General features: G+C 51.9%; 5 protein-coding genes across 5 annotated transcripts; 3 read left to right on the top strand and 2 right to left on the bottom strand.

Annotated features, from left to right (window-relative positions):
- Positions 1-6,246: 6,246 nt before the first annotated feature.
- On the top strand, positions 6,247-11,553 carry PLIN1 (perilipin 1). Its single transcript, XM_075714487.1, has 8 exons — positions 6,247-6,291; positions 7,653-7,851; positions 7,998-8,080; positions 8,441-8,693; positions 8,873-9,072; positions 9,618-9,764; positions 10,432-10,665; positions 11,182-11,553. Exons 1-8 carry the CDS (start codon positions 6,247-6,249, stop codon positions 11,551-11,553), a joined length of 1,533 nt encoding a protein of 510 aa, XP_075570602.1.
- A 1,942-nt stretch (positions 11,554-13,495) lies between these two features.
- Positions 13,496-15,634, bottom strand: LOC104038388 (ras-related and estrogen-regulated growth inhibitor-like protein). Its single transcript, XM_009492734.2, has 4 exons — positions 15,481-15,634; positions 14,992-15,045; positions 14,493-14,569; positions 13,496-13,921 (listed from the first exon to the last, which is right to left on the bottom strand). Exons 1-4 carry the CDS (start codon positions 15,632-15,634, stop codon positions 13,496-13,498), a joined length of 711 nt encoding a protein of 236 aa, XP_009491009.2.
- Positions 15,635-17,495: 1,861 nt separating this feature from the next.
- On the top strand, positions 17,496-28,782 carry KIF7 (kinesin family member 7). Its single transcript, XM_075714174.1, has 18 exons — positions 17,496-17,799; positions 19,185-19,385; positions 19,633-20,047; positions 20,801-21,332; positions 21,645-21,782; positions 21,928-22,155; positions 22,578-22,777; positions 23,064-23,170; positions 23,485-23,640; positions 23,984-24,186; positions 24,303-24,500; positions 24,756-24,881; positions 25,380-25,556; positions 26,742-26,957; positions 27,179-27,385; positions 27,761-27,959; positions 28,052-28,201; positions 28,397-28,782. The coding sequence occupies exons 1-18, from the start codon at positions 17,496-17,498 to the stop codon at positions 28,780-28,782; spliced, it is 4,143 nt and encodes a 1,380-aa protein (XP_075570289.1).
- A 3,643-nt stretch (positions 28,783-32,425) lies between these two features.
- TICRR (TOPBP1 interacting checkpoint and replication regulator) lies at positions 32,426-49,957 on the bottom strand. Its single transcript, XM_075713994.1, has 22 exons — positions 49,301-49,957; positions 48,476-48,761; positions 47,625-47,866; positions 47,129-47,372; positions 46,461-46,593; positions 45,567-45,709; positions 44,633-44,842; positions 43,892-44,040; positions 43,026-43,120; positions 42,632-42,725; positions 42,383-42,462; positions 41,814-42,056; positions 41,125-41,221; positions 40,805-40,874; positions 39,954-40,094; positions 39,365-39,455; positions 38,783-38,844; positions 37,804-37,959; positions 36,906-37,063; positions 34,407-36,705; positions 32,965-33,078; positions 32,426-32,611 (listed from the first exon to the last, which is right to left on the bottom strand). The coding sequence occupies exons 1-22, from the start codon at positions 49,955-49,957 to the stop codon at positions 32,493-32,495; spliced, it is 5,883 nt and encodes a 1,960-aa protein (XP_075570109.1). The 3' UTR covers positions 32,426-32,492.
- Positions 49,958-56,348: 6,391 nt separating this feature from the next.
- On the top strand, positions 56,349-65,994 carry RHCG (Rh family C glycoprotein). The gene is made up of 10 exons (XM_075714295.1): positions 56,349-56,559; positions 61,108-61,294; positions 61,769-61,919; positions 62,668-62,815; positions 63,204-63,370; positions 64,047-64,184; positions 64,511-64,647; positions 65,195-65,319; positions 65,705-65,778; positions 65,929-65,994. The coding sequence occupies exons 1-10, from the start codon at positions 56,349-56,351 to the stop codon at positions 65,992-65,994; spliced, it is 1,404 nt and encodes a 467-aa protein (XP_075570410.1).
- Positions 65,995-67,045: the final 1,051 nt, after the last annotated feature.

Genomic DNA, 67,045 nt, shown 5'->3' with positions numbered 1-67,045 from the left:
TTCAGCAAGCCATAGCTGAGGGTTTTGGTGAAGGACAGCATGTGGGAGAAGCTTGTCTGAGTGCTGATGATGCTGTGATTTGTAGGGAACTGAGTTTCCAAAGCTGTGAATCTGGAACCACTCACAAGCACTGAATTTCCCATTACACATGTATCTTGACTCCCAAACCCTTGTGATTCCAAGTGCAACAATTTTCCATTAATCATATTGTGATAAGGAGCTTGTTTTGCTGTTTTAATTTGATGTGAAAAGTTCTGGTATAATAAGGAGCTTTGGAACCTGCAATTAAGTAGAGAAGCCTGGCTCAGAGCTCGTTGAGTCAGAAAAACTGCAAGGGTGTGTTTCTAGTTGTGTAAGCTCCCAGAGGGAAGGGACTGGAGTTGGTTGTGATAATACCAGAATCCCCTGTGAGAAGAAAAGGTTATTACTGGATTTGGGCATTCATGGTTTAGATTTTCCTATCTGGTCCTCCCTATCCTTTCCTCTCATGACCACAAGATTTCTTGTGTGGTCCCTCGCTGGTTGAATGGGTTCTACCATTTGAAAATGCCTTACATATGCCCTGCAACCGCATTATTGCTCATCACTTACCTTGCTGGGAATGATTGCCTGGCAGTGTAATCTAGATTAAAGGAGAAATGCTGCATCCAACTGTCTAACAGTTACATGGCATGCAGTCTTTATTGCTCCTGACTTTGCAGAGTACCTGTTCTGACACCATCTGAGAAAAAACTGCACATTATGTAGCAGATAAAATTATAATTTTTCTTCATCAGAGTTAGGCCATATGTTCTGCTACTTTCTGGTACAAGGACTCCTTGTTTAATCTGTCAGGAGATGTGAACAGAGACTAGTCTAACCTGGACCAATGTACTCTTATTATTCAGATGCTGTCTGAAAACAGAAACTAAAAGGTGCTAATCTCCTTTATTAAAAGGAGAAGGCTGTGGAATTGAGTAGGCATGGTAAGGCAGTGCCCCAGTTTACCTTAAGTTATTGTGGTCAGGCTTGGAATTACTTCCAGTTTGAATCTGAAGTGTTAGCCTTCCAATGAAGTGTTTGAAAAAAGAGGTCGCTGGGCAGGGTAATTAAGTGTGCTTGAAAACCAAATGTGGCCTGCAGCATCTCTTCTTTTTAATATGGAAATGAATACCATTAAAAGTAGAGCGTACTGGCAGTTCAGACCATAATGGAGCATTACATATGGAATATGTTGTCTTCCAGGGCTTCCTCTCCTTTTTAGCAATGGAGTTTTTTCGCGTCTTTAGTCCATTTGCCTTTGAGCTCCTGGCAATGCGGGGCCCATCCCTCCCTTGGTCAGATTTGATCATTATCCCTGTGTGTAGCAATCCCTGTAAGGAGGGAGGAGGAGTCTTGATGATCTGGCAGCGGAGGTTTGGCCACCCTTTGTCTACAGAATTTCATCTTCTTGCAAAAAAATTCATTTTTTAATTCCTCTCAGGGGAGCTCTTGGATACAATATACTTCTTTCACTGGTTTGCAAACTGATTCTCTTTTTCCCTTGTGTTTTGTGAGTAAAGGGAAATGGATTAACATAGCGATGTGGCCCCTAGCCAGCTACACCTCCCTGGGCCCTGCTGAGGGAGAAGGGTGTTTTTTTCCTTTGTGCCAGACAAACACTGTGCAAAGCCATGAGCCAGGCTTTGATGTTTCTCCTGTAGGGAGTAGTGTGGATTAGCAAGTACAGACCTAACCTGGGAGTTGGGGCAGTGAATTTTCAGCCTGTCTCAGTCTTACCTGTCCCATTCTACGTGACGTGGGTTGGAGCATAACTCTGTTTACTGGATGTTAAGCACTAATACTTGCCTTCTGCTCCCCAGCTGGAGGCTAGCAATTTAATGTACCTTAATGTAATGTGACTGAAGCCATAGAGTCACGATCAAACAGCAAAAATCCTTTCAGTGCCTTTTTTTGTATCTAACACAGCAGTTGGGATAAGGACAGCTGTTTGAACACAAACAATAAACTGAGTGTGACACTGTGTCTGTGTTTAACTTAGAGGGTGGGGAAAAGAGATGCTGAAGGAGGAATCCTCCCTCCCATCTCTGAATTTTATGAAGGATGATACTGTTAAAGAGACATTGCCTATATTTGCTCTTGGGTTACAGAGCTGTCCTTTTGCAGTAGCAAGGTGGCAGCCAGATTCATCAGACTCATTGACAATCCCCATTTCAATTGCAAAAACATGAAGAAATGAATATGTGAGTACCTGGTAAAACTGCATATGACATGCCCTGAAGCAAAATGGCATTTTGAGAGCTGCCATCAGTTGGCCTTGAGTATCAGCAGAGAGACCTGGAGCCTTCTGCCTAGCATAGGCACAGCTATGGTGAAAGGAATGGGTGCACCTGCATTTTAGTATGTTATAAACTACCTTTCATTTGGGTGGGTCTTAGTGTCGTAGGGCAAATCGCTGCAGCGTTTAACAACAAATGCCTGTTCAGGGCAGGGAGTGAATAGTAACATCTCCAGCTGAGATGGGGAGGGACGGAGCTGGGATACTATTAAAACTGAGCTTACTGTTAGCTCCTATCCGCTGCAGGAAGAGCTTTGCAAACTTGGAAGCTCCTAAATGTCACTTACTGAACAATGTATAAAGCATCGCATTCAATGTTTTAGGAAGAGTTTCCTTCTGAATTACTGGTCTCGTACACATTTCATAATGGAAACAGTTAACAGGAGAGTGGTCTGTGTGAGATGTGGAAAGCAATCTTCTACTTTGCATACAGACAAGGCCTTCATAATGTTAATACCGTGCTTGGCATGACATTTCAAGAAGTGCATGAGCCATTTGGGATTCCTAGGTGAGTGGCAAGAACGATCAAAGGTCTGAAAACCAACATCTGCAGGGAGGGATCAAATGAACCAGTGCTGTAGAGGAAAGGTGACTGGGGGAGGGTGTGAGAAGTCTTCAAGTGTCTAAAAGGTTGACTGCCAAGAGGAAAGCAATAAATTGGTCTCTAAATCCATCCAGGAGGCAATACCTTTATATTGCAGCAAAGGAGAATTAAGTCACACGGGTGACTTTTTTTGAACTGTAAGTAAAATAAAAGACTAAATGGGTTGCCCAGGAAGGCAGTCCTTAAAAAGAAACCAGACAGACATCTGCCAGCAGTGGTTATGGGGGTGCTAATGCTGCCACAGGGCATGGAAATAAATTAGTTACCTCTCCAGCCCCCTCCCAAACGTAAAGATGCCTTGCAGGTCTTTGGGGATCTGGCTCACCCTCTCACCGTGGTGTATTAATGGCTCTGAAGCAGACTGCAGAGACAAGGGTGTAAAACTCTGCTTGCCTGCACCCAGCTCATCCAGTGAGCTCTAAAATGTTGCCTGCAGAAACACAGAAAGTATTTCTGGAGTGGGGTGGAGCAGCAGGGGGGTGGAGGCAGTGGTACCTTTGCACTGCAGAGCCCGGGGCTGGCCCAGGCTTTGCCCCAGAGGGAGGGGAGGGGAAGAGCGGAGGCGTTAGTAGGGCAAAGGCTGTGTTGTCTGTTGATCCCAGCTCCAGCCAAGGCAGAGAGAAGGTTGGCATGCCCGCTGCACTTTTAGCAAGGCCAGCGGGGTTGGAAAATGTCTCGGTGCCAAGAGAGCAAACTTTTGGGCAGGCTTCTGCCCTTTGTCCCGCTGTCTGGAGAGCAGTGAGTCAGCTGGCCGCCGAGCTGGAGGCAGCCCAGGACGTTCACGTGCCTCCATACCCAGCTAGCAAGGCAGGCCTGCGAGCTTTGCAGAGCCCCAGGCTGGAAGCAAACTCCAGACTCTTTGGGAGGAGAGGGGCTGTTTTCCTCCCATGTATGTCTTTCCCATGTCCCTGGGAAGTCTCCCACCCCTACAGACGATCAGCGCAGCTGGGAGCAGGGAGCCATGCAGGCACATTGGGCACGCACCTTCGTGTCCTGCACAGGGATGCTGGGCAGCCGCATGCCAAGGGTCTCCCTGCCCTGTCCCAGGTGGTCCAGGACATGCAGCAGCCTTAGGTCAGCAGGCTGCCTGGATCTCCCATCTGCACTGATCCCCTTGGGTTATTGCTTTGTCCTCTGGCATTTGTCCTCTTTCCACCATACTGTCCTCATCCTTTCAGTGTGGCTTGTCCTTGATCTCTGTAGTCAATAACCAAAACCCATCTCAGCTTCATACAGATGGTGTCTTTTTTCTTTTCAATCAATACCGCAGACAGATTTGTTAATTATGATGTGAGTTGGCAGGGTGCCGCCCACACAGCAAGGCAGGCTGGTTGCAAAAGAGCAGCAGTAGCGAAAGCATCACTGGTAGGTCAAGGGGAGTAGTTGTTCCTCTCCATGCAGTACTTTTGAGGCTACATTTGGGGAACCGTGTCGTGTTTTGGTCCCACCAGCACAGGAGAAATCTTGACGATCTGGAGAGAGTCTAGCAGAGGATCATTAGGAGGGTAAGACATTTAGGGGCATGGAGCACATGCTGTACCAGCGCAGACCATAGCATAAACTCTGCTCAGAAGTGCACAAAGCAAGGATAAGAGGTGGCATGCAGAAATTGCAACAGAGGAAATTACAGTTGGACATAAGGAAAAAATGGTTTATCATGAGTGTGGTTAGCACTGAAGCTGGGCCCCAGAGATATGGGGATCTTATCCTTGGACATTTTTGAGATATGACTGGATGAGACCTTGGGCAGCCTGATCTAGCTTTGAGGGTAGCCCTGCTATGAGCAAGAGTTGGATGAGGTGACTTCCAGAGATCACTTCCAACCTCATTTTTTCCTCCATTTCTGTCTACTCCAAATGCCTAGAGCTTTCTTAATGCAATGTCTGCCCTGACAGTCAGCTAAAAGCCTCCTCGCCAAAATCTTCGGTGGATTCTTTTAGAAATTGCAGACCTGGCCAAACTAGATTGTTTTGTGCAGGATGTGTCCCCCCATGTTCTGCTCCTTGTGCTTAGTTTCTCCCATTGGGGGGAAACTATGTTCTTGGTCTGTGTTGTGTTTCCCAACAGGATAGGATCCTGGTCCACCGTGGGGGATGACAGAGGCTACAGAAATACAATAGAATACAAGAAGGTTTTAATCTCTTCCACACTCATCATCCCCCCCATTTGTTGTAACAAACCCCACCTGACTCTTCACCTTCTCCCTTGCTGCTCATGATCTGTTGCTTTTGAGGTGGTGAGGCCCAAGGGTGACTTCTTTTCATCTTCTCTTGGTGGAGTGGCATTAAACCCCAGTGCATCCCAGCTGTGCTGCAGCTTCGGGGCTCTGCAGGGAAGATGACGAAGGGGATTTTCTGCCGTCATCTGTTCCAAATTACGGTGGCTTCAGGGAGCTCTTTGGCCAGTTTCCACCACAACCCGCCAGCTCCCAAGCCCGCGCAACTGGGAGGTGGGGCCTTGTGGTGGTAGTGGCTGGGGCACCGTGCATCGCTCTCAGAGGACCCGGGTGAAGGGACGGTGCAGCCACCACCCTCTGCTCCTGCTCTGCCGGGGCCGGGCTGCCCTGCGGTGAGTAGTCTGTCCCCACCGGGCGCTCCGGGGACAGCTTCAGCAGGGGCTGAGAGCAGGGATCACCTGCACTCCCTAAATCTCCTGAATTTCATCTGCTGCTGAGAAAAGGGGGATCTGTGTTGGGGGTGGGAGCTGGAGGTGTGCTTTTGGGTGTCACCCAGCCGGGAGCAGTGGAGATGGGTGTTTTGCAGTGCTTTTGCCCCCTGCATCAAGCTGGGGCTGCGCAGGGATGGGTGCTGGCATCATGAGCGGCAGAGCTGCGGGCAGATGTGTGGGAGGGCGATGCTGACCACGGCTGGGCAGCTCACCACATCCCTACCGGCTGCTCCTCTCTCTGCTCCTGTCCCGCCTTCTCAGCCTGCATCTCTCACCCTGGCCCCCATGCACATCTGTTAGTATCCTGGTTGCTCTGAGTTTGCTTTACAGCTCTGCCAATGCCCTTTATCCTGCCTTGTACTGTAGCTCCTCCAAACTAGATGCCTCTCAAGTAATTTTTTGCATCTTTGGGTGTTAAGACACACTAACAGGGGGAGGGCTGTGTGGAGTCATTGGTTTTACAACTTTACTGGTAAAAAGTCAAGCGTTAGGCAATGCCACATCCATTGCACCCATGGGAGGTGCATGTCTCAGCCCAGCTCCCGACCTCGCCGTGCTCAGGGGGCACAGGAGTGAGTGAGGGGAGCCCGAGCCCAGCCCTGTTTTCGCAGCAGGGGTCTGCGGCTCCCAACTTTGCTTTGCAGGTGGATGCGTCGCGATGACGGCAAAGAAGAATCAGACTCTGCAGAATGGAAGTGCCAAGGTGGGTGGGGGAAGAGTGAGAGAGGGGAGGGCAGAGGTGTGCCAAGGGCACTATGTAGCTCGTACCGGTTCTGCCGGATGAACACAAGTCACATCTGATGCTGTCCCACATGTCTCCCTGTCATCTTTACATGGATCTTTACCTGCAATAATACAGAGCATCATCAAAGGGAAAGGATAAAACCTTTTGCATGCTTGAAATTAAATAGTTCAGAATCAAGAAGGTTAACCCTGGGTGATGTGAGCCCTCAGTGATACCTGCTGGCAGTGCCTGTCCTTCGTCTGTGTCCCCAGTGTGGACCCCAAACCTCCAGCAGTCACGCTGCTAATGATGCAGCGCTGCTCTGAACAGCTAGAGCCCCCGGGATTGCTGAACTGCAGGATTTGTGAGAGGGCTGGCTCCACATCAAGCCAAAATTAACACAATACAGCACAAAACAACATAGTTTTTACCAAACATGCAGATTCACAGTCCAGTCATGGTCACAAGTGGGATGTGAAGCCAAACTCATCCTCTCACCCGCTGGTGATCAGGGGAAAGCTCAGCTTTTTCTTCTGCTCTGTCCCATGCAACCCAAAGAGCACTTGTCTCATGGCTGCTATGATGAGCCAATGCTTGCCCCGTTCCTGCCTTGGGGCTGCAGCGTCTTGCTCAGTTGTCTCACCTTGCCAGGTGGGCAGTGGGTGAGAGCAGGAGTGGAGGGTTGGCGCTGCAGGTTTATCCTGCTCACCCAGCTTTGAGGGACCTGTGTGTACTGGCAGCACACACAAGTGCCAGCTGTGCTGGTTTATACTGGCACCCCATGTTGCCCATACAAGCAGGGTGTGGGGATGCAGTGCCTTGCTGCTCTGGTGCCCTCTTCTTCAATGGCTCCTACCCTGTGTGCCATCAAGGACAGACCCGCTCCTCTCCCCTACTCCTTTTTGAGGTCCATATCCTTTACTTGTCACAGTGGTGACAGGACGGAGGTGCCACATAGGCCAAATGGACTTTGCTGGTCCAAGGACAGGAGCAATGGCTGGGTCAGATGGAAGAAGCAGCAGAGCAGGGTGGAAAGCCAGACAGAGTGCCTGGACAGTCGGGCTTGGGAGATGGGCAGAGTGGGGACCATCACCCCTCCGACACTGCCTGTGGTGTCCCTGCTCCTTCAGCGGCAGCAGCCAGACTGCTCGTCCATGGCTGTGCTGTACGCAACGTATCTGGGAGACCCTCAGTGGGGTTCGAGAAATGCACTCCTCCTCCAGCGTGAGCTGAGGTCCTCTGTGGTCACTGCAGCACACCAAATGCCACTGGCATGCAGGCAATGGGGTGTTCCTCAGGAAATGGCTGTTGGCTAACCAAGACCTGTCTGCCATGCACAGGAGAACGTGCTGCAGAGGGTCCTGCACCTGCCGGTGGTGAGCTCGACCTGCGAAAGCCTCCAGCGGACCTACACCAGCACCAAGGAGGCCCACCCGCTCATGGCCTCGGTGTGCGAGGTCTACGAGCGGGGCGTGCAGGGTGCCAGCGCATTGGCCGTGTGGAGCATGGAGCCCGTGGTGCGCAGGCTGGAGCCTCAGTGTGAGTCCATCCACCTGGGGGGACATGGCAGGGGGGGCACCGGAGCCCTCCTTGATGGGACAGCGCTGGCACTAGCACTTGAGACCCCCTAGCACAGCCCAGGAGCTTTTCTTACTAACTTAACCCCATGCTTTTGCCCAAGGCAGTCGCTGTGGCTAACAACCTGGCTTGCCGGGGCTTGGACCACCTGGAGGAGAAGATCCCTGCCCTCCAGTACCCCGTTGACAAGGTAAGTCACAGGCAGGACAGTCTGGGACCCCCTGGCCCCTCTGCAGAGCATGCAGCATGTGTCTGGTCTTGTTTCTGGACAGTGATGGGCTGCTCAGGGAGGAACAGGGCAACACCTCCAAGCAGGGACCCCTCTAGGGGCTCCTGCAGCCCAGGGGATGGTTGGGGAGCTCCAAATATAGGTCAGCAGCATCCTATGGCCCATCCCTGCCAGCTAACTCCAGCCCAGGCTGGAGAGAGCTGTTATGCCCCTCTCAGGGCTGTCTACTGGCATGGCCATGGCTGGGGTCCCTGTGGTCCCTCTGGCTGTCCCATGCCACCCCAAGCACACCAGCAGGGCTGTTCATCTCTCTGCCTGCAGCTCGCATCTGAACTGAAGGACAGCATCTCCTCCCCACTCCAAAGTGCCAAAAGTACCATTGGCAACTCCGTGGATAAGATCATGGAACTGGCAGCAGAGGGCTACGAGGCCACAAAGAACACGGTGGAAACAACAGCAAGGTACACGAGGAGGAACTCGGTGAGCCAGATGGCAGCTGCAGGGGTCGACACGGCCCTGGGAGGGCTGGAGAAGCTGATGGACTACCTGCTGCCAGAGGAGGATGAAGAAGCAGGTAGTTCTGATGCCTAAATCCCCTCTGAGGGTGCCTGGGGAGGGCTGTCTGCATGTGGGGTGGCACCTCACTCATGGGGTGCACATGGCATGGGTTTTGATGTAGGGCTGCCTAGGAGGGTTGTCCCACCAGGACATAAACCCCTCACCACTTTTGTGCCTGTGCTTTTCTGCCTTTAGATCAGAAGCCCAAAGAGACGCATGGGTCAGCAGCAAAGGTCTCCCAGCAGCAGCCCAGCGCTCCCAGTGCTCCCAGCACCCTGGACCGGATTGGTGCCTTGGTTAGCACTGTCTCCCACCGTGCTTACCAGCAAACCACCCAAAGCCTCCAGCGTGCCAAAGCCAAAGGGCAGGAGCTGGCCACCTGGATCCCCATCCTAGTGAGTGCCAAAACCCACCTGCCAGGTTCCTGTTCTCCCATATCCTCTTTTGGGCTGATTCTGCTCTTGGATGAGATATTTCAGGTTCCTTGGAGCACATCCGAGAGCAGAGTGGTGGGCGCTGCTGCTTCCCCTACTCGGCAGGATGATCCGGGGCCGGTAGTTCCCATGGCACATTCACACACAACCTTGTACCGTGTTAGCGGGATGAGTTATTTTTAGCTGGCTCCCCATGTATATTGTTGATTTATGGCCTTGCCATAACATCCTCCCTAAAGCAAGAAGCCCTCCCAGAGGCCCAGAGAGGATGGGGGAAGGAGGGTCCTCTCCTCTCCCACCCAGTGCTGCGGTGGGAACCCCTTCCCTGGCCTGTGCCAAAATCCCCGAGGTCCCAGCTGCCCGCGGGACTTCTTTCCGCGTGCATAAATGAACCCCTCTGCACCCTGCGCACCCCAGGGTCCCCGTGAAATCCTCAGACTAAGCAGGAGGGGGTGGATGGGACCTACCAGCACCCCCCAAGCGGTGGCTTTCTGCTCCCCTTCCAGGGCAGCCTGGCCAAGCCAAGTGCACCTGAGGAGCCACAGGTCCACGGTGATGGGCAGAGCACCGGCTGGCTGAGCCGGCGGCAGAGCAAGGTGACAGAGCAGAAGCAGGAGAAGGCGGGGAAGAAAGACAACAACCACACCAAGGAGGTATGGAGAAAAGGGGGGCAGTGAGCCGGGAGCACCCCAAAGCATCCTCCTGCCCATGGACCATGCCAGCATGGGGGATGTTCCCCCCATACCCTTGGGGACCAGGCCCCCATCCCTGCTGACCCCTGAACTGCAGCTTGGAGGAGGCGATGCGGGGGTGGCAGCAGGGCAGCCCTAGCAGCCCCCTTCCCTGAGTCCCCAAAGCTGGGGGCTGTGGGCAGCCTCTGCACTAGGCATGACCACCCTGGCTTGTCTATTCAAGACTCCTTTGCTGCTGTGGGGTGTCAGCACCAAGCACTCCACCAAGTCCCTGAACACCTCCGAAAAATTCCCCTGCCGTGGTCCTAGCAGTGAGGGGAGGTGTGAGCCGGCGGGGCTGGGAACGGTCCCCAGCAGCAGCTCCGCTGGGACGCAGGGACAGGAAGCGACAGCTGGGGTTGCTGCCCTTCGGCTCTGCCGCCGGGGCAGGGTGTCCCCAGGGGCCTGGGAGTGGGGGGAGCCCGCGGGGGGGACAGGGAGCGACTGTGCTGCAAAGGGCTGCAGTAGCTTTTGCAAAGCAGCGAGCTGAAAGCACTCTGGCTTTGAGCTGCGGAGGGGACAGGAAGCCAAGGGCCACCCCTGTCCTGCCTGGAGGGGCTGGGGGGGCTGAGCTGGTTTCTCTCGGCAGGCAGGGGACGGCCCCGGGCTGGTGGGCAGCGTGGCTCACAACCTGCAAACCGCCTGCGCCTCCGGCATCTCCAGCGTGAAGAAGGTTCCGGCCGTGGCCTGGGACGCGGCGGAGGGGTTGATCCTCTTCACCCCCCGCAGGCTGTCCAAGGCCATGGAGACGGTGGATGCTCTTGGGGGGACCCTCGTCAGTGCCCCCAAGCATCTGCTGGGCACCCTGTACAGCTACGTGCCGGTGAGTTTGTCCCCAGCCAGGTCCTGTCCATCTCCAGCAAACCCCATTTTGCCCAACCTCCTCCCATGAGCACCCCATAGTGCCAGGCAGTGCCAGGAGGTACCAGAGCAGGGAGACGGGGTGCTGTTGGGACACCTCAGTCCCACCCTCCTCCTGAGCATCCCCCAAGATGTGACAGCGAGTCCTCGCCATAAAGCTGGCAAGTCATCCAGTGCTGGCACCTTCACATAGTTCATGGTCAAGCCAGGGTGTGACCACAAGTTCCTGGGAAGGTGAAAGCTCGGGCTGAGACCATGTTCCCTCTCCTTCCCCCCATCCCGCTGCTCCCCTGGGACCATTTCTCCACTGCAGCTGCTTGGGGGCTGCAGCCACACACTCCCCTCCACTGGGGACCCCTCTGGGGGCAAACTGGCCTGTCCTGAGGATCCCCCTGGTTTTGGGGGGGGCTGTGTAGCAGAGGGAGAGGGGAGCTGACAGGCGGGTGCAGCCCAGCTGGGCGCTCACCCCATCTCTCAGCTTCGCAGGCAGTCAGTGAAGGAAGAGGAGGCAGCCGGGGGCAGCAAGCCCAGCCCGGAGACAGAGCAGAAGGAGGAGGACGCCAAGCCCGCCGCTCCTTCCACGGAGGAGAAATCCCAGCTGAGGGGCGACTGGCGGCTGTACCGTGGCCATCATCCCCTCTCCTTCCTGGGGCTCGAGGACCCCCTCTTCCTGCGGCACAACCTCTACCGCAGCCCTGCCTTCGAGCCTGAGTGCCCCCTCCCGCGGAAATCCGCCTTCGCCCCCTACAACAGGCGGGTGAGCGAGGGCTCCTACCGCTTCAGCCCCGAGGCCATGTACAGCCGGGCTTACTACACCAACCTCTACAGCCCTGCCTTCAAGAAGGACTGAGCTGGCAGGGAGGATGAGAGCATCCCAGCCCCCCTCTAATCCCCCCCAGCACGCTTTGCTCGGGCCCCTGCCAGCTGCCCGCACGCACCCCTGTACCAGGACAGGAGCTCAAAGTGGTAGACGTGCCATGGGATGTCTTCTCCTTCTGGAGTGCATCAGGGCCAGGAAGGGGGAATAAAGGCAGCCAAAAGCTCTGTTGGTGGAAGGAGAGGGTAGGGGGAGAGGGGACCAGAGAGGCGAAGGAGATGCAGAAAGAGCAGTGAGACCAGAAAAGAGAAAAAGGGACCAGCCAGGCCTGGCACTGGGCCACCCTGGTCCCTGTTGAGCAGATAGCGTGGACTTAGATGGGCTACACGTTGAGAACAGCGCTGAGACAGAGCAAGGAGGACAGCACAGACATCAAACTTCACCATAGCAACCCTGGTTCCCCATCCTTCCTCCCTCCGTCCCACTTCGCAGGGCCCTTTCCTGGCCACAGATTGCTCCTTCATGGAGGAGCCGAAGGTCCCCACCCACCAGTGGGACTCATGAGTCGGAAAGCCCTGGGCACCCGCCCCCACCTGATGGTGGGATGGGTGGTGGGGTCAGGAAGAAGACTGGTGAGAACAGGTGGAGCTCCTGGAGCCCCTCTCTCCCGCAGGACCGCCTGGCTTCCCGCAACACCTTGTTGTATCCACTGCGATAATAAACCTTCCTGACCTGCTGCTCGCCCCATCTGCTTGGCTGTTTTATGGGAGCGAGCCACCAAAATGAGGGAGCAGAGCGGGGCGAGACGCCTAACCAGGGTTGAGGGAGCAGGTACGGGAAATTCATCCTCGGGTTGCTGCCGCAGGGACGGTGTGGGCTCGTGCCCAGCACAGTACGTGTCCCTTCCCATGCCCCGAGTACAAATTCACAGCCATGAGGAGCTGGGGGCTTCCTGCCAAAGCCGATTTATTGCATTTCCAGAACAGAGCAGAGCAATCACTGTCTGTACTGCACACACAAACCCAACACACTGCTTTCCCAGGCATACCAGGGGAAGGGTTTGGGGAAAGGCAGGGAAAAACCTCCTGGCAGTGAAAGGGTTCGGCAATGAGCCCGGCAACCCCTTTCCCCACCTCCCTTCCTCCCTGGGGACAGGCAGCCTTACAGAAGGAGAGGCTTGGGAAGGCACACGGTACAATTCCTCACCCTGGGAATGAGCCACATGCCTGATTTTTCCCAGGCACAGCCTGTATGGTGCTTACACAAGGGAAACCGCTACGGTCGCTGAAAGGCTGTGGGAGAGAGGGCCACGAGCACAACGGTTCAAAAGCAAGGCGGGTGTGGGATGGGGCCCCAACCGAGGTCCTCAGGGGTCAGCCGGTGCCGCAGGCTCTGGGACAGTCGGACACGGTGATGCGCACATGGGAACTGCCGGTGGGTCCCGGTGGAGAAACCCCCACGTTGCCAACTCGCGCGTGCTCCAGAGGTACCAGAGAGCACCCTGATGAGTGTTAAACAGGAGTAAGGATCCCAGGGTAGGAGATGGTGACATTTTGCTGGGTGGCCATGCAGAAGCAGTGTCCTCCCTGCTCACTGACAGCCCAGGCAGCTCTCGCTGAAGGAGCTGGGGGTGACACTGCCTGGAGCAGCGGCAAGATCACCTGGTGGTTTGCAGCATTGGAGGATGGAAGGAGAAAGCAGGAGGCACCTAAAAATCTGGTACAGCAAAGAATAGAGACTTTGCCCCACCACCTGTCCCACCACGGAGCCAAGAGCTCTACAGGAGGCAGCAGAGGAAGGCACTACAGTCCTCAGCTGCACTGGCCATGTACAGCAGGAGACCCAGACCCTGAGGTTAGGAGGGCAGCAAGGAACCCACCGTATTTATGGAAGTGCACACCGTCTCCATGGGCACTCGGGGAGGAGGCTAAGTCCAGCTGGGCAGCGCGGAGAGAGGCAACACCCAGGCTGTATCTCAGAGGGAATCCGTTCGCTTACGGGCAAACACAGCTGACATGGTCTTGACGATGCCACGGATCCCCGTACCCTTTTTCAGTGCCAGTTTGGTGTCAGGGATGCGCTTGGCCAGTCCATGGAAGACCATGAGGGCCCCATGATAAGCCTCGGCTGCAGAGACCTCGTAGAAACCACAGTCTAAAGAGAGGGCCAGGAGCCGACCCTCCTCGCTGGACACCACCCGTTGGTGGTGTAGGTCACGTTTGTTGCCCACAATGACGATGGGCACCTTCTCCTGGCTCTGTCCCTCCTTGGCCGCTTTGATGAACTGGATTTTGAGGGGCAGGATGTTGAAGCTGGCACGGTCACAGATGCTGTAGACCAGGACAAAGCTGTCTGCCCACTGGATTCGCTTCTCCTCTGAGGAGCCCTCCTCTGCCTGCTCCTGGGGAAAGAGAAAAGAAAGGTTTCTTTACCTGGCTCCCTCCTTCCACGCCTGCCTGCTAGCACAGGGCATGGCAATCCTGAGCCCATCGGGACCGGAGTGGCTAGCAAGCAGCAGCAGAAGGGGAAAGAGAAAGAGGAGTATTGAGGAAGGCAGAGCAGGACCTGGCACACCTCACCAAGGGGACATGATTTGGGCTTCAGCATCACTGTCCTCACCTCATCACCCAGCTGGAAAGCACGGCAGGCTGTAGGTGATAACAGCGTGGGGACCTCAGAGTGGCACTTCCACTTTGTCAGCACAGTCCTGTGCTCAGTCCGGGCTGATAACATTAGTGCTTCAACCCCAGCGTCCTCAGTCAGAGGACCATGGGCTACAGTGACTATTGCTACCCTGCCAGCAACGCTGCTGCCCTGTGCTCTGCAGGCAAGAAGGGTTTAGTTGTCTACAAACCATCTGAAACGAGAGTTTTGCCTATACATATGCCTATGGTTCCCCGCTGTGTAACTTTTAATAGAGGGTTTTTTTCTCCCTGGGGTGAAAACAGGCAATGGGAGAGGCGCCCTCTCACCTGGGAACTGGGGACATCCCAGATGTGGAAGAGAATCTCTCGGCCATCCACAGTCAGGTTGTGGCTATAGATGAATTCTGCCCAAAAATAAGAACGAAAATAGTCATCTTCACAAACCCAGGAGATAGCTCCCTCAACCCATGTCTTCTCCTCCTGGGGGAAGCCTGTCATATCCACCCTGGGAGACTGTGCTCTACAAGGCAAGGTCCGAGGGCTCTTTTCGTACAGCGACAGCCACCTGGAGCATGGTGGTCTCCAGGGCTGTGACCACCCCAGCCTGCCTCCACCCCAGCATTCAATCCAGGACCTTTTGCACCCCCAAGAAGCAGTTCTGGAGCGAAGAGATGGGTCACTGAACAAATACAACCATCAAGCCCCCCGGGAGCAGGCAAAGGCTCTGGAGAAAGGCAGTAGAGGATGGGAAGCAAAGAAACCCCACGGGCAGAAGCAGGCTCGCCTCCTGATCCCAGTCCCTAACGGGAACTGGCCTGGCACTCACCCATGTCTCCATACTCCCCGATAAAGCGCCGGGTGAGGAAACGCACAGTCAGTGCTGCAGAGGAGAGAATAAGAATCATCAGAATAACCCTAAATGTGAAGGATTTTCCCTTTCAAATCCAGAGCAGAGTCAGGCACCATCCCCCTGTAAACTCCCACTAGCAGGAACAACCTCCGGTTTTGCAGCCCTCGGCTGGTCTGCAAGCAGAGCAGAGGCACAGCAAAAACCAGAGCACCAGCAAACTACAGCTCAGAAGAAAACTACCTTCCCCCATCACTCGCCCGCCGCCTGCAAGGTTGTGCTCAGCTTCCTCACCTCAAATCACGACCACACCTGAAAGCTCAGCTCCACCTCACCAGCTTGCTCCACGGAGTTCCTCTCTGCAGCTTGTTCTCCAAATGCTGCTGCAGTTTTCAGCCTTTTTTGGGGAGGAGAAATGGGTCTCCCTGCCTGGGAACTCCCTGTTCCCAGCTCACAATCGGTTCTTACCTGATTTCCCCACGTTGTCTGCTCCCATAACAAGGACGTTTGCTTCCATCTTCAGGGTGGTGGGGCCAGGCATCTCCATGAGGGCAGGGTGGTCAGGGGTGAAGCTGGCGCTCCGGCGCAGCGGGAGCCGGAGCCCCATACCGAGTGCGGCCATGCCTCGCTGGCGGTGTTTGCGACTCCTCTCGGCGCAGCCGAGGAGCCAGTGCTTCCCACAGCACCCAGGGGACCCGCGAGGGCCATACCCCTCCCCACAGCTGCAGGGGCGGTGCAGCAGGAGCTGCAGGCGGCCAGATGAAAAACTTTGTTATCGCTCAGATTGTCCTGAACGTACGCCAGTGCCCGGAGCCAGCCCTGCCATCCCTCAGCGTGGCAGGCGGCCGGGAAGCACCGGCTGTCTGCACCAGCTGCTCCGCAAACTGCATCCCGGGAAGCTGCCCACGCCTGCACCTCAAGCATGTTGTCCCTTGGCAGGGCCACATAGCCCCTTGGCCCTTCCCCGTGGTGATGGTGGAAATGCCTATGAGGAGTGGTGGAGCATCTCATGAGCAGTGGAGCGTCTTGTGAGTGATGGAGCGCTGTCTCACAAGTGATGGAGCACCTCACGAGCAGTGGAGTGAATCACAAGTGGCACAGCATCTCACAAGCTGTGGAGCATTGTCTCATGGGTGATTGGAGTGTGTCATGAGTGGTGAAGCACGGTCTCACAAGTGGTGGAGCATCTCAAGAGCAGTGGAGTGTTGTCTCATGAGTGATGGAGCATCTCACAAGCGGTGGAGTGTTGTCTCATGAGTGACTGGAGTGCGTCACGAGTGGTGGAGCACCCCACCAGCAGTGGAGCGTCTCGTGAGTGACAGTGCGTTGTCTCACAAGTGATGGAGCATCTCACAAGTGATGGAGCGCTGTCTCACAAGCCATGGAGCATCTCATGAGCGGTGGAGTGTTGTTTCACGAGTGGTGGAGTGCATCACAAGCGCTGCAGCATCTCATGAGTGATGGAGCATTGTTTCACAAGTGATGGAGCATCTCACAAGTGGTGGAGCATTGTCTCATGAGTGGAGTGTGTCACAAGTGGTGGAGCATCTCACCAGCAGTAGAGCGTCTCGTGAGTGACAGAGCATTGTCTCACAAGTGGTGGAGCATCTCACGAGCGGTGGAGTGTTGTTTCACGAGTGGTGGAGCGCATCACAAGCACTGCAGCATCTCACAAGCGGTGGAGCGTTGTCTCATGAGTGACTGGAGTGTGTCACGAGTGGTGGAGCACCCCACCAGCAGTGCAGCATCTCGTGAGTGATGGTGCATTGTGTCACAAGCCATGGAGCATCTCATGAGTGGTGAAGCGCTGTCTCACAAGTGGTGGAGCATCTCACGAGCGGTGGAGTGTTGTTTCACGAGTGGTGGAGCGCATCACAAGCGGTGGAGCGTTGTCTCATGAGTGACTGGAGTGTGTCACGAGTGGTGGAGCACCCCACCAGCAGTGGAGCATCTCACAAGTGATGGAGCGCTGTCTCACAAGCCATGGAGCATCTCATGAGCGGTGAAGCGCTGTCTCACAAGTGATGGAGCGCTGTCTCACAAGCGGTGGAACATCTCACGAGCGGTGGAGCGTTGTTTCACGAGTGGTGGAGCGCATCACAAGCACTGCAGCATCTCACGAGCGGTGGAGCGTTGTCTCATGAGTGACTGGAGCGTGTCACGACCGGCGGAGCACCTCACGGGAGATGAGGCGTCTTGCGAGCGAGGGAGCACCGACCGCCGGAGCACCTCGGGGGCGACGGAGCGCCTCGGCGGCGCCCCGGCAGCGCCCCGCCCTCGCCCCCGCCCCGCCGCACGGCCTCCGCGGCCCGCCCGCGTCCCCCGCCCCGCCCCGGGCCGCCGCCTTCTGCTGCCCGCGGGGCGGCGGGGCCCGCCCCGCCGAGCCCCCCGCTCCCCTCCGCGGCGCCGGGCGGAGCCGCCTGACGCCATCGCGGCGCGCCGGGCCGGGCCGGGCCCATCCCGCTCCCCGAGGCGGCCCCGCCATGGCGGCCGAGGGGGCGGCGGTGCGGGTGGCGGTGCGGGTGCGGCCGCTGCTGCCCCGGGAGGCGCTGCGGGGGCACCGGCCCTGCCTGCGGGGCGACGCCGCCACCGGGGAGGTGGCGCTGGGCCGCCGCCGCCGCTTCCGCTTCGCCGCCGTCCTGCCCGAGGCGGCGGGGCAGGCGGCCGTCTACCGGGCCTGCGTCCAGCCGCTGCTGCGGGCCTTCTTCCGCGGCTTCAACGCCACCGTCTTCGCCTACGGGCAGACCGGCTCCGGCAAGACCTACACCATCGGGCAGGCCAGCGTCGGTGAGTCGCGGCGGGGCCGGCGGCGCCGTGCGCCAGCATCCCCGCCCTGCCCGCCGGTGCCCACCGCCGCGCACCCCGGCTGAGCCGAGCCGCCAACGCCCCCGCCCCAGCCCGCACCCCCAGCCCGCACCCCCAGCCCGCACCCGTCCCCGCCGTCCCCAGCCGTCTCGTCAACTTTGCGCTCTCTACCCAAACCCGCCAACCTCACCGCCCCAACCACTCCTTCCACCCTGCCCTCCCTCCCTCTGGACCCTGGCAGCCCCCCCAGCCACCACCCGTCCCCATCCTGCCCGCCCCAACAGCCTTCCCTCCCCACCACCCACGCTGCTGTAACCACCCTCCCCTATGCACAACACCTTCTTTGAGATCACAGCGTTACCGAAACCCTTGGGACGCCTGGGTCCTTCCCTCTGGAAGCATTTGGGGAAGTTCAGCCTCATTTGCCAGCATGACCAGACCTAGAAACAGAGACTAAAATAGTGTCCCATCTTGTGCAAATACACACATCAGTGATTAATGAAATCTTCACTCGGTGTTCTCCTCTACCGCTGCAGGACAAACGAGAGGAGCATGTCTGGTCTGGAGTGGTGGTGGTCTTCCTAGGGCACCTCTACCTTCGGCTGGCTTGAATCTATCAGCTCACTCCTGAAATAAGCCCTAAGGAGAGAGGGGTTTGGGGGGGGTAGTCCTATTAGTTTATGTGAAGGAGAGAACAAAAGAGGAAACCTTTCCGTCCTATAAGTGCTGGTTTAATGTATTATTGATATCTTATAGAGGATGTACTGTAAATGTTTTGGTCAGCCTTAGTTAATTGCATAATTTGTAAACACTAAATTGTTTCCATACTTTCAATCTACCTCTATTTTCAGTTTCCCAGTTCAGGCTATCATTGCACCATTGGGGATTGCCCTTTTACATGGCTGTTGGAGACAAAAGCAAAACCATTTCAAATGCAGACGGCAGAGTGCTGTGGCCATATACAAGCAGGCTGCAAGCACGTAAAAAAACTTCTTCAGAGCTGGGAATGTTTGTGGACTTGTGCTGGCTTCAAAGGAGAGCATGCTGTAGCTGCAGGCACGGTGTTTGCTACCTGCTGAAACGCTAATGCTCCTTTTTCTTCTTGAGGAAGGGCTGGAAACAAGCAGCATTGCTAGAAGCCACCACGCTGTGCGAGAGAGCAGTGGGATAGGGTTTGCCGCAAGGTCCTGTGGCTTAAAAACTCTCAAGGGGTGTTTAATCTGGGCTGCGAGGGCTGAGCTGCGGGAGGGGTGAGAGGCTGCTCCTTTCCAGCTGGCATGTGTGCTGCAGGCAGGCTCCTGCCCCTGGCCAGCACAGGCCCCCCGGGCATTCACTGCTCCCCGTGACCGTGTGCATCTCTCCGCCAGCTTCCATCAACGAAGACGAGCAGGGCATCATCCCGCGAGCCATGGCTGAGACCTTCAGGCTTATCGATGAGAATGACCTGATTGACTACACGGTCCGAGTGTCCTACCTGGAGGTGTACAAGGAGGAGTTTCGGGACTTGCTGCAGGTGGATACAGCCAGCAAAGACATCCAGATCCGGGAGGATGACAAGGGGAATGTTGGTATGTGTGGCTGCTCACGGTCTCCCTTTTCTCCCCATGCCCAAGGCCAGTGTTGGGTTATCTGTCCCTGAGAGCAGAGCCAGGTCTTCTCCCTCCATCCCTGTCCTGCAGCAGATTGCTGTGCTTAGTCCTGCTCAGTGTTGAAAAGCCAGTCTGTGTGGGCAGGGTGATGGCACCAGGCTGTGCAGAGGATCTACGTCCTCGAGCAGCCCTTCCCTCCCAGCCACAGCTCCGTTTGCTGTTGCAGTGCTCTGCGGTGTGAAGGAGTCAGAAGTGGAAGGGCTGGACGAGGTGCTGAGCCTGCTGGAGATGGGGAACACAGCCAAGCACACGGGAGCTACCCACGTCAACAGGCAGTCAAGCCGCTCGCACACCATCTTCACAGTGACCATGGAACAGCGGCGTGGGGCTGGTCGCCTCCCCCTGCACCACCACCACCCCCCCTCCGTCCCTGCCTCGGGACAGGTCCTGGTTTCCAAGTTTCACTTTGTGGACCTGGCAGGCTCGGAGCGAATTGTGAAGACGGGAAACACAGGGGAGAGGCTGAAGGAGAGTATCCAGATCAACAGTGGCCTCCTGGCCTTGGGCAACGTCATCAGTGCCTTGGGAGACCCACGGAGGAAGAGCAGCCACATCCCCTACAGGGACTCCAAAATCACCAGGTACAAGTTGGGACGAGGACCGCTGCACTCCGCGCGTCTCGTGGGCTCTTGTCCCAGCAGGAGGGAGGTGATGCTTCTCCCTGCCTTTCCCATGCCCAGCCTGCCAGGTTGGGTGGCAGAGTCCCCAGGCTGGCCAAGAGGAGCTTGCAGGACCGGTTGGCCCTTCTGCTCTCATGCTGACTGCTTGATGGGACAGGGGCCAGCTGACCCACTGTGCCTCATGGCAGTTTAACAGGTCTACCCTCTATGGGGGTTTTCACATAGGGAAGCTTGAGGAGCAACAAGGCCAGGATAGAAACAATGGACTAGCTCGTTGCAGTGCTGCTGAAGACAAGCCTTGCTTAAGTCATGCTGCCAAATCTGAGATGGGGTGTCAGCACGGATTATCCTGCCCCTTCCTGCCTGGTAGCGAATAAAAAACACTTCCAGTAGGCTTGTTTGATGGTCTGCAGTTAGTTTTTAGCTCAAGCAGGTGGCCTTTGCAGTCTCCAGCAGGCTCCCATGCAGCATGCACCTAGCAGTGATCACAGAGTCAGGGAGCTCCCAGCACTGGGAATTATTCAGATGGAAAGTTGGCACAGTGCAAACTGTTATTCCTCTGCTTAATGATTCTGCTCACTTCACTAGTGCTGAACTGGCCACAGAGCGACAATATCGTTTTCCTTGGGCTTAACCTCTGAAAAGGGTTGGAAACCTCCTGGATCCTCCATTATTTTGAATTTCAGCTATTTTAATCACTGTGCTCTTCCCTAGGATCCTGAAAGACTCTCTGGGAGGGAATGCCCAGACTGTGATGATAGCCTGTGTCAGCCCATCCTCCTCTGACTTTGATGAGAGCCTCAATACATTGAACTACGCCAACCGGGCTCAAAACATCCAGAACAAGGCCGTGGTAAACTGCCGCAAGGAGACAGAGCATGTCGAAGAGCTTCACCTGCAGATAAAGAACCTGCAGAAGGCGCTGGAACAGCGGCACCGCTCCGAGACCCGTATCATCAACCGCTCGGCCACCGCCAAACGCTGTGCGCCAGACCCCACGGCTCGGCTGCTGGCGGAGTGCGCGCATTACCGGACCTGCACAGACGCCGCGTACCGCCTGCTGATGGAGCTGCAGGAGGACAGTAACCTGACAGTGGAGCAGATCCTGCGGGTTAAGGAGTGGCTGTGTGCGGTGGAGAGCGAGAGGAGCGAGCTGACCTCAGCTGGGCTAGATAGCGGCATCGAGAGCACCTCTGCAGAAGACCAGAGCCCTGAGGCACAAGGCTCAAAGCTGGCAAAAGCCCAGGTAATGGTTGGGGTGGGTTAGCTCCGAGGTGGGGTTCATCTGGTGGCCACTGAATGCAGCAGCCTCAGCATGGCCCAGTGGAAGGGTCGGGAGAGGGAGAGGAGAAGCAACCCAGCCAAGAGGCTGTAGGGAGGCAGAATGGTGTGGTCCTCGGAGCAGGCAGGGAGATGTTGGATTCAGCTGTGGCTGAGAGATTTATTTCGCAGGAAAAATCTGGGTCTGCAGAGCTGCTGTGCCCTTGCGGAATCCAGCGTGGGAAGGGAAGGACAAAGGTGGATGCTGATGCTGCCTCTCTTGTATTTCGGGGGGCAGGTGAACACTGAGAAGGGGTGTGAGTCCATCAAAAACGAGCAGGTGGCCAAACTACAGAGGCAAGTGGAGCGCTTGGAGGAGGAGAACCGTGATTTCCTGGCTGCCCTGGAGGATGCCATGGAGCAGTATAAGCTGCAGGTATTTCTGGGCTCTGCTCTCCTTGTAGGGACCTGCCCCACGCCTCCCCTTCCTCCCCAGGAGAGTGCAGCCCAGTTTTCAGGTTCCTCTGCAGCAGGTCTTGGATCTATATGTACAAAAACACATTTTTCTCGTTGCCTCCTAGAGCGACAAGCTGCAGGAGCAGCAGGATAAGATCTCAGAGCTGCACGTGCGCTTGGAGATGGCAGTGCCAAAGCTGTGTGTGCCAGAACTGCTGGAAGACCTTCACCTGGTGACCGCCAGCCAGAGACCTCACACAGCCCCACTGGATGCTGCCCCGTCCCATGGCCTCAGCGGGGTTCCCTCGAGGCTCCTTCCTGCCGAGCAGAGTGGAAGAGCCCTTTGCAGGAAGGTGAGGGTGCGAGTTTGTGCCCTTGAGGAGCTTGCTGCTTTTTCACTTGGATGTTCTCCACTGAGCGAACAGCTTTTTCCCCACTGTTGAACACAAACCTTCTCAGAGGTGTAAGTCCAGAGGACTGCACTCAGTGTTCACATCCAAAGAGATTCACAACTCCAGCAAAACCAACCCAGCTTCAAAACCGAAGCTTTTACTTTGATGTTACAGGCAGGTCCCAGATTTGCTCAGCTTCTGAGCAGCAGAAGGCAGGAGGGCAGGCAGCTGGGTCTAGCAACATGCCAGTTCTCCTGAAAACATGCTCAACTCCATTTTATTGCTTTTCTTTGTGTCTAGCAGTGACGCCCAGCTAAGACCTGCTTTTTGTAACACCAGCTCTCACGCAGCATGTTTCCTCTCTTTCTGAATCTCTGCCACAGCAGCTCAACAGCAATCCCTCCTTCCAGGAGGAGGACCTGGCAGGCCGGCACCTGAACCACACGCAGTGCCCGACCAGCAATCCGGAGATCAAAGCCACGGTGCTGAGGAGGGAGCTCAGCCAGGACTCGGAGAAGCCGTCAGAGCTGTCCTCGGGAGAGGAGGAGGAGTGGGAACAGAAACGGTCACTGTCCCAGCGCCGGTGAGTTGAGGCTGTCCCGGCACTGTGCAGTGCCCTGGCAGTTGCATGACCTGGCTGTTCCACCTCTGCATCTCAGCTCTCATGTAGGATGTTGAAGCAAACGCTGCCTCTGGGGTCAGTGATTCTGCTGAGACAGCTGCCTGCTCACTGGGGAGCTAATTACCATCTTTCCTGACCACAGCTACTGTTCCTGTCTCCTTCTGAAGCCTGGGGATCATGGGGGTTCTTACTGGGAACAGCTCTGGCAGTGCCCAGACCCAACTGATTAGTTTGCTGCTCCTTCTAGAAATGGGATCCAAAGCTGGAGCAAGAAAGAGATTTGCAAGTTGAGCGAGGAGCCAAGCGTAGGCAATGCCCCCTCGATTCAGGAGGAGCCGCTGGAGCTGTCAAAAGGCAAGTGGCAACTGCAGGTTGTCGGACAGTCTTCCTAGGGCTGGTGGTGCTTCACAGCTGCTGTTGATAGGAAGGCACCATGTCCCACCTGGATGAGCCCAGAGGACAAAAACGGAGCAGATGACAGTCTAGCTTTTGTTAAGGAGAAACTTGAACTGCTGGGGTCTGGCAAGAGCTGCGTGTTTTGCTGGAAGCTCTCGGTGACTCTGGGTGATACTGTGCCAGTTCTTGGCTACAGATGTGAGGTTGGATTGTCCTTTTGTCACCCGGCTGCTAAGACAGGACCTTCCCTTACCTGGGAATCTGTGTTGCAGAGGTCTGCAGGAGACGGGAGCCACTGCTCGGCCCCTGGGAGTGCCTGCCAGGGAAGGACTCCGAGTGGAGGCTGGTGCAAGCACAGCAGAAGATCCGAGAGCTGGCAATCAACATCCGCATGAAGGAGGAGCTGATCACGGAGCTCATTAAGACAGGTGCAGAGCTGTTGGTGGGATGCACCATTCCCTATGAAATCTGCTCCTAGTTGGGATGCTTGGTGTCTACTCCCATCCTCACCTTCCCTCCCCATGTTGTCTGTGCCCAGTCCCTTCCCCTGTAGGCAGCAGAGCACTGTTTTTCCATCCCTCCAGCTGAGTGAGACCCTCCCCATTGGTTTCTCCCCAAATCCTTTCTCTGGAGTAGCTGAGGGCAAGGGACCATTCAGTCTCTGTAGTCAAAAATACTTGAGGAAGAGAGAGGAAGAGTCCCTCCCTTGGCAGGATCCTGGCTGCAAGGGAAGGGGGCCTGGAGGTCACGGCGGAGGGGGGTGTGTTGCAGGCAAGGACGCCCAGGCTCTGAACAGGCAATACTGCCAGAAGATCAGCGAGCTGGAGCAGGAGGCAGAGCAGGTGCGGGCAGAGCTGAGCGACAGCCAGAAGCAGCTCCAGGAGCTGGAGGGCAAAGAGCCGTGGGACCCCGGGGAGAAGCGCAAGCTGCAGGAGTACCGCACACGTGTGGCAGCCGCGCAGAGCAAGGCACGGGTGAGTTGGAAAGGCTCTGCCCGCCCAGGGAGGTGGGCAGGGGCAGAGTTGGGGGCATCTCTGCAAAGAGCACAGGGGAGACGCCGAGCCTAAGGGCAGCTTTCACCCTCTGGCAGGTTCTGTGCAAGAAGAAGCAGGCGACGGAGAGGCTGGTGTCGCTCTCGGCCCAGAGCGAGAAGCGAGTGCAGGAGCTGGAGAGGAACATTCAGCTGATGCGGCGGCAGCAGGGCCAGCTGCAGCGCCGGCTGCGGGAGGAGAGCGAGCAGAAACGGCGGCTGGAGACAGAGGTGAATAAGCGGCAGCACCAAGTCAAGGTAGGAACAGGCAGGAGCAGCTGTGCTACTGCGGTATTTGTGAGGATGGCGATGGGTGGGCCCTGCAAGCTGCTGGGCAGGCCAGGGTAGCTCTCATGGGGTCTGTGATTGTCTTGGAGAGCATGTAGATGGAGAGAGGGTTTTTTAAAGAGTATCCAAAGAGCTAGCAGAGAACATAACCTGTCCCTCAGCCCCTGGCTGTAGGGCAAACAGCTTCCACCCCTTCGACGCTCACGGCTGCTTTTTCCCACGCAGGAACTGGAACTGAAGCACGAGCAGCACCAGAAAATCCTGCGCATCAAAACAGAGGAAATTGCAGCTTTCCAGAGGAAGCGGCGGAGTGGCAGCAATGGCTCTGTGATCAGCCTGGAGCAGCAACAGGTACAGGCAGAGCAAGCCTGCCTCCTCCTTCCTGTTTGAAGGGGACTGCCATGGCAGACTTCTGGGCGATAGGGAAGGCCTGGAAGCCAGGACTTCAGCCTGCGATGGGACATAGCCCATCCTGCCCTTGAGGAGGACAGTCCATAATATGACTTACATCTAGTAGCAGAGGACTTAGATCTTGTCTTACCCCCAGGACCAGGTTCTCACCTAAATCCTAGCATTGGTAGAGAAGCTGCAAAATCTTGTCTGTTAGTAGAAGGGTGGTGGGAGATGTGGCCCCCAAGGACTCCTTGGCAGCTGGGGATTTAGCTCAGCTCTGCGTCTCAGAGCAGCTGGAAGGATAAAACCAGTGAAGTCTGGGCTGTAGGTGTTAGCAGAGATAGACTCAAGACTCTCTCTCTGATCTCAACCCCATTGCTCTTTAGTCTAGCAGTCCTGGGCATTGCTGCTGCTGTCTGCACACACGCACATGCCCTTTGCCTCTCCTTCCATCAGAAAATTGAGGAACAGAAGAAGTGGCTGGACATGGAGATGGATAAAGTTCTCGAGCAGCGCCGGGCCCTGGATGAGCTGGAAGATGAGCTGAGGAAGCGAGAAGCTATTGTGGCTAAAAAGGAAGCCCTGCTGCAGGAGAAGAATGGCCTGGAGAGCAAACGACTGCGCTCCAGCCAGGTAGGATGAGTGTGATACCTCAACCCCTTGCTTGGTTTCCAGTGGAGGTGGAAGGCTGGAAAACCAGGCCAGGATGAGGTGGTGTTGGGAATCATAGAATCATAGAATTGTTTAGGTTGGAAAAGACCCTTAAGGTCATCCAGTCCAACCATTAACCTAACACTACCATGTCCACCACTAAACCAATTAAGGGTAGAGTAATAATTTCATGTTTCCTGGCTTGGTGGCTGGATTATTTTTTAATGAAAGTAAAAACTAGGAATCATTAAGGTTGGAAAGGACCTCTAAGATCATCAGTCCAACCATCAACCCAACACCACCATGCCCAGTAAACTGTGTCCCAAAGTGCCACATCTACCCATTTTTTAACACTTCCAGGGATGGTGACTCCACCGCCTCTCTGGGCAGCCTGTTCCAATACTTGACCACTCTTTCCGTGAAGAAATTTTTCCTAATATCCAATCTATACCTCCCCTGATGCAGCTTGAGGCTATTTCCTCTCATCCTATCGCTAACTACTTGGGAGAAGAGACCAACACCCACCTCACTACAACCTCCTTTCAGGTAGTTGTAGAGAGTGATAAGGTGTCCCCTCAGCCTCCTCTTCTCCAGGCTAAACAACCCCAGTTCCCTCAGCCGCTCCTCATAAGGCCTGTGCTCCAGACCCTTCACCAGCTTCGTTGCCCTTCTCTGAACACGCTCCAGCACCTCAATGTCTTTCTTGTATTGAGGGGCCCAAAACTGGACACAGTATTCCAGGTGTGGCCTCACCAGTGCCGAGTACAGGGGGACGATCACTTCCCTGCTCCTGCTGGCCACACTCTTGCTCATACAAGCCAGGATACTGTTGGCCTTCTTGGCCACCTGGGCACACTGCTGGCTCATGTTCAGCCGGCTGTCAACCAACACCCCCAGGTCCTTTTCAGCTGGGCAGCTTTCCAGCCACTCTTCCCCAAGCCTGTAGCGTTGCATGGGGTTGTTATGACCAAAGTGCAGGACCCGGCACTTGGCCTTATTGAACCTCAGTAAGGAAGTGGGTAGGAAATCTGCCTCTGAGCTAGTTGGCTTGATAGCCCTTGGCTTATGTGTGCCATGTGGTGTTGCTTGACCTGTGGAGGGACTAGAAAGGGGCTGGGAGCCTGACTTGCCTTTAGAGCAGATCCTCTCGAGCATCTTCTGCTGCAGGCCCTGACAGATGACATAGTGCGTGTGTCCAGCCGCCTGGAGCACCTGGAGAAGGAGCTGACTGAGAAGAATGGGCAACTGCGTCACAGCAGTGCCCATGACCAGCAGCAGATCCGCCAGGAGATCAACAACCTGCGCCAGGAGAAGGACCAGCTGCTCAAACAGAGGTTGGAGCTCGACAACAAGCTGCGTCAGGGCACCCTGCTGTCCCCAGAGGTATTTCTTCTTGGGCTGGGCTGCTCTGCTTGCAAGAGCATGAGGTAGCAGGAGAGAAGTAAAGACCTGAGTGTGGGGTCATTAGCAGATGCTGCCCCACATCCCCAAACTGTGCATACCGCAACTTCTTGCCAGCACTATTGAGGTGACAAGGGAAGTCGGGGCAGGGTGAAGCAGAGCAAACCCTTTGCTCCCTAGTAACTGCAGCTCTGTCCTGGCAGGAAGAACGGATCTTGTTCCAGCTGGATGAGGCAATCGAGGCTCTGGATGCAGCCATCGAGTACAAGAATGAGTCCATCACGTGCAGGCAACGAGTCCTACGGGCCTCAGCCAGCCTCCTGTCCCAGTGTGAGATGAACCTCATGGCCAAGCTCAGCTACCTCTCCTCCTCCGAGACCAGAGCTCTGCTCTGCAAGTACTTTGACAAGGTGGGAGACAGCTGCTCTTTGTGCTGGTGGGAACTGTAGCATCTGACCAAACTCTTCTTTTCCTCAGTTTCAAGCTTTCTGTCTGCCTCCTACTGCACTTTTGCCCTGTAAAGTCAGGCCACAAAGGCACAGCACCCTGATCCCCACCTGTCCCAACACCTGAGAGGGGCTTAACTAGACTGGATCCCTGTGGTGGCTCTGCCACATCAGTGCAGCCACACCTTGCTCTTCGCTCTGCGAGGCAGATGTGACATCCCAGAACTACTAACCTTCATATGCTGCACCAAAAAACTAACTTGATCAGGCTCAGTGGTGCAGGAAAGCTTCCAGTCTCTGAAGGAGCTGAGATGTTTCTTGCTCTTGGGCTCTGGCCAGGTGGTGACACTGCGAGAGGATCAGCACAGGCAGCACATTGCCTTCTCGGAGCTGGAGATGCAGCTGGAGGAGCAGCAGCAGCTGGTGTACTGGCTGGAGGCAGCTGTGGAGCGCCAGCGCCTGGAGATGGACCGCCAGCTCACCCTGCAACAGAAGGAGCACGAGCAGAACATGCAGTTACTGCTCCAGCAGAGCCGTGGTAATCACCCAGCTCCTGAAACAGGCAGCAGTGGCACGGCTTTCACCTTTCACAGGGCTCGCAGCTTGAAATGGCCTTGTTTTTCCTTGTAGAGCACATGGATGAGGGGCTGGCCAGCAGCAAGCTGCAGTACGAGGCGAGGATTCAGGTGCTGGAAAAGGAGCTGAGCCACTATATGTGGGCAAACCAGGAGCTGAACCAGAGGCTGAGTAACATGAACCTCCACCCTGGACAGACCAAAGGTGAGAGGAAGGCCAGGCTAGGGCTTTGCCGTTCCAACCAAATTAAAAGGGAATTGAAATTCCTTTTCCTGGCAGTGAGAGATTGGAGCAGTGTGGGTCATTGCTGGCCTCGAGCAAGTGCTGTACAGACACTGATTTGGATGAGAAAAGTAGAGATCCTGATGCTCATCTCGTTGTACCCCCAATCTTTCCCAGCAGGGATGGAGAGAAGCATTCATGGAGCTGGGGACAGAGCTGCCCCCACACTCGGGACCTGCGAGAAATCGAGCCCTGGGGAACAGCCCGTGCCTCTGGCCATCGCTGAAGAAAGCCATCGGGTCAGGGATGAGAGCAGGGACCTGGTGTACGCCCCTTTGCCATCGACGTGGAGGCGTTCCTCCCTGCCCAGCGACAGCCCCGGGGACCTTCGGCAGAGGGATGCCGAGCACTTGCCGAGAGCGGGGCAGCCCCACGAGGTGCACCCACCGCGGAGCCTTGCTCCTGCCTCCAAGCCCCGCCGGGAGCTGCGCAGAGCCAGCCTGAACGTGACCCCGGTGCCTTACCACCCAGCAATGATAGATGTGAGGAAAAACCCACTCTAGACACAGGCTTAATGCTTAACCTGGCACAGGGCAGGGAGGAGCAGATATTGCTGATGTGAGCTTAAGAGCCTTTCTGCCCACAAGCCAGCCTGGCTACAAACCTGTTACATTTCAGAGGCCTGAGTTAAAAAAAGACATGACTTTTCATCATAAGGGAAAACAAGCATCAGCCTACGCTCCCCACGTTGCTGCCAGTGTGGACAGTGCTGACCGGACACCTTGCCTCCTGCACCCTCAGCAGCTTAAACACTGGGAAGTGAGAGATACCTCTCACCCTGGCCTCTAACACTAAAAACTTGTTTACAGTTTGGAAACCTCTGCTGCCAGGCTTGCTCAGCCCTAGCAGCCTTGGAGGGAGATGCTCTGCAGTCCTACAGAATTTGTACATAGATTTTTTTGTAGTAACTTCATTTTTTTTTACATTTCTACTGTAACTTTTCTAATAAAGCAGAGTGAGTTTTATGAAGCAGTTGCTTGCCAGAGGCTCCAGTCGTCACTCTGGGTATGTAGGAAAGGAGTTCTGTTTAAACCTAACTGCATGGGAAGTCACAGTGTTGCCTACACTACAAGCTTGGGGAGGAGTGGTTGGAAAGCTGCCTGGCCGAAAAGGATCTGGGGGTGTTGGTAGATAGCCGGCTGAACATGAGCCAGCAGTGTGCCCAGGTGGCCAAGAAGGCCAACAGCATCCTGGCTTGTATCAGGAATGCTGTGGCCAGCAGGAGCAGGGAGGTGATTGTCCCCCTGTACTCGGTGCTGGTGAGGCCGCACCTGGAATACTGTGTCCAGTTTTGGGCCCCTCAATACAAGAAAGACATTGAGGTGCTGGAGCGTGTTCAGAGAAGAGCAACGAAGCTGGTGAAGGGTCTGGAGCACAGGCCTTATGAGGAGCGGCTGAGGGAACTGGGGTTGTTCAGCCTGGAGAAGAGGAGGCGGAGGGGAGACCTTATCACTCTCTACAAATACCTGAAAGGAGGCTGTAGTGAGGTGGGTGTTGGTCTCTTCTCCCAAGTAGCTAGCGATAGGACAAGAGGAAATGGGCTCAAGCTGCGCCAGGGGAGGTTTAGGCTGGAAATTAGGAAAAATTTCTTTACGGAAAGGGTGGTCAAGCATTGGAACAGGCTGCCCAGAGAGGTGGTGGAGTCACCATCCCTGGAAGTATTCAAAAAATGGGTAGATGTGACACTTCGGGATATGGTTTAGTCTAGTTTACCCTTGATTGGTTTAGTGTGGGCTTGGTAGTGTAGGTTAATGGTTGGACTGGATGATCTTAAAGGTCTTTTCCAACCTAGACGATTCTATGATTCTATGATTCTAAGTGCCTGCTTTCTAAGTGCTCAGTCAGAGCTGGTAGGCTTCCTACATTGAGTTGCTGCAGGAAAAGCATCTCCAGACAGCAGCAGAATTGTCTGAAGCATCCAGGATAAAAGCAACACTGGTTCAGTGTTATGTTCTGCTCCAGCCTATAGGCTGCTTTAAGCAGCATTTTCTTACTTTTGGGAAAACTTCCAGTCTGTATGTAAGGGAGATTAAATACAATCCTGCAACTTAACGCTGACACCATCCACCTCGGGAAGGGGGACATAAGTTTAACTCTGGCAGAGCAAGAAATGAAAGCTCAGCTACCTGCTTTAAGGAGGGTAAGGGGGGGGAAAACACAGCAGCTTGGCTGCCTGACCCCAAAAAGCAAGCCCCCCGCTTCAGCCTCAAATCACAAGGAGCACCGCTACCACTTGGGGAGTAACATACACCAAGCTGAAAGCCAGCATCTGAAGTAGGAACCACCTGATCTTCCTCCTATATACTTGATCTTGCCTGTAGGGGTGTGGCTTTGAGGGGAAGATTACTGAGGACTCTGCATGTGGCAGAGCTGCACAAAATTTAAGTTCAGAGCCTTTATTTTCTGCTGTTGAAAACAGACCTTCAGCAGAGAAAAGAAGATCCATCCTAGTTGGAATTAAGTAGTAGTCTCGGAGTTCCGTGCTTGTGTATCAGTCCACATCCTTGAAGCGGGTGCACCTCTCCCACAAGCAGGACAATCACTGGTAAGCACACTATTCCTCCTCTCTTAGCAGAGGGAAACAGTCAGCTTTCCTGCAACAAACAGCGTTCCAGGAAACAAATTCCATTCAGTACCATCTAGCCCCTTAAAGCCACATAACAAACTTCTGCATTGCCATGCCTGGTTTCAGGATGACCTCACGCTATCTTCATAGCTGTCTGCTTCCTGTGCATTCACTAGACACAGTGGGGCGACTTCCCCAATACCCTGCCATGCACAAAGAGATTGCTATCCTAAAGGAAAAACTCAGCCCTTCCAAGATAATGCACAATTTTAGCTCCTTTAGGCTACACCTCAGGCACTGAATCACAGCTCCTGCTGTCTTCATGGGGTTAGAATGCAAGCACGTTTCACAGGCAACCAAGTCACTATTTAATCAGTGACTCAGTTTGGCAAAGAGTAGTCTTTGAACTGTCATCTCCAGTTATTCTATCATGTTTTAACTCTCAAGGAAGTTTCCCCAGCCACTCCTCTCCATTTCACTGCAAGTTTGCAGAAAAGGACAACGAAGTTAGGACAAGAGGAGATGGGCTCAAGCTGTGCCAGGGGAGATTTAGATTGGATATTAGGAAAAATTTCTTGACGGAAAGGGTAGTCAAACATTAGAACAGGCTGCCCAGAGAGGTGGTGGAGTCACCATCCCTGGAAGCGTTCAAAAAACAGGTAGACATGGCACTTTGGGACATGGCTTAGTGAACATGGTGGCATTGAGTCAATGGTTGGACTGATCTTAGAGATCCTTTCCAATGTTAATGATTCCTAGTTTTTACTTTCATTAAAAATATTCCAGCCACCAAGCCAGGAAACAGAAAATTGCTACTCTACCCTTAATTGTTTTAGTGGTGGACTTGGTAATGTTAGGTTAATGGTTGAACTGGATGATCTTAAAGGTCTTTTCCAACCTAAACAATTCTATGATTCTAAGTTACTCCATCAGCACCTGCTTGCCCAGCAGTGGCCAGGAGCAGATACACCAAACCATTTGTGAGCTACAAAGAAGAATCAAACTCCTCTCCTTCCCTGTCCCCAGCTAAGTTATCTTTCCCCTCCTCTGTACTCTTCTGGCATTTGTCAAGTATTTCCAAGTAATTTACTCATTAATCCATCAGAGTTAATCTGCTTCTTATTTTCCCACTAAGCTATGGCAAACTGGATGCAAGTGACAGAGGGATCCAGTTAGTATCAGGACAAGATACACAGCGAGAGCATGCAGCTTGTTTTGTACCCATTCGGCTCCAGCATCCTTCTTCCTGCGGCCCCAATCCCTCGCCCATCACTTGGGCTAAAGACAGATTTCTGATTAAGTGACACAATGAAAATTCACATCAGTTTATTTTACAAGAAAGCTGTAGAAAAGTGACAGTTCTCCCTCTTTACACAGCCGAGTTCTGCAGTGAAGGTTCAATTCTGCTACCACATGCAAAAGTGCCAGAAAGACCAATCTAGACTTTGAATGGATGGAGAGATGCTGCAATTGAGGTTAAAAAAACAAAATCTAAGTGGTCCTTATTTCCACTGCCATCTGCTGGCATCTAGTCTCCTACCAACACAAGATAGCTTCAATCCAGCACCAAATATAAGGTCCTTGTTAAAAATCATGTTGTACAGCTGGGATAATGCAAAGTTTCCCATACTGTTCTGGCTCCAAACTTCAGCTGAGCAGCTTTTTCCGTGAGTAAGTCCTGCTAAGGGGACGCTTCCTGGAAGCCATGATGTGGAATGGAGACAGCTCCTGGTTGGCAGTTATTTGGAAGGCATCGGATCCCTCTTCTACAAAACAGAAAGAATAAATTAAAGCCACAGTTTGCCAAAGTTTACTGGTGACTCCAAGCAGCCAAGTACCAACTGGAAACAACAAGAACGGTAAGCTCCACTTCCTACTAAGCTATTCTTCCTTCGTTGCTATTCTCCCCTCCCTTCCAAACTTCCCAGGTCATGCCAAGTTTCTTGCGAGTGTGCGAGATGGAGACACTGAATACAGGAGTGGCAGATACAGCCACAGGCTTTCTGCACAAAGACCATTCCCTAGCACAGTACACTTTTGTTCTCATTTAGTTGCAGGCAAGCGGAGACCACACCTCGTCTGCTCAAGCCCAGCCTTTCCTTACAGCACAGGTGGTTACCTTGAACAGGCTTTCTCCGAGATGGCGGTGTCTGTCCCTGGCACAGCAGCGGAGACTGGGTCAGTGCTAGAAGGCTGCTAGCAGAAAGCGCGCTCTTCACTGGTGGAGTTGAGCCTGGGGAAGCATAGCGAGGTGCTGCAGCAAACTGACAACTCAAGGCTGCTTTCAGGCAAGTCTCATACACAGCCTTTATTCTACCTCCATCAGTACAAGTAATACTTTGAGTTTATCTGAAGCAAAATCTAGGCTAGGTTTCTGGCATGAAGAAAGGTAAACAGCAGTCTGGAATTAGCTCTTAGCGCATTTAATTTTCTTAGGTCATTTAGTAGAAAAGCACTTCACTTGTATTAAACATAGCTGCTCTTCAGTTAACTCATAGAATCATAGAATCATTCAGGTTGGAAGAGACCTTTAAGATCATCAAGTCCAATCATTAACCTAATTTCATGTGTCCTGGAAGAAAACTGTTATAACCATGATGGTCTGTAAATACAAAAACAAGGTCTGTAGGTACAGAAAGTCTCTTACAGGACCAGCTTAAGGCTAAATACTGCTATTATTTCATGTCCTGAATATGGACTAATGTTGCTTTAAACTTTGCCCATTTTTCTCAGTGATACCAGTCGAATGAGTAAGACACTGCCTCTGTATACAAACCTTTCCTTGCAAGAGGAAACAGACACCGACACTTAATGCTTCAGGGCATGCAATGACTATAGAACAACATCTGCCATAGTCCCCTGTAACAAGTCATTTTTAGAACAATACTGGATTAAGTATTTGAAATTCACAAGGCCTTGTTTACAGAGCTGAGGCAGCCTGTTTCACCAAGGTCAGCTGAATCATCTGTACCCACAGCAAAAGCAAAGAGGTAGTTTAAACTTAAATACCTACTGATACAACATTACTGCTAGCAAGGCAATAGTTTCTGATACCCACTTTCAATGGCCCCGCCACCACGGGTGGATAGAAGAGTTGGAGCACCAATAAAGACCAGCATCCACAGGACTAACACCACCCCCGCCACAAGGCTCCAGTCTATACTGAAGCAGACAAGTTTTAGACTTAAGACAGTTGGCTTCAGTGCTGGATGCTGGGCAGAAACAGCTAGTAGCATCAACACAAACCCAAATGAATTGCCAGTTGGATGCAATTGGGATCCTCCCTCCCCAAGTTCTCAAACTTTTAATTCCTTGAGCCTCCTGCTCTTTCCTATTGCCCCAATCTCTCTCCCATCATTAATACTCCACCGATGAACTCCTCACACCCAGTCTGCCTCTCCACATAATTAACTTCCATGCCATTCACAACCCACTCTTCCCCTCCACCTCATTCTCTCTCAGATAGTCAGACAGAAAACAATTGTGTTCTTGGTTTTGTCTACCCCACATTTTTAGCCATCTCTGAATTTCAGTGGAGTGTCATTCATGCCACTTCATTACCTGACAAAAGGAAGACATCGTCATCCCCTACACAACTGTGCTGCTCCAGAGTTATGAGCGCACATGCTCCTGGTTTCTCAGGAAGTACAGAGTCTGTCCTTGATTTGCTTCTGTTACCCTCATCTGTGGAAAAGCCAGTGGGATCCAAGTTGCACCTATCAGTGCAAGATCTCTTGGCATTATGAGTCTCCTCCTTTCCTGGTGATAGATACGTAAAGACCCGCTTCCGTGATTTCAAGCCAAAAGTTCCCATGGCAGAGTCCTCATCAGCCCTGGGTTGAGAGTCACTAGGAGATGCCTGATCCTGGAGCCTGCAAATCCCTTCCAGTTCAAATTCCCCAAGAGTATTTGTTACTTTGCTGCTGCAATGCTCAGAGATTTTCATCTCTCCTTCTCTGCCTGTTGACATTCTCTTCTGTTCATCAGCATTCTTTTCACTTTGACCACAGATAGCGTTAGCAGTGCTGCCTGCTGCTCTCTTTCTCCGAGGCCAATCATTGATGGCATCAGGGGTAGCCTTCCCCTTCCGCTTTGGAGAAGGTGTCTGGGGAACCCCTGCTTCTAAGGGGGATGGGGAGGTAGCGTTAGAGGCACAGCTTGTTGGGGTGTATGACTGGCATATGTAGGTCTGTCCTCCACCTTTGCCAGGCGTACTGTGGGAAGAGCGAAAACAGGACGGTGAAACACAGGCAGCTGCTAGTTTTCCCGGGTGCTTGCTACACCAGGTCATAGCAAGATCACCAAAGGGACTTTCTCCTCCCTTGGGTTTGCTGGCACTTGCTTCAGGTTGGACTTCCAACGATGAGCAAGAGCCAATTTTCTTAATGCGAAGTTTGGGCAGGCCTGAAGCTTGCATTTCAAGTTCAACTTCATAAGTTGGTGGGCTAGCAGAAGGCAGTTTGCAATGACTTTTAGGAGTAGAGAACTTGGCTAGAAGTTGAGGATTTCCCATCCGTGCTGCAGCCTCCCGCTGTCTCCTGTCCGCAGTGCAGCGTAAAGAATAGGCAGGAGCAGGCTTTGGACAGGGAGGCGAAGTATTCAGGGCAAATCTGGAGTGTCTCTTAAGACTTGGAGCCTTCAGCCCCATATGTTCTTCTCTCAGCAGGGTTTTAGGTTCCAAGTCAGCACTAACTGTTTGAGAACCACTTAGGAAGGACTCACAGGTGTTTGCACTGGAGATCCCCTCCTTAACCAATTGCTCACACTCTATCTCAGCATTCTGTGCATGTACCTGCCCTCCAGCAGAAGGCTTTGGAGACAAATGCTTTTCCAAGTTTTCCGAGTCCTCTCTTGGAGGAGACTTTTGCAATGCTACATCCCTCTGTTTATTTTTCTCTGATACAAGGGTATTTTCAGTAACTTGGGACTGACAAAGCTGGAGGGTTTCTACAGAAGAGTTACCACTGCTATCATGATGACAGTCCTTATTTTTAGAAGGTGTTGCACATGCAAGTGTGAGGTTCTCTCCTCCAGAATTTGGTTCGCATTTGGCCTGCTTGGATGTGTGAAGCAGGGACCTCAGTGAAGTGCCAGTAATACCTGGAGATTTTCGAAGAGATGATTTAGATGCACTAACTTCCCAGTCAGACTCCTTAGACTGTGTGTGGGAAGGAGAGCAGATTGCCACAGCGTTTGTGGAACTTTCACGGAGAGGAGAACTGAAGAGAGGCTCTAGCCTCACAGTGAGCTGCGATATTTCTGAACTCAGTGGGCTGGTACATAATTTTGAACCTGGAGCTTCAGGTTTCCTGGGAGTACTTTGAGTTGCTGGAGATAATGGATCTGACTGCACCTGAATTTCCTTTGTGAGGATTTGCCTCTGAGTACCAACTGGAGATGCTAATTTTGAGAGGTATCTCAAGGAACGCCTTGGAGTTTGCAGTTCTGTAAAAAATCTTTCATGGATGGCAGAGGGGGAAGAAGCAGCTGGATTTGAATCTGTCAGAGGTAATAATGAGGCATTGAGCATTGCAAACCCTTCATGTTCTGGTATTTGTAAGCCAGCCTCTTTGCACGGAGTGGAACGTTCTTCCGCTGGAGAACAATCCTTAGAAGTTACTTGCAGTAAGTGAAGCCTCTTACTTTCAGTTAACGCAGATGGCGACTTGACCCTTTGTACAGGATGAGAAAAGTACTTTCCCAAACACTTAGCTACAGTCTGCTTAGCAGCTGGACTCTTGCCAGGAGTCTTCTCCAGTTTCTGTGGTGTCCTGTGGAGAATGCGAGGTGATCTCCTTGGTAGCTTACTGGCAGAATTCAGTGGCTTCTGGGCAAATTTATGAAGTGTTTTTCTAGGAGTCTGCAGTGGAAAAAAAAAAGAATCATGCTTATTCTATTCCAGCAGTATTATCTACACCTCTTGATATTTGCTTCTCAAGATTTAAAACACAAAACCCATTTGATTAGACTTAACAGAAACACTAAATTTAAGATGTGTAGGTCTCCTAAACATGAATAGAAAAAGGGGATGGGAAGAAAGAGAGAGGCAAGTGTTTCTACCTGGCAGGCATTCAGCTCTTCTAAGTGTAAGGAATCTTTTCTTGTTCTCCTCCTTCCAGGTGAATGCTTCTCTGCAGAGCTACATGTGTCAATGACTGCACCAAAGAAAAACCTCTTGGGAGTCTGGACAGTGGGGCGCTCTGAATTCTGCTTAATGCCTGTAAAGTGGAACAGTACAATTCAACTAACACCGAGTAACCTGCTACAAACAATTGTCTCAATCACTTCAGATGTATGGACAAGTAGTGTACAAAGCCTATAGCCCTGGCATGTTCTTTTCTAGCCAAATGTTAAAGCTTCACCAGAATTATTGTTATTTCCCACTGTGAAACTAATATCCATCTGCAGAAAGAGTGCTCTAGTGGAAAAAAGTACAAAATAGCTCAGCCTCTTATTCTATTTATAGCTGGTACCTTAAGAAAGCTCTGGTTCATGACTAAGGATTCTAGTAAGTATAATATAAAGAACTAAATGTCACCATTTACAGCTGATAATCCTACTGAGAAAGCCAGCAAAGAAGTTCCCATCAGTCATTGCTTTATGCTGCCACAGAGTAGACTGAAAGTAGCTTTAGGATTTTCTGTCCCATATTTTACAGGGATTTCACTGCATTTAAGGAATGCAGACTGACAATCAGTGGTAGGCTGTTAGATGGGCCTGACTGGTTCCTTAAGTTGGCAGCATATTCATCATAGAAATAGCTGCCTTACCATCCTCCAAATTCAGATTCCCAATTCAAAAATAATTACTGGGGTTGATTTTCTGTCTACAGAAGTTATTACATGATGGCTCTTCGCTTCTTACAGTCTCTTGTAGAGCCAAATCAAATCAAACTTAGAGCCATCTATGCCAGCTTTTCAGATCAGCAGTACCAGCCTGCTCAAATCCCATTCAGTACCTTCTACATCCTGCAGTGTACAGCTCTCCTCTTCTTGTCCCTGATGGACCTGCTGTGAATTTTGTGAGCTGGGCTGTGTAGTGGAATAGAAAACACCAGAGCAGGTCCTATTCAAAGACAGCTGTTTGATGCGTGGACTTCTTCTCAAACCTGCTTCTGAAAAGGTAAGGATATTGGAGGTTGAGCCTTCTTTCTCCCTCAACAATGGGGACACCTTCAGGAATAGCTTATAACTGAAAAGAACACACTCTAAGACGACAATTCCATACAGCTAACTAGCTCATGTAGGGAGGCAAGTGTGTGAAGAAGAAAGCTTCAACTTTCTTGGGGATTTGGAATATTAATGCATACAAACCTCCTTCAAATCATGATGCCCCCTCCTCTAAGTCATGATTACTCTCATCGCTCTCTAGACCCTATATGGAAAGGAATGCTAGAAAAGCCATGTTCAATTCAAGTTACATCCAGGTTACATGATCAGTTAATTTTCCTGTCTCTTTTTACTAGTGATTTCATCTTCCTGCTTGCCCAACCATGCTGTTTTCTTCTTCCTTCCTGGGGATAAGAAACAGCAGTAGCCAACATAACAGAGACACTCCCCAGAGCCAGGTGGCTATCTCTTACAGTAGAAATCAGAGCAAGGTTAGGGTCACAGCACAACATGTTGAAGTCACATTAAAAAAAAAAATCCCTGCACGTGCTGGTTTGACAGTAATTATAGCAGCTCAGAATCTTGTTCACCCTCAAAGTCAATGTATTTTCATTTAAAAGAGTTGCTATCTACCTTTCTTAACTTCTACTATACAAGGGCTGTCAAAGCAGTGAGCAGCAAGTGGTTCTATCAGAAGAGGCTGTGCTCCAACAGAATAGTACAATACTTCTGTACTGACTATTCACGAATTCCCTAAATTGAGGCATGCACATCTTATGAGCTACAACACAGCAAAAACACCTTTAAAAAAAAAAAATCAGTGCTTACCATTCATGGCCTTCTCTGGAGACTCTTCTACAACACCAGTGTCACAACCTGGATCAGAAGACCTTGAGAAACAGCAAACATTCTGGATTTAGTTCCTGTTCACATTTACAATAATAGAACTTACCATAAAGACTGAAAAGCAATACTCTATTCTACAATAACATACTGCTTTGTGGGCCACTTTAAGGGAGCAATTAGCAAGCACTTTGCCTCCTATTAACATTTGATTGAGTATGGGTAACTGTCTAGCTGTGGTATAGGTAACAGTTCTACACAGAAGTAAATGCTAAATTTCAGCTTGGACTCCACAAGTTACAGCACAGGCCTTTTCTTCAGAAGCCCTTGAAGCAGCAACTAAACCTTAACAGCAGTTTGCTGCAGGAATTAAAGCACCCGACTTACACAATGAAACAAACAGCATTTCTCCCCATTCAGACAATAGAATTTAGCCACCACTGCTTCTCTTGCTGCTGTAGGTGAAGACGACACTTTGACCACAAAGAAGATATCTGGTTCTTGTGCTCACAGCCATTCATTAAATATCCAGCACTTACTGAAGAAATTCAGGAATAGCTTACTCACCGGCCTTTGATCTGTTTATGTAGTAGTCTCCTGGAGACCTGTTTATGTAGTGGTGTTTCTGCAACTCTCTTGGTCAATAACTTGCGATGATCTAAAAATCAAGCAAGAGCTATAACACTGCACAATTATAAAGCAGTTAGGACAAATAAATAAATAGTTTTGTACAGGCTTTGGTTTAAGAATAACAGCCAATACAGAATCATTGTGCACTCATAAGCTATCATCAATTTCAGAGTCCAGCACCTACACTCCCTTCCCACTCCCTCAATATTATTTATTAATAGTACTGTGTCAGACACTTAACCTACTGAGATAACTTTTATTCTTCATCTTTCATTCACAGATCCTTTTTTAAACCAAGCTTTTTGACATTTATTTTCTTTATGAGGTGTGGAGAGTTCAGTAAAAAATAGATTTCTGTTTCAGTACCATCCTATTCACTATCCAAACACTACAGCACTGATCTAAAATATTTTCTCCTTCATTAAAAACATAGTGTTATTAGTTGTTTCATAGAATTGAGAACGCAAGAATAGGAATTTTAGCAAAAGCTCTTCTGCAAAAATCCTACATGTGCAAGTTGTCCTACCTTTAGTGCCTTCATTGGTGCATTTGTATCTTAGGCCTTCTACAGCAGATACTGACTGGCTTCTAGGCATCTTCTTCATAGACCTTTTTGATGGTGAAAGTATCTCTTCATTGAAGAGGTTCCTCCTTACCTTTGTAACCTCTGTGAGGCAAGACAAAGCAAGAAACGATCAGATTAAAAGGAAGAAAAGGGGAAAAAAAGAAAAAACTTACAGAAAGATGATTTTTGTCAGGCCACTAGAGATGGGAACATCACATACCAGTGTATAAAAACAACTTTTTAGAGGCCATAAAACATTGAGAAATTGTTTTTCTGCTACTGGAACATGTCCTCCTCTAAATCCTTCCTGGACTTCTCTTAAAAATTTGCATTATTTCAGCAATAAGCTACAAGCAGATACCATAGCAGAAAAAGCAACGAGTCAGTGTCCCAGATGGAATAACATTAAGTGAGCTACAAATTCTCAACTGAAGTACATGCAGGCTCAGAGAATGCAGGTGGGACTGAATTTTATTAAGTATTTTGCAGAGACACATCCTGTTTCCAGATACAAGAGGTCACTCCTGTCCTGACTTTTTTTTTCAGGACAGAAAAGATGGAAGTAATTGCAAGATTCAAGGAAGAACTGAAAGATTTTCTTTGCAGGATAAATGATTTAAGTTTTTTTTGTATATGAGCACATAGAGAATGCAAAGATTATTTTTTTCCTCAGAGTTTTTGCAGAATTCAGCAAAACTTCCTTCAGATTTCCAGCATGCTTCAGCATAATTTCATCACAGCTCACTAAAATTTACAGGGAGAACATCTGCTGAAGACACACCTTTCCATGGAAAAGCTAGAAGTCAATATACCTTGCACTGCTTCTTTCTGCAAAGGCATTTGTTGGGACTTCTCAGAGACATGGTAAGAATGCGAGTTCTCCTGAAACAAAAAAGAAATTAGCCTCACTGGCAGTTTAATGTTATGTTTAACTATTATGAATACTAACTGTAAGCTCTGAACCACACATTATTTCAATTTCTCTTTCAAAACAACTTTGATCTCTGTACAGCTGATACAGGGCTTACTAAGTGAATACAGAGCAAGAGTTTTTGCACTCAAGTGTCACTTCTCAACATTGCTGCACCCCTGCAGAAGCAACGCACACACAATCCTTCTGGAAGAGTTTTACCTTTCTGATGGGATTCTTGGCTATCTTGGGAATCTCAATTTGACGCAAGTTCTGTGGTGCTTCTGTCATGCTCCTGTGTCTGGCTAATACATTATTCCTTTAGGAAGTACACAAAAGTTAAATTAACATCAGAAGTGTAGATATCAACCTAATGATAATTAAACTTGGGTTTGACTCTAGAGATAGGAAGTCTTTACCTAAATTCAGATTGCAAATTCTTTGCATTGGTACCTCACTTAGGTTACAACATTGAAAGATGATTTGCAATATAAATAGCTATACCTAACTTTAAGGTTGGTATTAAAACTCATTTCACAATTTGCCAAAATGTACACAGGATCCCCAACATAGAGGTCTACAGTAAATCACAGTTTTAACTTTAACAATATAGGGTCACATACAGCACAGTAGAACATCCTCTTCCTCTCATGGAAGATGCTCATGAACTCTACTTGTGCATAAGATACAAATACAGAATCAAGATTACACTTTCATATAGTCAACAATGGTAAGTTAAAATGAAAAATGGAAGCCCTTAATATTTGTCTCAGGCTTGCAGAGCTATCAGTAGGTGTCAGCTTGCCCCAACTAGCTATCCAGCAACAGAAATATGTCTGAGCTGCAGTTTAGATAAGTCCTCAGCTACAGCCCAGGCTGCAATAAGCTGGCGTCCTATTTGGAATTATTACCTTCTCTTTTTGGCAGATCTGGTGCGCAGCTCCTCCAGCTGATCACTCTCAGTGCGTAGGCAAACAGCACTGGGAGTTAAGGCAGATGATAAAGATGGTGGAAGGCCTGGAGATTTGCTATCCAGAGTCATGGAGTCATCACTAAAGAAGTCTGAAGGCAGAACAGATGCCAGCTTCGGGGGTATTTGTGTACCGAGACCGTAGTAAATATCTCCAAGGGTCTTTGGAATAGAATTCATATACCTAGAGCACCAGAGAGAACCCATATCAAATATAGTCCCCCACAAAACTGCTGCTGTTTCAATCCCAAGGTTTGAACTAAATCCTTATTCTTAAATGTCAATTAAAAAAATGACTGAAAATCAACTGGGTTTTTTTCCATTAGTTTACTTGCTTATCAACAACTTTTTCTTTAGTCAAGATATAAGCATAACAAAGAGAACGTGTCTAAACTTCTGAAAATTACAAAGATGCAGCAAATCAAAGCTCTAGATTGCTGTTTACTCAAAGAAGATATCCAACTGGAACCAGAGTCCCCAGTAACACTTAAGTCGTGCTGAAGAACTTACAATTCTAATATTTCTTCTAGAAACTTTGTAAGATACCCTGGGTCTTCAGTCAGACATAAAATGCGCAGCATATCTGTCATCTGGAAGACAAAGTCAGGTGGGAAAACTGATTAAGTTGTGACAGTTGCAACACCAGATTTTTCAGCAAGGAATATCAAGTGTTACAGTAAAATCAAGGCAAAACTAGAGGTTCCATGTCTGCATTTCTAGTGTCATCCAGAAATGCAACCTGGTCTGTAATTTACTTGCCTCTTCTAACAGCTGCTCCATTTCATCAGTGTTGCTTTGCAGTGAAGGACACTGAAGACATAACTCAAGGCGCAAAAATACCTGAAGTCGGCACCTAAGAAAACAAGTAGTCATTCACTGCCTTTTTTCTGGTGGAAACAGCGTATTTACTGCAAAAGGTATGCTCAAAAAAAGCAATGGGAGGGGAAGTGGCTCCTTTTGACAGCATAATTTATATCACACAGCATATGTACATTTGCATTTAATGAAATGCTTATACTGTGACCAGATACTGTCCTTGAAATATTTGCCCCATGTAAATACGTTTCCACTTGTACAAAAAAAAGCCACCATTGAAAACTGCTAACCAACTCCACAGTATCTCAGAAGTTGAAGTAAATAGAATGTCTCATACTCTCTGACTTTGGTCTCCTTCTGTGAGCCATGCAGTTGTCTGAGCACTTTGCTTGTCTTCAGGAGATGGTTTCTGACTCTTTCCACACAGGCCACCTGCACAAAATTACAGAAAAAACTTCAAGTCTGTTCCCTGTCTGCAGGTTTTTCCCCCCTCCTATCTTGACCCATTCTTTAGGGAATAGCTCTTTTTTTTTTTTTTTCTTCTCCTTCAAGGAAAGGCATTCTCTTTTTCTTTCAGTAGCAAAGTCACAATGACATGAGACATAGAAGAACTTATAGCTTGAAATCAGAGGTCACTTGCTTGCAGCTTCAGGCCTTCTTCAGTAACTACAGATTTGTCTTTCACAGGGTTGTTTTTTTTTTTTCAATTATTAACAAGTTTACCAATTTTGGTTTCACTGAGTTACAATCTTTAACACTATTTATAGACTTAAAGTAAGAAATACCTTGAACTATTTCTCTTTCCTGGAGAAGCAGTAGGCCTAGATTTGCCATGTAAAGCAAAACTAGGAGACACACCTTTTTTAAAATACGGCCTGCAAGAATGTATTTTTTAAAATACTGTCTTTGAATAAGTGAAATTAGAATTCAGAATGAGGTCAATGTAAAGGAAAAAGGTATCCATTGCAATCTTCAGCAAAGGTGCAAACTGATAACTCAACCGGATTTTCCTACGTTCTTTACAACTACCTACGGTTTTTCACTACTGAGTTGGCAACAGATAGATGTAGTTAGTGGTTGTGGTTTTGACTACATGCACCCGCACATAAAAACTTCAGGTAAGATGAAGGAAAGGTAGCCTGAAATAGCAAAAAACTTTAATTTCCAGATCAGTAACAACCCTGCCCATATGCTCTTACCTACCTCTTTCTCTTTGGCATCTTGTACTTTCAAGAACCTTTTAATGGCCATGATCATATTCTGGGCACACACAGATGAAAGAACTGCGTCAGCAACAGCCTTCTGGTAGCTTGCAATTAAATGGGAATGCAGTTCCTCCTCAGTTTTGAGGTCTGCAAGGGAAATGGTCCAGAGTTAACTAAATGCCTGTTCATCACATCTTACTGATAAAACACTCATTCCAGCTGAAGAAGGGAACAGAGGAGGTCATCAAAAAGATTTTCTCCAGCAAAGATGCATCCAGACCACAGAACACTAACAGAGGCAGTCCCAGGTCCAGACCCATGACAAATTATAAGCTTAGTTCCAAGTAGATCAGCAATTTTTCAGGTTACTGTAGCAGTCAGGAAATTCCCTTTGCATAATTAGTAAATAGGACTACATTTCCAGTTACACCTTGATGGGTGCTTCCCTCTACTTCTTTTAGTTAAAAAACAGTCAGTTTTTTATTGCTTTTTTCAGATGGAGACAGGGCAGGAAACTAACCCCAGGAGTAGTTATAACACTAGGTTGTAAACATTCATAGAAACTAACTGGGAGAAGGGTGGGAAAAAATAACCACTCTGTGCCAAGCTGAAGATACAGGAACCCAAACATTGATCTGCTCCCTAGCACCCAATACTCCATTATTATCCTTCCCTCTCCCTTCCATAAAAACCCCACATGACCTCCTACAGATATGAGGACTGATAACTTAACACGCACCTATTGGCATTTTAAGTGCCTTTTGCTTTTCTTCCACCTTTTCATCCAATCTTTTTGCTGAAAGCTTCTGTGGAACCTTCTCATTCACTGTTGGTGCAGCATCAGGTTGAAACTTCTGAGCTTTTACATTCAATCTTGCTACATTGAGCATCTGCAGGGATCTGGACATGGTCTTCATCTTCTGCCTGACTGGAGTTCGGGGAACTCCACCTGCAACGCCACAGAAAGGGAGTTCTACCATCAGACACAGTGGGGCAGGAACTCCACCCAAGGCAGAGCATAATACCGAATTCTGTGTTACTGTCAAGTGAGATTAGTAACCTTCTAGTGGAAAACAAGGCCCAAAAGATATGTATTTCTCCATGCACAGCAGGCAGCTACTTCTCTAAGTAAAAAGCAGGTGAAAACTGTTGCTCTGCATAAGAACTTATATAGGTATAATCAGAAGTTACATATATAGGAAGCAATCTTATGTCAAAGAAATAGAAATAGCTGACAGAGCAAGATTTCAGGATACATCAGGTCAGGGTATAATCAACTATGGTTAGTGTACTGAAAGGCAATGATTAAACTTTTCTAGAAGAAGAGAGTGTTTTATTTCTCCAAATTAGAACAAAGTTGAGAGGTTGCAGTATTTACTAGTAGTTGGAACAGTCCCTATTTCAACAACTAGTGAAACTGCATAGCTCTGCATGCTGCTTTTTAACAGTTTTGTCAGTCACTGCACAGCCTTGAATTAGTCATTTGGGTTGTACTAAAGGACAATCCTAGTATTAATATGTCATGATGCTGTCTCTAGATAAAAAAAAAATCTGAAGCATGCCACTACTCATGAGAGTACAGATCTCTAGGACTCATGCATTAAAAGGCCTGCTGAGAAGGCTTTATAATCTTTAACTGACAACATGCACATAAAATCCCAAAGGATACATACGTCTTTTTTTGTTATTTCCTGGTCCAGCTGTAGCAGATGTTTCGCTGAATTTTCTCTGGTACAGCTCAGACAGACTTTCTGAGAGTTCCACTTCAGACTGGTCTGCATCATCCTTCCCATTAGCACAAGGGACCTGCAGGAGCCTATATAAGAGAGCCATTCAATACAGTTATCAAAAAAGATGGGAGTGAAAGGCATATTCCTTGTTCCCAGTGCACAGGAGCCAGGTTTTTCTAGGTGCCAGTCCACAGCAATATAGTGCAAGCAACACACACTAGTACTCTTCCAATGCCTGCTCTCCAAAACTCTTAAAAGATACAAAAAACCCAAACCACTCTTAAAAGGGTCACACCAAGTTGGAAACAAGCATAACAACAGTTACCTGACATACAATGGATATGCCACTGACCCATGTCACAAAACTACATGAGCAGCTTTGTACTATCTAAGCTAACCTGCATTAGACTTTTTTTTGTGTGTGTTTCACTCAGCAAGCTCTTTGAAGAAAGCAGGCTTATTCATTCCTACTAAATACCAGCTGTGATAACACAACCACTATCTTCAGTATCTCACAGTGGATCTTATCGAACCATAAGATGAGGCGAAGCCTGATATTTCCCCAAGTAGCTTAGGTCATTTTAAGTCACCTATATCACTCCTGAAACTGTCAAGATCTTAATCCACACAAACTGCTACCCAAACAGCCTGTTCCCAGTTCTTTTTGACATATATACCAAGACATAACGAAGCAAAAGCACACAGTAAACTGCGTACAGAAATAAAAGCACTAAGAGGAGCATTTAATTCTAGAACTCTGAGCAATGCTACAGCCATACTCCCTTAACAGGGGGCAGAAATCCTTGATTATTACTCCGAGACGTTTCAGAAAAATACCTGAATGATTCCATCAGATCTGAGCTTGCTCCACAAGCATTCGATGCAGGATACCATGCTTCAAGCACTGAAGGATGCCAGCCCCCTGTATAGGACAGTTCCCGTTGGACCCACTCTGGCATAGGAGTTTCTTCTCCTGTGAGCAGATACACAAAAAGAAAAATCAGAAGGAAACTAAATTAAGTAGCAGAAGGTCCCAGCCTTCACAGAGGCTCTAAAGCAGAGGTTTCCAAACATTTGCTCCTGGAGGGACAATTTAATAGCCAATATATCAGACAGTGATTCTTATAAGTCTCACCATAACACAAAACAGGTGAGCTGAAAGCAGCCTCCTTGCAGCCACACCCAAAGGCTTTACCGGCCAGGGATGGCCTATGTGACCCATTTTAGGAAACCTCATTCTAAAAACTTGTCCCCAGGCAGAATTAGCTGTGCTTTATCTACAAGTTAATGGAAACTAATGCTCTGTCAATAAAACAGAAAGGTACACCAGTGCAGGTTTCTGCATCACATCACAAGGCACAGGCCACAGAAGACAAGACAAAATTAACAACTCCCAAAAATGAGAGACTCCTCGCTGAGGAAATCATTAGCTTTAAATTGTTTCACTCCAAATCAGATCTACAGATGATCAAAAGATAGCAAGTTTTGCATTTCCTGACACCTACCCATCCTGGCCGGAGGATCTTCCGCTGATATGTTAATTTTACTCAACACACTATTCACAACATCTGGGAGGTGAAGAGCATGGTCTTGGGAAGAGTTCTCCACTACAGCTCCTTCAAGGTTGCATTGCTGAACTTCAGCGGTCTTCTCAGTACCAAGTATAGTCAGAACTGCAGCACTCTCAGAAAGCGGTGATAAAACAGCAGTGCAGGGGCACCAAGTTTTAGATAGAGACACCTCAGCAACCTACATTAAAAAAAACAAAACAGAAAAGTTTACATTATCTAGAAATACAGATACCTAAGGAGTACAGATACTTTACAAACAGGTTATAGACTTACATAATCTTATAAAGAATGTTCCAAATTTAGCTCCAAATGAGCAATTTCCAATGCAACAAATACCACCATTATTGTCTTCACAACATGATACTGTCACCCCTTGTGTCACAGTTCATTTCAGAACAGATGTTAATTTAAGGCAAAGAGAAAGATTTACCATGTGCAGTTCTTCAGTCACTAGACTCCTTAACAGCTGATGAAACAGTGACCTGTTACATTCTGCCTGCTCAGCCTGCGAGCTCTGCAATATCCAGCTCTCTGTGAGGAATTGGCCAGCCTGCATCAAGCTCCAACTCGTCAAGCTACCTTTCAGGAAGATGTTGACTGGATAATGCAGTTGTCTTTGGATCATGGCTAGGGGTTCCAGGATCACAGCACAGCTTTTCTGCTTCTTTCCTCCTGTGCAAGGATAAGATAAAGCAAAAGTTCCAAAACATGTAAAATGGGTTTTTCATCTAGATGAAGAGGCAACTTCAATACAAGAAAAATAAATTCCAAGATTAAACTGGGAATAACTCGACAGTAAGTGTATTGCAGAACTGATGTCCCCAAGCTCTCATGAAGGAGCTAAGCGCACAAAGGGACCACTAAAGAGCGAGCCAATGCACACTGTATGTTGCCTTAAAGCTAATCTGCTTTCTTTTGAAGGGGCTTTATATTTGCGTTCTTAGTTTAGCCAAATTGAAGCTGAGGCAAAACATGTAGAAGAAAAGGGTGTACACCTATATAAGGTGGAGCCGGCAAAAAGCTCTTTGTGCACCCAAACGTCTGCAAGCATGGAAAACTGAAGAGACTAAATCAGAAACATGGGATAATAGCTCTCGTATCAGAGGAACTAAGCACATGCAGGACTTGGTTTTTTTTTTCTTTAAAAAAAACCTTAGGCTCTTAAGTATCTGAAGTTACTTCTACACATACTGTTCACAAAGGAAACTCATCGAGGACCCTGCATGAGAGATCACAGTTATTACTATGCACACCAATTTATTTTTTTTTTTTTATTATTACCAGGCATACTGAGAAACAATGTTCCTTCCTGCTGGGGGAATACTGCTTGAAATACAGAGGGCTTCGAGAACAAGCAGTTCAAAGTCGCATCGAATGGCAGAAGCATGGTCCAAGGCACAGCCTGTGACACTGGGGAACTTGAGTCTCCAAGAAAGCCGCGAGCAAGATCTGCCCTGTGGTGACTCAAACATTGCACTAAGGTTTCAGATGGCAAAATGGTGCCTCCCATCTGACGGATCAGTTCCAACATTGTCCAGTATCCAACGTGATCTGGGGATTCGATCAGCTGAAATAAAGTAACAGACAGGTCTCAAGTTAATGTTGGCAGTGAGATAACTTGCATACAAACAGAGATTGCATGCTTTTAGAATGGGCATAAGAAACACACATACAAAGCATCTTAACACAGTGCTTTCCAAGTGTTTTTATGGAATCTATTAACCTTAACAGGAACCCAGTAAAGACAATACTATTCCCACTGAACTAACAGCTAGCCAATATTTTCAAGTGTATATCTAGACATCTAAATTGTCAGGCTGCTTATTTGCAATTCTGAATAGCTGTAACTCCCACCTAACTCAAAGCACAAGATGACCCATCAATGAGCACTGTACAGTAACTCAATTGCTGATATATCTCCATCTCCACGGGAAGAACTACCATGCCAGTTTACAGTCTCTTGCTCAACAAGATTACATGGCAGTAACTGTAGACCTTTCCCTACCACTCAAAAGACTACAGCATAAAACTGCTCTCCCTTCTCATATGGGAGGGTGGCGTGGAAGATGGCCTGCTAGTAGTCAGAGCTGAAAGCCATCTCCTTACCTGGGACCACTCGGCAGTGTCCACCCAGAACAGCGTGATTTTCTGGTCCACAATCAGCTCCTGGACACTCTTGGGCAGGAGTTTCTCCGCCAGCTCCTGAGCCGTGGGCAGTTCTCGAGGGAAGGAAGGGGCGTCGCTCCCCGACACGAACTGCCACAGCTCCCTCCGCGAGTGGGGGCAAGGGGAGAAGAGGAAGACGGCGTTCACGAAGCCCTCGGGGGGCGCCTGGCTCTCTAGTGGCTCGCCGGCGGCCAGCCCCGTCCTTCGGCTCCTGCGGAGCGGCTTGGTGGGGGACGCGATCTCTGGGCGGTCCCACTGGAAGTCCAGGAGCGTCTCCTTGAGGCCGTTGTGGGTGAGGGCGGCGCGGGGCGCCGGCCCGGGCAGGACAGCGGCGGGTCCCCGCGCCCCGAACCGCTCCGCCAGCTCCTCCTCGAAGCGGGCCCAGGCGCGGGGCCCCGGCGGGCGGAAGCCGCCGCCCCGCGAGGCCCCGCCGCGCCCCCCGAGCGAGTCGAAGAACCTGAAGGCCCAGCGCAGGCGGGGCAGGCCGAAGCGGCAGCCCAGGTGGTTGAGGAGCCGCAGAGCGCCCCGCTGGAGCCGCGCCCGCCGCCCCGGGCTGGCCGTGTCCAGCAGGAACACCACGCTGTGGGAGCACGCCATGGCGCCCGCCCTCCGGCCGCCCCCGCCGCACGCGCGGCCCGCAGGCCCCGTCAGAGCGCGCCCGCCGCCATCGCCGGTACAACTGCTGGCGCCCTCGCCTCGCGCGCCCTCATTGGCTGCCGCCGAGCGCCCGCCCCCCCCGTTCCTCGCTCTCCATTGGGCCGCGGCGGCGGCGGCGGCGTGACGCGCCTGCGCAATGCGGCGCCCGCGCTGGCGGCGGGCAGGGAACGGAAGGGCGGAGCGGCGCCGGCAGTTCGAGCGGCGCTCTGCGCTGATTGGCCGGCCTCGGCGTGCGTGCGGAGAGCGCGGCCTTCCATTGGCGAGGGACCGTGACGACAATAGAGGGCGGGGGGCCGGCGCCGGGGAGCGAGTCGATTGGCCGCCGCCGCCAATTTAAAATTTAAAGCCGGCAGGGCGCGCGTGGCGGTGATGTCATTGCCTTTGTCTCCCCTTATTGGGTGTAAAGGTGGTGACGCTGCGATGACGTCACCGTGATGAGCTCTCTGAGGTGGGAGGCGCGGTGGAGCGCGGCGGCGGGCAGCCAGCCAGCCAGCCCCGGGGCAGAGCCGCCGGAGCGCCCGTTCCTGCCCCGCGCCCCGCCAGGCCGCCGCTAGAGGTCAACGCCTGCCCGCGAACCGGCTCCTCCGCGGCCCCGTCACCGAGCGGCCGTACGCGGGCAGGCCGAGCCCGGGGCATGAGGGACAGGGACCGGCAGGAGCCCGGCCGGCTGCCCGGGAGGTCCCGCAGACCCGGGGAAGATGTCACCCCAGGGCTCGTCGTCCTCCCTGAGCCTCCTCGGAGGACAGCAAGGGCAACCCAGGGCCCATATGGGTGAAAAAGGCGGGGCGCCTGGAAGGGGGCTGAGGTCTGGGGAGGCGGAGGATGGAGACCCTGGGTTGCCATCTACCACCGTGCCCCTGAGCATCGGCTCCCTGCAGGTCTGGCAGCACATCCTACCCCACGGGTGTTGGCAGTCAGGGTGTGATCCGAGCATGGATGGATCACACCGGGTAACAGGGAGGAGGAAGCCCCGCAGATCAGAGCCACCCAGATGTCCACACTACCCTTCTCTGCAGAGCTTGAATGCCCCAGCCTAAACCAGTGTCACCGGCAGCCAGTCGTATTTATAAAGCAACAAAGACAAGCAGGCAATAAACCACCCATTCAGCTTTGCTGGTGACTATGAACGCAAGCGGGTTTAATGAGCTGGAACGAGGGGCTGAGCCACTCAGGTGCACAGGAGAAGCGTGCCACCAAGAGCGAGGGAAGGACACCAGGTATCCCTGGCTGACAGGGCAGTGGGCGGCCTGCAGTCTTGGGGATGAGGGCTCCCCGGGGAGCTGTGGGTCCTTCCTCCTGCCTAGGGGTTGCTTTTGGCCCCATGAGACGTCTCATGCTGCTCGTAAATAAATCACTCACCTGTAGAAGCCCTGAAGAAGAGCCAACCCCACCGTGCTCCCACTGCCCAGCAGCTGGCATCTGGCCCAGCAGCCCGCCAAGGACACTTAGCAGAGTGTGACCAAAACCTGCCTTATCACAGTCCACCTGGGACCAGAAACAAACTCGGGACACGGGGGAGTTTCCCAGCAAAGCCTGGCAGCTCCCAACGCAGGAATTGCTGCTGATTGCTCGAGCCCCTGCTCCTTTCCTGCCCACTCCAGCATATTTGCTCTTGAAGCACATTCAGCTCTTGGGAAAGCCGTCAGAGATGTTGGCTGAGACCCGATGACCTGCGTGTTTCCCAGCATGACTGCCGCAGTCGCTCACACCTCTGCTTCTCGCGCCGTCCCGCGCTTGCAGTGCTCACAGAGACACTCGCCCTCTCTGCTTGCTTCCCAAGGACACTGACGTCTCTCTCAAACAGAGCCCTTGGGTTCTCTCTGGACAATCATTTACTTGCCAGTAAATGCAGTTTCTTGGGAGGAAGGAGAAGGCACAAGAAAAATAATTTGTAAACTGGCCTCACGTTTGGTTAGCCCTTTGATCCAGATAGGGGTTTTTTAACTTAAAAAAGTCTTGCTTTATTTTGCCCTTTTTGCAACATTTCTCTATGAGTGATATTTAAGGGGGAGGGCTGAGAAAACCCAGACCTAAATGAACTGTTTGATCTCCCACCACACCACCACTCTGTCCCGCCCCACTGGAAAGTTTGTTAGCCATTCTGCTGAGCCAGACAAAAAACTTTTTGTTCTGGATTGACTCAGATGCTTTACTTTCAGGACACTCCTCAAGGACCTGCAGAAGCAATGAGTCACCTTTCATGCTGGGCAATGCCCAGAGACTCACTTGTGCTGTGTTCCTGAGCCTCCACGTATTGTCATCTGCTGGTGCCCTCTCCACCCCATGTGCCCAAAGGCTGCTGGTAGTGGCTGCTGCTGCTTTGCTCACTAATTCTGGAAGAGCAAGTCAAGCTGGGCAAAGGGCTCCTTGGTGGGTCTCCAGGCAGTCGTCTGAGAAGGGAGGGAGCTGCAGGAAGGGAAGGGGGCAGCTGGGAGGGTTGGCTGTGCTTCTTGGGCTTTGAAGTCCTTGGAGGTGGCTTTGGCCTGGGTGTAGCGTGACATGGGAGGTCACTGGTGCCTCCTGGGGAGGCAAATTCCTTGGTTCTCTGTCTTAATGGAAGAGAATTTGATCTGCCTCCCTTCTGCTCGTCAATGAGCTAAGCAAGCCAGCATGAGCTCCAGGGTAAATCCAGCCAGGAGCAAGGATCGCTGCCTGCTGCATGTGGGCTAGCCCAGCTTCATGTCCCTCCCCAGGAGAAGTTCTGGTATTGCCTGGTTTTACCCAGTTCTCCTCACTCCAGTGAATCCTTGGAGCTGCCAGGAGATAAAGAGGGAAAGGCGAGGGTAAGCAGGCAGGGACTGTCAGGCCAGCGCCCGCAATGCTACAGATGGTGGAGACGGTGCTTCCAGCTCTGCCCTCCCCTGGGCACCTCCAGACCCCTGGGGTGTTTGCCTTTGCGGTCACCTCTCGGAGACGGCACAGCACCTTGGCCCAGCACTAGCTGCAATGAGATCGGCTGAGACAGTTCACAGTGACCCAAGGAGCCCCCATTCCCTCCTCTCCGGGGTGAAGCTGCCCTGAGGCCTCCAGGCAAGAGGGAGGGATTTCTGTGTGCTTTAGATTTTGTTTTTACATCTCAAGTATTTTTAGTGCTCGTAAAAGTGAGAAAGTGGGAGAGACCCAGCTGGGACCAGTACAGTACAACCCTCACCCAGAGCCTTCCCAAGGCAATTGAGACCTCACTGCTGCCAGCCCTAGTCCCATGTCTCCAGAGCAGAAGGACAAATGTACCTGCCCCTCTTCCACCAGCATCATCCCGCTGATTTTTTTGGCAAACCTTGCTGCTCTTATGGGCACTGGACGTGACGGGCCAAATTCAGTGGTGGAGCAGGCAAGCGTTGCCTCCAGCAGGCACTGCGCTGGCTCACACTGGCGTGGTTTCCAACAGGGCTTTTAAGCAGCTTGATATTTGTGACTGGGGCATCGTGAAATCTGCCCCATGCGTCCTGCCACGCAGTTAGGTACCTTGTAGGATGGGTGCAAAGGATTTGGTCTAACCCACCGTAGGAAGCGCCCTGCCTGCATCGCTGCAGGCACCTGTGCTGGCACGGCCCTGTCAGCCTTTCCAGTGTTACCCTGGCCCTGCAAAGGAGCCTGGAGAGAAGCTCGTCCTTTAATGGGCTCTCACAGCATGGGCAGCCAGCAGAGCATGCCGGCTCCGATGGGACTGCAGTGGCAAAGTGCTGATCTGGTGGTCGATAAGGAGGGGCAGTGCGAGGCAGTGCAGCAAGGTGAGACTTATCAGGCCAGCAGAAAAGCTCTTAGCCTTTGTCCTCAGCCTCCAGATGCAGGGGAGAGGGGCCGGGGACAGCGGGTGGGACAGAGCTCCTGCCCTCCCGGGCTGTGCAAGGGCTTTGCAAGCTGCTTTTCTGGGGGTGCTGCCATTTCAGCAAGACCATGGATTAGAAAAGCTCAGCAGTTTGGTTTCTTCTGCTAAAGGGTAACCATAGAGCATAATTCCTGGTGGCTACGCTAAGGCCTGGGCCTTAGAAAGTTCCCTTGTATTATAAAATGCTCCTCTGTGCCTCCGTGTTGCCTTTCTCAAGGTGTCTAAGAGCTGCTCTAGGGTAGGGCTGAAGACTGGTCCTACCACGTAGCTGGCAGGAGAACACGCAACTATCAACAGTGCTTCCAGTAATTAAGGCTCGGGTATTGTTTAGGGATTTCAGCTTCTTTCTAGCTGGAGATCTCTTCTTTCCTGGTGCGTACAGCTGAGACCGCCCTGCAGAAACCATGAGTAATGGGAGATCCAAAAACATAGTGGGTGGGCCCTGAGAAGCATCGCTCAAGGCAGCGCCTGTCCTCAGGACAACACCATCCACTTGCTTTAGGTCTCCCCAGCAAGTGACCCCAGTCCAGCCAAAGCTGGCTGAAGCTCTGCTCACGCAGGATAAAGGGCTAGGCAGATGGGGTTCCCTTTCCCTCAGCCCCAGCACGGACAGGAGGGGAGGGGTGCTGGTCTGGACCCTTGCCAAGCACAGTGCTGGTTTGCGGCCCTAACCTCCCAGTGCTCACCCGGGGCTTGGGGAAGGAGCCTGCACCCTGAAGCTCTCCCATCGCCTGGCGTTCACTTGCTGTCTGGGTTCACTTGCCGACTTACTCCCAGCTGACCCTCCCTGGTGCGTCTGGATCGCTGGCTGATTCCTCTGCCATACAGAAGTGCTCCTGAGCTGCACCGCCCCAGCTCTTTCCAAAGTTGCCTCTGCCCTGCTGCCTGCATGGGGCCCAAATGAGGTTGGAGAATGATTTTGTGTGGCCGTCAGTCTCTTCAAGACCATCCACAGCATTTTTCTGCCATCTGTCATTTTGAGAAGAAAGCAAACAAGAAAAAATAATAAACTCCAATTATTGCCTAATCATCACAGAAATCAGTGCTGCTTGCTCAGCCTGCGGGCCACAATTAGATGCCATCAGCAAATTTGGGCAGCTTGCCTGGGCTGTGGTCTTTCATTTCTTGAAGACTGACAGGCACCTCGGGGATCTGTAGGCAGAGGAAGGAGCTGGGATCTGCTTGGAAGTCTTGCCCAGCTCTTTGGGAAAAGAGCATATGGTTCAAAGCCATGGGAAGAAAGGAGCATTGTGTCTATGTTTATTAATTAAAGGAAGCCCCATACCAGAGGAGGGGACATTTAGGCTGCAGCTCTGGGGTCTCCAGCCCCATCTCCAGCCCCATCTCAGAGTACTGCCCTGGCCCTTGCAGCCCCAGCCTGGCTTGTCTTGATGGGAGGATGCACTGGGTAAATCACTCTGGGAAATGATGGGACATGTGTCACTTCTACATCCTTATAGCTACATGGCAGCCTTGGCAGGGCCGTCGCATGTCTGTGCATGCATGCAGGATCTTGGCATTTGGTTTGAAACATGTATCTTCCTCCTGGGACTGCCCCACTGCGGCCCCGCACCCAGTGACTCAAGCTGCCTTGGCAGGGATGTGGGGAGGCCCCACAGCTCATCTTCTCCTGGCCATCAGAAGGGAGCATGGCCCCTGGACTCAGCCCCATTTGCTCTTGGTGAAAGAGAGCTGGCTGCTCTGAGGAGGGGGTGGGCAGCCCCAGGCAGAACCCCCCCCTGCAGCAGGACTGTCCCCCCCCAACTCCGCATCCAGGACAGAGGCTCCTGGAAGGAAACAGGCCCCCAGTGACAGCTTTCTGTTGCCCAAGAGGCTCTGGGAGTTGCCCCACACAGGATGGCAAGCCTGTCCCTGCTCAACTCCACCCCGACTTGCACAGTCCGGTCAACTGTCCGGATGCACGCCGCACAGCAAGGAGCAGGACGGTCTCACCCGGAGGCAAAGAGTCTCCTGGAGCTGCTGCTGTGCCCCATGAGATGGGGGGGGACAGCTGAGAGCTGGAGTGAGGGGCACCCTGCCTTCACCCTCAGTGCCAGCTGGGGAAGGGTGCTTGCAGAGCCCGGGGGGTAGTGAGGGGAGCACCCAGTGCAGGGCGGGAGGGCACTGGGGACTATGGTGGTCAGGGTGCTGCTGCAAGGGGAAGGGAAGGGGTGTGGGGCCGGGCAGAGCAGGGGGCAGGACAGCAGGGCTCCACTCCCAACTCGCGCTGGTCTGCCGGTCTGCTTGTCCCAGGGGAGGCAGGGCTCAGAGGCGCTCGAGCTGCTCAGAGAAAAGGTGCTGAGACCTGTCCCTCCTCCCAGGGAGGAAGGAGGGCGAGAGGAGCAAGCCTGCCGAAGCTCCCGCACTCTGAAACGTGATCCTGCCACAGGCACCTCCCTGGGCCCCACCTCGCCCTCTCCAACCTATATATGTCGCCCGCCTTGGCCGGGCACAGGGGACACAGGCTCACACTGTCTGCCGGGGCCCTGGGGATCCCTGTGGATGGAGCGGCCGAGGCACCAGGGGATGGCGAAGAACACGTACATGCGCTGGCGGCTCCCGCTCGTATGCCTCCTCTGGGAGGTGGCCATGATCGTCCTCTTCGGGGTCTTTGTGCGCTTCGGCGCCGAAGCTGATGCGCACTGGGAGGAAAAGAAGCGGGAGATGAACCTGACCAGTGACATAGAGAATGATTTCTACTTCCGATATCCATGTGAGTATTTGGGCAGCCTAGTCTTGGTGCTGGCTAGTCCCCATCCCATCCATCCCATCCCAACCCATCGCATCCCATCCCATGGCAGAGCCTGTCAGCGGCAGCGTCTCCACCGATTGCTAGAAAGTCGGGCTCTTGCCTTGAGGCTGGTTTGGGGCGCACCAAAGAGCAAGAGAAAAGCCTCATGGCCCTCCAGTGCTCTTGGGGCTTTGTCAGCAGGGTACCATGACACCAGTACATGATGTCTTTTTTCCAGGAATAGGGCTGACGTGTTCCCAGCACTCTGCAAGTTTCGTCTTGCTGCCCCCTCCCTCGGCTCTGGATCAGAGCAAGCTTTTCTGTGCATACAGAGGAACGGCTGTCGAGATCCTGTGACATCTTCCTCTCCTTCCTACATCCTCCCCCTCACTACTAAATTACCCTTTAGCTACTGGCATTTTGATGCTGGTGTCCTCCTAACCTGCCAGGTTCCCAGGGCTCTCGGGTCGCTGCATCGTATTGCCATGGGGATTATTCAGGTAGTTAAAGCCCTTCTGGCCAGGCGGTGCCTTTGGCTGGCTTTGATCTCCAGGGCTGGTCATCTTTGTTAGCCGTTCAGAACAAGCTGCTTCTGTAGGCAATTGTTTCCAAGGAAGCAACAGGCCTGAGTCATGCATCTATTTAGAACATTTCCATTAAAAACACCTGCTAAATCAAAGGAGCTATAGAAACCTGTAGCTGCTGAGGATTAGCTAGTTCAGAAAAGGATTTGCTTACAGAAACCTGCTGCTCAGCCAGCCTCTGAGTTAGTCTACGGCTGTTGGTGCCCCGGGCTCTCCCTTGAGATCTGCCCTTGGGACTAACCCCACGCAGGTCAGCGTGAAGCAGCAGCAGTGCCCAAGGGCTGCTCTTTTCGCTGATGTGCCGGGAGGACATCAGGGGTCCAAGAAAGACCTCGTAGGAGCTAAGGATGTGACATCTCTTCTGTCCTCATATCCCACCCCTGCTCCACAGCGCCAAATATTCCCCTTCAAATGGCTGCATGGATTCACACAACTAAATCAACCTAAGAGCAACTGCTTAGCTCAGTTTAGCTTTGAATTACGTTTCTGTTTCAGACAGAAGGAAGGGCTCATGTGCCCAAAAGCACAGATGGTTTTTCTCCATTATCTGATCAGAAATATTCTCCCTCTGCAAAGATGGACAAACACGGCAAGGAGACCAAGCCCTAGCATTTTGATCCTTGTGTCCATCCAGCATTGCTCAGAAGACAGTGCAATGGTTGAATGCCCAAGGATCATTTGTATTAATGTGTCCGCAACCACTGCTGTCCATAGGACCTGCCCGCAATGGCAGTAGGACAGGAGTTACAAACTGACAGGTCCTCCAAGCTCAGAGATGATTGAGAAGGCAGGCAGAGGGAAGCCTATGTGCGACTGTGTCAGTGATGCCCATCACCAGGTCCAGTCAGTGTGACAATTCCTTCTCATTTTGAATTGCACATTGATATTCCCTAATGGGCGACTCCTCTACTCTCTAGAGAAAATAAATTAGATTATTTGGCACAGGTAGCATTCCCAAAGCCCAAAAACTTCCTCTTGATAGTGATGGCAATTTTCCTCCCACAAAAGCAGGGTCACAAAACCTTTAGGGCATGACAGCACCTGGGCTGCCTCTGAGTGATGCCAATGTTATTCTTCCCAAAGGCAAACAAATGCAAGGGTTAGAAAAAGGCTTTAGACTGGGTGCAGTTTGAAGAAAGACCTGGTCTTCCTCCTGGGTTTGTACATGGTCTAACACACAGTGGGAATACTCTGTGTTTTCGGAGGGCACACAGTCTGCAGCTTTAACTCTGACCGTTGTATTTCTGCTTTTAGGATGAAAGTGGGAATATATAATGCAAATGGCAGCAGATAATTCTAGCTGGCTATTGTGCTGCTTACACTGGAGAAGAGAGGTGGGGAGAATAACTACAGCTGCAGAGGGAAAGTCTGTGGGATTGTATGGTAAAACCAGAGCTAGGAAGACCAGTTCTTAGGACATGTGGAGAGGTGCATTTGAAGTGACCTCTGCTGAACAGTGCCAGCTGCAGATCGTGTCTCCTTCCTTTTTTTACGAGTGATTTCATAGGCATGGGGACACATTTTTAAAAACAAGCAGATTAACCTGTCTCTGCAGCATGGCAATACATTGCTGGAGCCTGTGCAAATGCTCATCCTTATACAAGTTGCAAGATCTTGTAAAGCACCAAAGGACAAAAGCCAAGACCTGCAGAGCTACACCTCACCCAAATTCTCACTCAGCCCTTAGTGGAGGCAGCAGATACAACCCCACTCTCCCTGCGGGAGTGGATCTGGGACTGCTGGATTTCAGCACAGGCTCGGGGTAGAGCAGGTTCTCAGTCCCTGAATTTCCTTTGCCCTGAGCTTATGCCTTCTCCGAGGTGCACAGACGTTGCTGGTTATAGTGGTTATAATGGTTTGAATCATAGAATCATAGAATCGTTTAGGTTGGAAAAGACCTTTAAGATCATCCAGTCCAACCATTAACCTACACTACGAAGCCCACACTAAACCATTCAAGGGTAGACTAGACTAAACCATGTCCCGAAGTGCCACATCTACCCGGTTTTTGGATACCTCCAGGGATGGTGACTCCACCACCTCTGGGCAGCCTGTTCCAATGCTTGACCACCCTTTCCATAAAGAAATTTTTCCTAATTTCCAACCTAAAACTCCCCTGGCGCAGCTTGAGCCCATTTCCTCTCGTCCTATCACTAACTACATGGGAGAAGAGACGAACACCCACCTCACTACAACCTCCTTTCAGGTAGTTGTAGGGAGCGATAAGGTCTCCCCTCAGCCTCCTCTTCTCCAGGCTAAACAATCCCAGTTCCCTCAGCCGCTCCTCATAAGGCCTGTGCTCCAGACCCTTCACCAGCTTCGTTGCCCTTCTCTGAACACGCTCCAGCACCTCAATGTCTTTCTTGTATTGAGGGGCCCAAAACTGGACACAGTATTCCAGGTGCAGCCTCACCAGTGCCGAGTACAGGGGGATGATCACTTCCCTGCTCCTGCTGGCCACACTCTTGCTCATACAAGCCAGGATGCTGTTGGCCTTCTTGGCCACCTGGGCACACTGCTGGCTCATGTTCAGCCGGCTGTCAACCAACACCCCCAGGTCCTTTTCTGCTGGGCAGCTTTCCAGCCACCCTTCCCCAAGCCTGTAGCATTGCATGGGGTTGTTGTGACCCAAGTGCAGGACCTGGCACTTGGCCTTGTTAAACCTCATACAGTTGGCCTCGGCCCATCAATCCAGCCTGTCCAGGTCCCTCTGCAGGGCCTTCCTACCCTCCAGCAGATCGACACTCCCACCCAGTTTGGTGTCATCTGCAAACTTACTGAGGGTGCACTCAATCCCCTCATCCAGATCGTTGATAAAGATATTAAATAAGGCTGGCCCCAAAACAGAGCCCTGGGGAACACTGCTCGTGACCGGCTGCCAACTGGACTTAACTCCATTTACCACTACTCTCTGGTCTCAGCCACCCAACCATTTTTTTACCCAGCGAAGAGTACGCCCGTCCAAGCCATGAGCTGCCAGCTTCCCAAGGAGAATATTATGGGAGACGGTGTCAAAAGCTTTTGTGCGCTGCACAATGCAGAACTTGCTGGTGTAGCTCTGTCGATGCTGTATTTACCTGTCCTACAGTGTGGGTTTGCTGGTGGGAGTCTCCCAGCGGGGGAACCCAGCCTTGGGTCTCCTGCTCTTTTCATAGGCAGAGTGGCCTCCAGTGTGAGGGTTTGCATGGTTCAATTTGTAAGTATGCAGCGTTTCAGCTCACTTAATTGCAAAGCGATGCTTATCTGGTAGAAAAGTACAGCATTAAAAAGTACAGCAGGTTTACTGCACCAAGAAGTTCTTTCAAGAGGCTCACGTAGGTTTGGTTTCCCCCAGGGAAGGGCATCTGAGGGGCTCAAGTTAGCAGGTCTGAGCATTTGTGGGAAGAACTGGGTCTCTCTGGTTTAAGCTCTCAAAATCTCACAAAGTGGGATCCTGGTCTCAAGGGTATTTTGCCACTGATTTCAGCGGCATTTAAAAATGTATTTGTAAACTTCCCTTGTTCTTGTACTCTTCTTGCTCTGAGCCATCACCAGGACCCTGCATTGGATGCACCTACCCAAAATGACCATTCATGTGTTTTTAACAAAACTTCACTGTTCATTTTACATTATATTTTCTGAGTTTTTTACAAAAGGGGAAAAACCTATCTGTATAGAAAAATGTTTTCCTTTGTACACTCCATTAGTCTCCGGTCTTCTCTTGCACGCAGCTTTTAATAAACATTTTTTACTTTCAAGACTGAGCCTTTTAACCAAAAGCCAGTTTCTGAAAGCTGAGCCATTTTCAGACTTAGAAATGTGGGGACCAGAGACAAACACACATTTTCTCTTGAATTTCCCACCTACTGCCACTGATGTGTTTAGTTTCCTTTCACCACTGACTTCAAATGGCATGCTTGCAGCCCTGCCTTCCCCACAGAGTTGATGGTCCCTTCCCTCTGCACAGCTTTCCAGGATGTCCACGTGATGATCTTTGTGGGCTTTGGCTTCCTCATGGTGTTCCTCAAGCGTTATGGATTCGGAGCCGTGGGTTTCAATTTCCTCCTTGCTGCCTTTGGGATCCAGTGGGCTCTCCTGATGCAAGGCTGGCTCCACTCTTTCAAGAGTGGGAAGATCCTCATTGGAGTGGAGAAGTAAGGAGATGGGCTCTGGGATGCCACCTCTTGACTGGCCAGTGGAAGAGCTGGGATGGGGGCCACAGAGCTGGCAGCACCTGTCCCTCTGTCATGTGCAAATGAGTCTCTAAAATGCTGTCTTCCCTCCACATACCTCCGCTTGCTTTCCACCTTTTAGCCCAAAGGTACCTGCCATTATGGTGGTACTGCTCTAAGGAAAATGTGAAATGAGCATTACCCCTTAGTCCCAAGCCAAGCACCATGGACGCTAGTGCTGAGAACATATATAATCCACATTATTTAAATAATCTGGGGGAGATCACCTTTCCTGGACAGTATGTCAGGATGGGAGGAAGGTCAGTGGGAAATCCAAGGCTGGCTCCTAATCACCTATTTGTCTTCAGGTGGGATCTCTAGAGCTGGGAGTGGGTGAGGGTCAGTTATGGAAGAGTATTTCCTCATTAACCCACAATTATCCTTCCCCTTTTCCAGCCTTATCAATGCTGATTTCTGCGTGGGCTCTGTGTGCATTGCCTTTGGGGCCATCCTGGGCAAAACCAGCCCCATACAGCTCCTTGTCATGACTTTGTTTCAAGTCACGCTCTTCGCAGTGAATGAGTACATCCTCCTCAACCTGCTTCATGTAAGGCTTTAGGCGGCACCCGCTTGGTTCTGCTCCTTCCTCTCTGTGTCTCTCCAAATTTTCTCCCTTTGCTATGGCTCCACCAAGCCACTGCCTTCATAAGCATTTGAAATGCCAGAATGCAGGTAAAAAAAAGTAGGCAGATTAGAAAAGAGGGGGTCAGTGGGGTGTACTGAGAAGGGAGATCTCCCAGAGTTTTACACACAAGCCTGGCAATTCAAGAGCACTGGGTCCCTTCACTGTGGCTCCCAAGGCAGACAGGGAGTCTTAGCACAAAGGGCCAGTCATTCTCTTCGTGCCTGAGATTTCCCTCTCATCTGTTTTCTCTGCTGGAACATGGGTGTTGTAGAAGAAAACCAAGTGACAAAGAGGACAAGATGTGTGCTGATGGAGGCAGGGTTCCTGCCCTCCGAGACAGGGCTTGGAGCAAGTGAGCTCCCAGAAGATAAGTCCACATGGGAGCCAACTTGGCTATTGCTGCAACTAACTTGCCATTGGGACAGGCCAGAAACTCCCCTCTACTTCAATGCCTTCCAAGGGGAAGCTAAGAGGAATGCCAGGACCACACAAGGGACCAAGCGAGCAGGATAGATAGCAGGACCAGAGCATTTTTGTCCAGCTCTCCCCATGACTGAGTGCAGGCTGGAAGGACGAGTGGGCAGACAAGCTGGGCATGATGCAAACCAGACCTCAGCTCCAGAATGAGTGGCGATGGCAGGAGCAAACCTCTGTTTTCCCATGGCTGCAGGTTAAGGACGCGGGTGGCTCCATGACCATTCACACCTTCGGAGCCTACTTTGGCCTCACAGTGACACGCATCCTATACAGGCCCAACCTGGAGCAGAGTAAGGACAAGCAGGGCTCCGTGTACCACTCCGACCTCTTCGCTATGATCGGTGAGTCAGCCCCCACTCAGGGGCACTGTTACGTGCGGACCACATGGCTGCTGGTCCTTCCTGTGTTTCTGGGAAAACCAAACTGAAACCAGGATCTGGGGCTGAGAAGCTCTGCATCCCAGTCTTCCACCTCTCAGAGCTACTCAGCTCCCTTCATCAGTGGGCAGGCTGAGATGGTGTCTGGGAAGACAAGGATGCGTTTTGGTTCCCCCTCTCTGCCAGCCGCTCCTGATGCTGGTCCCATCATGGGGGGTGCAGCTTTGGGGCAGCAGGACTACAGGATTTAACTTCCCTCTGTGCAGAAAGATCTTCTTTAGAGTTTTTTTTCAATCCCTGTATTCTCTCTTTTCCCTTTCTCTTCTTTGTCCCCTCCTCCCCATCCCACCAGGTACCCTGTATCTGTGGATGTATTGGCCCAGTTTTAATTCAGCAATTTCTGAGCACGGGGATGCCCAGCACCGGGCTGCCATTAACACGTACTGCTCACTGGCTGCTTGTGTCCTCACCACAGTGGCCTTCTCCAGCATGCTGCAGAAGAAAGGCAAGCTTGACATGGTAAGCTGGGAGCAGAGGGGTCTGTGCTGCCCAGGGAACTTATAATGAGGTTGATCGAGGGCCCAGGAAACGATTGGCACTTGTCTTGCTGAACAGATACTGGGTTTCAGGGCATGATGGTGGAACCAGCATCCAGGCAGAAACCTGGAGGCTTTATTGAATGTGCAGGTGGAAAGTGAGTCCTGCAGTGCTTGAGGTGCAGGGTGATGCCCTGCATGTGGTGGACTTGCTCTGCCCAGAGAGCTACCGATGGGCATGTTGCAGAGCCACATTTGGCAGCACTCTCCAGCAAGCCAAGCAGGGCCTGCGCGGCAGCTCATGAGCAATCGGGGGGCTGACTTGTACGTGTTATGTGTGTGGGTGACATGTCTCTGTGACAGCAGAGCGTGCGTGACACATGGGTGAGACAATTTCCATCTCATCACAACTCCCCACCCAGATTTGTGGATGCAAAGAAAGTGTGTGGTACAGGGAGTGGGAGTCTATGTGCGCCTGTGCTACAGACAGAGGCTGCCTGTTCTTCTCTTGTTTTTCACCAACAAGCAGGAAAATGGGCCCTGGTATTTCCTCTAGAAGCAATTTCAGAGCTGATTCTCCCGCTTTACCATTTGCACCATCCCTGAGCAATTGCAATCTCCCCGAGATGCCAAGACAGGGCGGTTGGTTACTTCTGCAGGTCCATATCCAGAACGCAACACTGGCGGGTGGCGTGGCCGTGGGCACCAGTGCAGAGATGATGCTGACTCCATACGGCTCCCTCATCGTCGGGTTCATCTGTGGCACCGTGTCCACGGTGGGGTATGTCTACCTCACGGTGAGTGCTGCTCTAGGGGTCTGCAGCCCTGGTCCTGCTAAGGAGACCGGGAATGGATTCAGTTCCCCTTGAGGGTTCCTTCTGACTCCATTTATTGGCCCAAAATGTTCAGGAAGGTTCAGTCTCCCAACAGGAGAGCATTTGGAGGATATGTTGTTATTTTATCTTGAGCTTGGCTCATGTGTTTGCCTACAAGCCCTTAGCTCTTAAATGAGACACAGTATCACTCTTCCTTCTCTGCTTATCCCTGTCCTCCATGGAAGGACCTAATCCCTTCCAGGGCTGACCTTATGTCCCTGATCTCTCTCTACCTCCCTTCCCCTCAGCCTTTTTTGGAGTCCAGGTTGCACATCCAGGACACATGTGGCATCCACAACCTCCACGCCATTCCGGGCCTTATTGGGGGCATTGTGGGGGCCATCACTGCAGCTGCAGCCACGGAGGATGTATATGGCAAGGAAGGGTAAGACAGCTTGAAAATTGTCCCTGAGAACAGATTTTACCTGGGGCTCCTTGGGCTGGGAGCAAGAAGCAATTAACAGCCTTTGTTAATTGTCCAGAGTTGCCCCTTTCCCCCTCAAAAACATGGGGTGCACTGACTGTTTTGGGCTTACTGAGTGTAAAAGACTCATCTCTTGCAGCTGACTTCTGGTGGCCTCAAAAAATGAGCCATAACCCTGCTCCTCAGCATTATTCTGGGGCACGGTGGGTGGGGAAGTGCTCCTCCCTCCACCCCTGCATTCTTTTGGGGGGGACAGGTAAGGCTGAAGTTCTGAAATACAAAAGAAATGTTTGTATTTTGGGCTCCTCCCAGGTAAAATTTCACCAGGGGCCAGAGGAGAAGGAAGCGAGCGGTGGTTTGTGTCATTGCAACACTCTCCTGGTCCATTGCAGAAGAGGGATTGGGCTAGGGAGGAGTCCCCCGGGAGCAGGGCAACGCGGCTCCTCCAGAGCTCCTCCAGGGAAGATCTCCTGCCAGGAGCAATCCTCGCCATTTCTGCCCTCGGCAGGTTTATCAAGGCGTTTGACTTCACGGGCCCGTACCGGACGCGGACAGCAAGTGTCCAAGGAGGGTTCCAGGCGGCCGGCATTGTGGTGTCTGTGCTGATAGCTATCGTCGGGGGGGCCTTTGTGGGTAAGCAGGAGGGGAGCACGGAGAGGGGAGGGTTGAGCCCAGCCTGTGGCTGAAACGGAGGCGTCCACGTACTCCTGCCTGGGGCTGGGTGCATCCTCGCCCCTTGCATTGCAAGGGTTGCAGCCCCTGGCTTGCTCACATTTGGACGCCCTGCAGTGGGACCACCCCAAAGCCTACAGGAGCAGGGGAAACCAGGCGGCCAAGGCGGGGGCGGGGGGGCAAGCTCAGATGGGTTTGGGGAAAAGGGGGGATCGGCACTGAGCAGTGAGCGGGGCTGCGTTTGCCCCCTTTGCTGCCGGGACGGTGGGACTCCGGCCATCCGCACCCTGCCTGCACCCCGCACGCATTACTGCCCCTGCCCACCGCCCTGCCCGACTGCTTCCAGGGGCCATCCTGAAGCTGCCGGTCTGGGGCGACGCCGCCGACGAGAACTGCTTTGAGGACGACGTTTACTGGGAGGTGAGGCGGCGGCCGGGCGGGCCGCGGGCCGCAGCGGGCGCGGGGCGGAGAGCGGCGGCGGGCGCGGGGCGGGAGGCACAAGATGGCGCTGTCGCCCCGCGGCGTGAGGGGCCGCGGTGGCGCGGCGCTCAGGGGCCGTTCCGCCCGCAGGTGCCGGAGGAGGAGGAGAGCGGCGTGTACCACATGCACAACCCCGACAAGCCCGCCTCGCCGTGAGCCGCCCCCGGCCCGCCGCCGCCCCCCGCCAAGGGCGCTGCCTCCTCAGCGGGGCGGCGGGGCCGCCCGCCATCTTCTCGCCCGCGGGGCTGCCCCCACCGCCTCTTCCCCGAGAACGGGACCCCGCGCCCCGCTCCCCGGAGGCGGCGGAGGCTCGTTTTCTCCCCATGACGACGAGGCAGCCGGCCTGGCCCTTCTCTCCCGCTTTTGTAACGAGCCGTTGTGAATAAAATAGAAACGTATTCTCTTTCCAGGCCTGTGCTGCCTTGTGCGAGCAGTGGAGCAGGATGGGGTGTCGCCCGGACCCCATCTCTCCCGCCGGCGGCACAGGGCAGCTACCGGGAGAGCTCTTGGCTGCTGGGGGCAAAGCGGAGGCGCTGGGACGCTCCCGGTGCCCGGGGACCAAAATGGATGCGCGAGCGATTCGTTGAAGGGATAGTGCAGGCTGCAGAGACGCTTGCCTTAGGGCCTGGCACCTTAAAATACAGCAGCCGGAGGCAGCAGCGTCCACCGCGGGGGCTGAGCCTGTGCGGGAAGCACAGGCCAGGCTGGGGCTTTCGGGGCGGCGGTGCTGGGGTGCAGCGGCTGTCCCCGTGCTCACGCTGCTGTCCAAGGCCTGGGTCAGGGCCAGCTTTGAGCCTGGCTACGCTTTGACGTGCCTCCACCATCACCTTCTCAACTGCTCTGCTGAGGCCTCCATCAGCCCCTTGGGAGCCGTGTTTGCGTGTACAGCGCAGGCTGGCAAGGCCCGTTCCTGTTCTTTGGTTTCAGCCATTTCTTCCAGTGTCATCAGACCACTCCTTCCACTTACTGGTGCTATCCTGATGGGAAGAGCCCAAAGCCAGAGCACAGCCCCCGGCTCTTAACCGGACCATCAGGCTTCAGCCAGAGTTGGAGGAGACAGGAATGAAAATCAGGCCTAAAACCTGCATGTTTCCCAGGATGGTATGATATAAGGAGCAGGAGAGGAAAAGGGGGGGAGAAAAAGGAGCTGGGAGGGCTGATAGGTGTCTTTACCGCGTCTAGCTGTAATTCTCACACCTGAGGGGGG

The sequence above is a fragment of the Pelecanus crispus genome, chromosome 7, assembly GCF_030463565.1.
Source record: "Pelecanus crispus isolate bPelCri1 chromosome 7, bPelCri1.pri, whole genome shotgun sequence".
In the NCBI taxonomy this organism is placed as follows: domain Eukaryota; kingdom Metazoa; phylum Chordata; class Aves; order Pelecaniformes; family Pelecanidae; genus Pelecanus; species Pelecanus crispus.
Note: the sequence above shows the minus strand (reverse complement) of the source record. Positions and strands in the feature narration are given on the sequence as shown.

Bases quoted from the DNA above. Each gene is read 5' to 3' on its own strand.
- PLIN1 (XM_075714487.1), top strand. From the start codon at position 6,247: ATGACGGCAAAGAAGAATCAGACTCTGCAGAATGGAAGTGCCAAG. The intron at 6,292-7,652 runs GTGGGTGGGGGA...TGCCATGCACAG, and splicing joins TGCAGAATGGAAGTGCCAAG to GAGAACGTGCTGCAGAGGGT. The intron at 10,666-11,181 runs GTGAGTTTGTCC...CCCATCTCTCAG, and splicing joins CCCTGTACAGCTACGTGCCG to CTTCGCAGGCAGTCAGTGAA.
- LOC104038388 (XM_009492734.2), bottom strand. From the start codon at position 15,634: ATGGCCGCACTCGGTATGGGGCTCCGGCTCCCGCTGCGCCGGAGCGCC. The intron at 15,046-15,480 runs GTAAGAACCGAT...TCTCCTCTGCAG, and splicing joins AGACAACGTGGGGAAATCAG to CACTGACTGTGCGTTTCCTC. The intron at 14,570-14,991 runs GTGAGTGCCAGG...ATTTTTGGGCAG, and splicing joins CGGGGAGTATGGAGACATGG to AATTCATCTATAGCCACAAC.
- KIF7 (XM_075714174.1), top strand. From the start codon at position 17,496: ATGGCGGCCGAGGGGGCGGCGGTGCGGGTGGCGGTGCGGGTGCGGCCG. The intron at 17,800-19,184 runs GTGAGTCGCGGC...TCTCTCCGCCAG, and splicing joins CATCGGGCAGGCCAGCGTCG to CTTCCATCAACGAAGACGAG. The intron at 27,960-28,051 runs GTAATCACCCAG...TTTTCCTTGTAG, and splicing joins ACTGCTCCAGCAGAGCCGTG to AGCACATGGATGAGGGGCTG.
- TICRR (XM_075713994.1), bottom strand. From the start codon at position 49,957: ATGGCGTGCTCCCACAGCGTGGTGTTCCTGCTGGACACGGCCAGCCCG. The intron at 42,057-42,382 runs GTAAGTTCTTCA...CTGGTGCTCTAG, and splicing joins CTAGAAGAAATATTAGAATT to GTATATGAATTCTATTCCAA. The intron at 37,064-37,803 runs GTACTGAATGGG...TCCACTTTACAG, and splicing joins TACACTGCAGGATGTAGAAG to GCATTAAGCAGAATTCAGAG.
- RHCG (XM_075714295.1), top strand. From the start codon at position 56,349: ATGGAGCGGCCGAGGCACCAGGGGATGGCGAAGAACACGTACATGCGC. The intron at 61,920-62,667 runs GTAAGGCTTTAG...CCATGGCTGCAG, and splicing joins TCCTCCTCAACCTGCTTCAT to GTTAAGGACGCGGGTGGCTC. The intron at 64,185-64,510 runs GTGAGTGCTGCT...CCTTCCCCTCAG, and splicing joins TGGGGTATGTCTACCTCACG to CCTTTTTTGGAGTCCAGGTT.